General features: G+C 38.6%; 3 protein-coding genes and 3 long non-coding RNA genes across 7 annotated transcripts; 2 read left to right on the top strand and 4 right to left on the bottom strand.

Moving 5' to 3' along the window:
- The first annotated feature begins 31,373 nt into the window (after positions 1 to 31,373).
- On the top strand, positions 31,374 to 35,664 carry LOC133816746 (uncharacterized). The gene is made up of 3 exons (XR_009885446.1): positions 31,374 to 31,990; positions 33,038 to 33,100; positions 35,539 to 35,664. It is a non-coding gene; the product is annotated as an uncharacterized LOC133816746 (long non-coding RNA).
- Positions 35,665 to 46,663: 10,999 nt separating this feature from the next.
- Positions 46,664 to 47,518, top strand: LOC133815589 (probable diphthine methyl ester synthase). Its single transcript, XM_062248408.1, has 4 exons — positions 46,664 to 46,910; positions 47,007 to 47,046; positions 47,247 to 47,338; positions 47,463 to 47,518. Exons 1-4 carry the CDS (start codon positions 46,664 to 46,666, stop codon positions 47,516 to 47,518), a joined length of 435 nt encoding a protein of 144 aa, XP_062104392.1.
- A 7,540-nt stretch (positions 47,519 to 55,058) lies between these two features.
- On the bottom strand, positions 55,059 to 55,696 carry LOC133816745 (uncharacterized). Its single transcript, XR_009885445.1, has 3 exons — positions 55,645 to 55,696; positions 55,232 to 55,312; positions 55,059 to 55,140 (listed from the first exon to the last, which is right to left on the bottom strand). It is a non-coding gene; the product is annotated as an uncharacterized LOC133816745 (long non-coding RNA).
- Positions 55,697 to 56,025: 329 nt separating this feature from the next.
- LOC133815588 (protein NRT1/ PTR FAMILY 8.1-like) lies at positions 56,026 to 57,080 on the bottom strand. Its single transcript, XM_062248407.1, has 4 exons — positions 57,011 to 57,080; positions 56,638 to 56,846; positions 56,205 to 56,337; positions 56,026 to 56,087 (listed from the first exon to the last, which is right to left on the bottom strand). The coding sequence occupies exons 1-4, from the start codon at positions 57,078 to 57,080 to the stop codon at positions 56,026 to 56,028; spliced, it is 474 nt and encodes a 157-aa protein (XP_062104391.1).
- Positions 57,081 to 57,156: 76 nt separating this feature from the next.
- On the bottom strand, positions 57,157 to 66,638 carry LOC133816744 (N-terminal acetyltransferase A complex auxiliary subunit NAA15-like). The gene is made up of 3 exons (XM_062249075.1): positions 66,568 to 66,638; positions 66,404 to 66,462; positions 57,157 to 57,341 (listed from the first exon to the last, which is right to left on the bottom strand). The coding sequence occupies exons 1-3, from the start codon at positions 66,636 to 66,638 to the stop codon at positions 57,226 to 57,228; spliced, it is 246 nt and encodes an 81-aa protein (XP_062105059.1). The 3' UTR covers positions 57,157 to 57,225.
- A 389-nt stretch (positions 66,639 to 67,027) lies between these two features.
- Positions 67,028 to 68,383, bottom strand: LOC133816743 (uncharacterized). 2 transcript variants are annotated; one of them, XR_009885444.1, is made up of 5 exons: positions 68,183 to 68,383; positions 67,610 to 67,669; positions 67,365 to 67,497; positions 67,179 to 67,286; positions 67,028 to 67,065 (listed from the first exon to the last, which is right to left on the bottom strand). It is a non-coding gene; the product is annotated as an uncharacterized LOC133816743 (long non-coding RNA). The 2 variants fall into 2 exon arrangements; XR_009885443.1 differs by having other exon boundaries at positions 68,241 to 68,383.
- Between the last annotated feature and the right edge of the window lie 3,706 nt (positions 68,384 to 72,089).

Below are 72,089 nucleotides of genomic sequence, written 5' to 3'. Positions count from 1 at the left end.
TTCGGACATAACCGAATTATCAAAAAACATAAAGTATTTGGATGTAACTAAATACGCGAGCTTAGATAGTTCGGACATAACCGAACCATCAAAAACCTAAAACATTTGGAGTTGACCAGATGTGCAAACTTAACAGGTTTGGAACGAACCGGCCAAAAAAAAAAAAATTAATCGATGATAAGTAGGAACCCAAACCTACTTCGAGATGAGTCGAGATCGAGGCTGGAATATCTTAAAGAAAAATAGTTTCGAACTCTTAACCTCGGAGCAAAAACTGAGGATGAGGAAAAGTGACTAAACAAAAAGATATAACCAAACCATATACGTTACATACCATATAAGTACTTCTGGGTTCATGGTTAAAGTAATATCCGACCTTGATAAATAACGAGGTCGGAAGCGGATAATTCGAACAAACTATGCATGAATGCATCGAGTTTCGAGCCTAAAATCCAAACTATGTTTATATGAATAAATAAACATAACTGATTCATCAACATAAAATGTGCAAAATATTTCGAGCCAAGAAATGTAAAGCATGTAAAAGAATAGTTAAAGAAATTGTATCAGCCCCGTGGGCATAAATTAAAATAATTACAAAATAGGGGGACGCAGCCCCAATAAATGATCTCCCCGAGGTCAGATTCAAGGAAGAGGAGTCTCCTAGGCCTTCTCAGCATCTGCAGCACCGGATTCCTTAGGACGAATAACATGGCTATCCTCCTGAGCTCCCTGCGGAACGGCGTCCCGAGCAGCCTTTTCCTTTTCGAGCTGCTCAGCCTTCTCCTTCTCGAGTTGTTCAGCTTCTTCCTTCTTGAGCCGAGCATTCCACCTCTCAAGAAGCAGCGCCTCGTGAGGACCTAAGAAGTTGGTGTCCAGATCTTCATTATAGGCCCACATCCGGTACATGGCCGAGTCGACCGCCTTCTCTTTCTTCTCTTTGTACTCGGCAAGGAGACGAGCTTTTGCATCCTCCATGATGTCGAAGGTGGCGGCCTTGTCCTCTTCGAGCTTCTTATTGGTCTCCCAAAGCTGGGTGATCTCTTTTTTATGCTCCTCGAGCTCGGCCTTCAACTTCCCGAGCTCGGCGGCCATACCCTCACGCTCCTTAACTCCCGCCTCGAGCTTCGCATTCGCTGCCTTCAAATCATCGCTCGCCTTGAGGTGAAGATCTTTCGCCTCTTGAGCATGAATTTTGCTCGAATGGATCTCATGGTTTAACTGGTAATTGAGCTGGGCAGTGAAGGCAAGAGCCTGAAAAGGAATAAACCGCCATTAGCTCCAGGTCAGTATGATTACAAGTAGAAAAGGAAGGAGTATAGAAGAATGATTACCGCGGCAGTGTCCTTGATACTCTTCTCATAAAGAGCAGTGTAGTCTCGGGTATCATTTAAGCACTGCCACTGGGGAGCTTCGAGGCTGCCATAGCTCTGGCCGATCCGGGACATGACATCTGAGACCAGCGTGGATCCATGGGACCCAGCAGTATTGTCCACCGCATATGCGTCCATATGGGTGGAGATTGATAACTTCTGAACTCGGGAAGCAGAAGGCCTTTTGGAAAGCGGAGCAGAGGATGATTGACCCACCACAAGAGGTTGGGGCTCAACCATGATGGAGGCACCAACTAGCGTAGTCGGTGCCACCGCAGAGGCGACGGCCTGCGAGGATGGCGCCGTCGTGGAAGTGCCGGCCTGAGCAGTCGACGCAGCAACAGAGCTCGGAACCGGCGGAGCAAAGGGAGGTGTTTTCTTGGACCTCGTAGAACCTTTGCCCGGCTGGCCAGTCTTCAGCGACCCCGTCCTAGGGAGTTTTCTCCTCTTGGCACCAGCAGTGTCGATGAGGGTGTCAAGGTCGGAGTCTATCTCGCCTGTAAAGTCACAACACGGTGAGTAAAGTGAAGCACACAAGTTGTTTCAGTATCAGACAATATAGAGTGATGATAGAAGAAACCTAACTGGAACTCTCCCCCGAGCTCGAGCTTGGGGACCATGAAATTCCCCCGTCTTCAGAGGAGGCGGGGGGAGTGCCTTCCCTATAAGTAGGTGATAACCTCGAGAGGTCCCTATAATCATTGGTCCCATATTGCACAGCTATCCCATTCCACACCTCGTCCGTGGTGTAAATGGTGTCGTATTTCCCGAGCCCACTATCAAACCTATGGACACAGTCATCTACCCAACTCCATATGTAGAAGTGGTATCTATCCTGTGGGCACGAGACTAACCTGTTGGGCCGGTGTTTTAGTAAAGTGGGGGACCACATTTTCGAAGTAGGAAGGACTTTACCTTCATCTGAATCCGAGCTCGAAGCCTCATCATTGGCCTCATTCCCAGATCGCGGACTCCTCAGACGAACTGGGAGCGATGGCCTTGATTCTCTCCTCGGAGGAAGGGCACCTGTGGGCAGTGGCACCTCCTCCCAGTGTTCATATTTTTTATTGGACCAGTCATAGGTTGACTGGCCCTCTCCCAACGGCCCACAAGCTCGAAGCTTGTCCTCATGTAATAGGAACGAGAGAGACCTCCTGCCATAAGGGAGTTGGAGCAAGGCCTCTCTGTGCCCCTTCATTGCTTCATCAGGGGTAGGACGCTGAAAATTAGCTGAAAGGCGAAACACATTTCAACTAAATAGGGATTTATGAACTAAAGTCTCGAGCACAGAAATAAAGGTAACGAGAATACTTACAAATCCGCCTGAACAAATAATGTCGAGACGGGGACAGACCATCTGTCCAGAAGAAGGCTCTTTTGAAATCAGGCGGGTGGTTGGGAAGATCCCCAAAAACCTTCGTCTCCTTGGGGTAACTCGAGAGGTAGTAAAATCCATCCCCTCCCCGAGCTCGGGAGGGGTTACTTTTTAAACAAAAGATATATAAAATCTCTTGAGGTGAAGGTCCTTCCCACCCCAGCTCGTGGTACAAGGACCTCAGGGCAGACAGCACCCTGTACGAATTGGTGTTGAGTTGGAACGGAGCCAACCCAACGAAATCAGTAAAGTCTTTGAAAAAAGACTTCAAAGGCAGCAGTGCTCCTGCCCTCATATGTTCTTGGCTCCATGCTGCATATTTCACTGTGGCGTCACGGCCGCCAGGGGCGAAACAGCTCCGTTCTTGACCAGTCGGAGCTCGACACTTCAAGGTGCCTGACAAACCAAGGCCATGGAAAGCCAGGATTTCAGATATTTGACTGGTTGTGGTAACCGTGCTCCAGTAGAGCTCAGCCTCGAACATCTCTCTCCTCGGCTGTGAGGAGGAAGGTTCCCCCATTAATGAAAATTTGAGCTCTCCGGGGGGGTATGCGACAGTAACCTTTAAAGCAGGATCGAGAGGAATCGGCCTAGGGCCTGAATTAGATTCCGGATAGATGGCCTCCCGAAGAACTCTCCTCTTCCCCTCGATGACTTCGTCTATCTGACGGCGGTAATGAGCTCGAATGTCTTCTTGCTCGCGCGCAAGCTCGTATTCTCTTATCCGACGTTGATTCCAGGCGAACAGCGATTCTGGGCTCGGAGATTTTGGCTCGTAAGGGATTGCCTGCGATGACCCCCACCGTCTTTCCAGATTCTATGACATCTAAAGAGAAAGAAAAAATGGTGAGGGCCATGCATACAAGAATCACGAGCTTGATGGAATGAGCTTGGAGATTTAGGAACGAGACAAACTAAATATTAATACCCTTATTGAGGAGTCAGGGGCGTGTATTCCATGAAAAAGAAAAGGAGCGTGGATAATTTTTTGAAAATCCCGAAATTCAAGGGAAAGAAGAGTGGCGGTTAACCAGGAAAGGCGTCTTTGGGTTTCGTGCATTTATCAAGGCCCATGTTTTTATCCGAAAACTTAGTGTACAAGAAACGTTGCCTAAAAATTTCAAAACCCAGAAAAATTGGAACCTCACTCAAATATGAAAACTGGGTATAAACCAGTGATGTAAATTCGGAACGGGAGTCTAAAAAGCATCTGAGCCTATCGGATCAAAACCTCCTATCACATTATGCTAAGGACGTAAACTAGTATATACACATACACAGCAATAACAGCGTGAATAAAAACTGACAAAATGGAAAACAAAAATTGCATACTTACACAGTAACGGCGACTGCAGAGAGATTGTCGATTGAAGAAGAGGTTGTAAATAAGAACTCACTGACTCGAACAGACCAGGATTTCTTTGTTTCTTTGGCCGAGAAAACATGCGTGAGACAGAAGCTTTTTAGGAAGGTCTCTGGTTTTCTTTGTTCTTCTTTTCTTGCTTATGGTGAACGAAGGTAAAAGTGAAGGTGAAGAGGGAAGTCTTGTATATATAGGCGGGAATAAGGAGTTAATCTGGAACGTTGAACAAAATCCTTGCAAAATCCAATGGTCAGGGATCAATGACAAGATGGCGCCGAAATGGTGTAAGACGGATGATCGTGGGCGTGTTTCCAAGGTACTCAAGTACCAAAAATGAGCAATACCCGGCTGACGCGTGTCCATTTTCAAAAGTGTGACGGTACAGTTCTCAAAGAAAGTAGTTCAAAAGTTTCCTTCTCTTAGGATTCGAACAAACACTTTTGAGGGGGCAAGATGTTACACCCATATTTCGAGCTATGTTAATTATGACCTCGAAAGTTGGATTCGCAAGTCAGTGGACTCATAAGGTTGGAAACATGCTCCAGGATTGTATGTCGAGCTTGCAGGATATAGACGACCTCGAGTATGGTGACCTCGAAGTATTCATGATCTCAAAAGATAGCTCCGGGAACACACTCATCTTCAGGGATGACTTCGGATCAGGAGTCCCCGAGCTCGACGCGCGTACGATCTCGAAAGCCATGTGGCCTCGGGAGATGTTTCTAGCTCGATAGGTGATGGGAAACCTTGGAGGCTAAAGCCTTAGAGATACGCGATAGCCGCCTTGAATACCTACAAGTGTTATAAATATGAGATGTAATCCTCATTTATCATTATAAATCCCCTAGAATCGTGGGATATTATTTGGTCAGTTATACGTCTCCTGGTCTTCAGGGGACGTTTCGTTTTATATATGATTATAGGCATTTAAAGACATTTATTTTATTTATACAAAAAGAGTAACTACCCAAAATATGTGGGATAGTATTATGCAGCCTTCCCTATAAATAGAGGGGCCATGCACCATTGTAAAGGACCGAAATTCTGATCCTTGAGAGAAAACTCTGGAGAATTCATTCTTGAAGAATTCCTGGAGATAATCTTGAGTTTAATAACAAAGACTCGTGGACTAGGCAGATTTAACTGCTGAACCACAAAAAAATCGTGTGTTTATATTGTTTTATTTGAATTGGCCATTTTCAGTTATCGTTTACGTGCTCTTCTTTCACTGTTGACGAAAAACGGCGTCAACAAATAAATTAAAAAATATATTTATTAATTATAGTAATATAAATTCAAATATTATAAAATATCATCATTATAACTAGATATTTATTAATTATACTAAAAGATTATCATATTTTAAAAAAAAAAACCATAAACAATGTTTTGGTTTAATTTTTCAATATATTTATGTCATTATTTTATATTGGATGTATTTGGAGTGAAATTGAATTCTTGTTGTAATATTGTTTATTTATTTAAAGTATATAGGAGAATCACAAAAAATTAATAAATATAATTAGTAAATTTTCTAAATAAAACTAACTTGCATTGCACGTTGATTCGCCTAGTATATATATATATTAATATATAAATCTCTTCTATATAAAAAGTGTGTAGATAACAGAAATTTTTGGTTTTAACGAATTTTTTTTTTCTGTTAACGTTAACGGAATATTCTTATATTTAACATAATATTCTTATATTTAACGGTAGATTGTAAACATGACTTAAACTTAAATAAATAAATAATTAACCAAATTAAAATGTGATATTTTTGAGATATTTTACAATGATAATTATTTAAAATTAATAAAACCATACATTTTATAACTTAAATAAAATTTAATTAAACTTAATATTATATTAAACATATAATATATAATATTTTGTTGTCACTGCCGAATTCAAAAACTAGAACAAACATAAACAAAAATAAATGAATCAATCTATTAAAATAGGACATTTTAAAGATATTTTATGATAATTTAAATAATTAAATCATATTTATTTAAAAATAATAAAGACATTCATATAATTTTTTTATGATAGTTTATTTTTTATCAAGTGATTTGAGATGTTTACTACTTTCTACACTATGACTTTTCCTATTCTTATTTTATTTCTATTATTGATCTCTTTTTAAATATTATTATATTTTATATATATGTCATATAGTCATGTAAATATATATGTATGTTAACGTTGTGTTTAGATGGCGTCATATATGTAGAGATTATATATATATTTAAAAAAACAGTAAACCAATTTTTATTAAAATTATAACTAATGTGTAACGCCCTACTACCCAGGGACTGTTACAATGTGCATTTTAAACAGTGCTAAACTCGCTAATCGAGTCATTTTTCCATAATTGTGTAACTAGGTATGATTAACGGTTTAGGGTTAAATTTTTTGGTTAAGATACAACGTTTCACTAAAACGTTTATTGTATACATTGGGATCCCAAAAATATAATTTAAAGGTTAATTACAACAAAAGATTTACAACCAGCCGACCTAAGCAGCAAAATAGGGTTTAACCCTAGTTCCTCTTTAAACTATCGGCCGTGGCGGTCGAGCAGCCGCATATGTACACATCGTCACCTAAGTTCTCCAAATCAAGGATGATCCAGCTTTCTTTTGCCTTTACCCGCACCACATAGCACCCGTGAGCTGAAGCTCAGCAAGAAAACTCAATGTGCTCATGAACAAGTAATAACATGTCACTAAATCATAATAGGCATGCCTAGCAATAATAGCCCTATTCATGTGTGCAAATAAGTCCAAATAATGATTGTGGATCTTGCCCTCCTGTATGGATGACTATCAAGTCAAGCCTAATCAGATGAGTGATTAACACTTTGAGATTCTAATAATCATGCTGATGCTTATAGCCCTAATCAGATGAGTGATTAACACTTTGAGATTCTGATAATCATGCTGGGGCTTATAGTCCTAATCAGATGAGTGACACTACAAGAAATTTGACATTTACCTACCAATTTCTTACCTACTTATATTTATTTGTAGGTAAAGATGAGTTTTACCTACATATATTTAATGGTACAAACTATTCGTAAGTCAATATTGCAAAATATATGAACTATTTCAGATTTATTTTTCGCTACCAATAAAATTGGTAGGTAAAGATTTTTACCTACATATGCATTGGCGGGAAAATTTTCAGCTTTTGGAGCTCACTTTTCTCACCAATCTTATTTTAATTTTAAAAATTTATTAAAATCAACGATGACATGTTTACAACATTTGTGTGACCATAATTATTTTATAATTAACACATTATTTTATCAATACATATAAATATAATACTAACATAAATAAATTTATACTTATTGTATGCCCTGATATTCAGCCCGGGTCTTTTATGCAGCTTGAGTACAGCTGGCTAGCTAAGAACAGTACTAAAGGACCCACAAATTGATATTTCCTCTACGAAGGCAGTGCGACTCCCCATGTAATAACACGAGCTGAGGAATACGAAGCATTAAGGAACGAGCTAGAGATGGATATAAAACACAGCATCCTGGGCACGAGCTGACGTTATGTTCAGGTCGTGGTACTCTGACAACCTGCCATGTCCAGGAATCTTTATAAACCTGGATACGTTATTTATAAACGTGCGTGGTCAGACATTACATGTCCGTTATCCTTGAATTCTTAGACACGTAGCATAAACGTGCATGATCAAACATCACATGTCCGATTATGCCAGACAACCCATGATCAATTTTACCTAATGATTAGACCATACCTTAATATATATTGTAATATTCATCATTTCTGCAAGACAGGTCACATATAGGATGGGTATCCACGTGATGACCCCCTGGGGTGGTTCTTCTATAAATACCAAGACCTTGGATAGAAAAGGGGTTGGGTTTTCTCTGTGTAATGCAAATACTCTGTCAAAATATAGAGAGATATACAGTAATAATATCGACTCGTGGACTAGGGGGATTTTAGCCTCCGAACCACGTAAAAAGGAACGCGTATTCTTACTATATCATTCTAAGTATCCTTAAGAGTTATTATTCTCATTACGGTTTAACCTTAAGCACAAGTTTATTCCAGCTAATTACGTAATACATTGTTGGTGAAAAACTACGTTAACTATTTGGTGCTTTCATTGAGAGCTGCAAATTAGTGCCATTGAAAAAGATTCATAACAAAATTCATCATGGTGGTCACTCGTTCAAGGCACGGTAATGAAACAGAAAAGCATGGTGGGTAGGAGGCTCACCATACCGCTGTTTCAGACAAGCAAAGCCTAGAGATTCAGCAGCGGTCGGGAAAACAACCGATGGACCACGGCGACACTTGAAGTTCAGTGCCTCTACCGCCGAATCCGAACTCGGATTACTTAACCGGGGTAGAGTTGGAGAACATGCAGCTGAGGAGCCATCTAGCCAAAGCAAACAAGAAAATCGAGGAGGTCTTGGCACAGCTACCCCCTCTTGCAACCGACGTTAAGGTCGGTAAGAGGCAAGGCGGGACTCGTAAGTCCCGCTGGGATAGTCGACCCAGGCCAAGTCGATCGGTTAGAATCTCAACTCCAAGTTCTGCACCCATGTCGCACAATCACCAAGGAATCCCGTTTGGTGGCTTTCCCAGGGATCATCAACGAGTCAGATGGTCGGTCAGAACCTCGACTCTGAGTTCAGCACCACCGTCAAATGCCCATGGCAACCCACACAGACGGTCAAGGACGAACTCACAAAGACGACATGTCCCAACCGACTTCCCTGTACCGCAATCAGATCACCAGGCACAGGGAACCAGAAATGGTGGAGCAGAGCGACTGCGGGCTAACTTGGTCTGACCTGATGGGACGAGAATCGCCTCACTAATCAGACATCCTCCGTTGCTGATAAGGCATCCGTCCCCACCTCGTTCAGCTCGAGATGTTCCTACCTACAGAAACAGTAGGAGGAATCCTCCTCCTGCTGGCCCTGCTCATGTCCCGCGAGCATGCGAGAATATCCCAGATCCTCATCCTCGCCCGCAAGCTCTGAGCTTTTCTAATGGAAGCTATTGCACGGAGGGCCGTCGAAGTTATAGGACCAGCGCAGATTTGAGGAATCAGCTGAGTTCGACTCAGAACCCTCGAGTTGATCCACATACCGATCTGTGAGATCGCCTAAACTCACAAAGAACCAATCCAACTCACGATGGAGTCAACGACACTCACCACGAGGGATGTTCTTCCGAAGTGCGCGATAACGGGTATGCCCCACCAAACCAAGCTCGAACTTGGAGGGACAATAACCCACCAAACGTGTACGGTCGAATGGGAGCTGTTGAAAAACCATAGGGAACCAATGACCCAACCCTCGAAAGGTTGGCCCAGATGGAGGAACTGATAAAAAGACTCCTATCAGAAAAGGAGAAAGACGAGTATGATTCAGGGGACGAGCTCGAGCTCTTCGCCCCCAACATCGCGGTAACCCCATATCCGTCCGAACACTTAAGGATGTTCAATACCCTGATGATGGCCCATAACATCGGACCTGAGTTAAGGTGCTTGGTATTCCCCTCAACTCTGGTCGGACCAGCTAGGCAATGGTTCAAGCAATACAAAAAGCATTCTATCAGCTCGTGGAAGAGCTTCTCCGTTGACTTCAAGAGGGCGTTCCGGGCTTCTCAAGCAGCTCGGATAAAGGCAGAATCCCTTGCAAACATAAAGCAGCAGCTCGGAGAGCCTCTGAAAGCTTACTTGATTAGGTTTGCCAACATTGCTGCGCGAGCTAGAGATGTGGATGAAAGCTCTAGGCTTATGGCGATGAGAACATGAATCCTTGTTGGAGGCGACCTGTGGAAAGAGATCCAGAGAAAGGGCTTCAAGATCGTGGATGAGTTCCTGAACAAAGCTCAAAGATGGATCAACCTGAAAGAGACGTGAGCTTCGGTCGCAGGAACTAGCCAAGTCCCTGCCCAGCCCGTTGGAACGGTAACGGAAGTTGCAGCTACGGCTCAAACCGTTACCTAGAATAATCAAGGGGGAGGAAGCAAGTGGAAGGGAAGTGGCGAGGGCGGCCAGAACGGTTCAAAGAAGAATAAGCCCGTGGAGAAGTTCAAACCAATCTATGCAACTTACGCCGACTTCATGGATACTAGGGAGTGCATCTTCTTGGCAAATTATGCCCGCCTTTTGTGGAAGAAGCCGAAGCCTCTAAACTATCAAAGGGCGAAGAGAGACCCTTCAAAATTTTGTTGATTCCACAATGACATTGGTCACAACACCGATGACTACATGCACTTAAATGATGAGATAAAGATACTCATCAGAGCCGGGCTTCTAGCTCAGTACGCCCGGAATCGAGTCACCCCTAATCAGCTCGCTGGGCAAAACATTTAATCAGCTTCGAAAACCCCCGCAAATCATACCAGAGCTTTGGTGAATCAGGATACCTCTCCTCCGATAACAGATAGAGAGATAACAACCATCTCTAGAGGACCTCATCTGGTAGGAACGACCAAAAATGCCCAGAAGAGGTATGTTAATGAGCTGAGGTCTCACAATGGAGTCGAGTTCGTCCTGAAGCAACGTTTATCTAAGCAGCAATGATTAGAGAATCAACAAATCAGTTTTACTGAAGAAGACGCCAGTCATGTTCAGTTCCTGCATAACGACCCTCTGGTGGACACTGGTTGATAACGGGAGTTCTGTGAACCTACTGTTCAGGTCCAAACTGGAGAAAATGGGATTGTCTGTGACTGAGTTGAAGGAAACCTCCATGATGCTGTATGGATTTTCCCGCAAGGGATCGGCAGCTATCAGGACGATTAAGTTGGTGATAAACTTGGGGGAGGGACCACGAATTGTTTCCAAGTTGCTCAAGTTTATGGTCGTCGATTGTCCGACCGCATACAATGCAATCTTGGGTAGGCCCACGCTGATGGCATTTGAAGCCATAACTTTTATCCACCACCTTGTGATTAAGTTCCCCTCATCTACGGGAATATGTACTATCCGAGGCGATCAACTCACTGCCAGGGAATGCTATAGCATTTCAATGAAGGGAAAATCACAACCCGGGCAGCAAACGGTGGCCGTGCAGGATGGAGGCGAGGAATCCCAGGAAGTCAAAGTTGATCCTGGGATGGAAGAACCTCAGCAAGTCAGTTGCAGGGGAACCACTCCGAGTGAGGATATTGATCCCCGAATAGGTGAAGATAGGTCCGAGCTCCAGGCTATTGAAGAACTCGAAGAGGTAAACATCGATCCCAAAGATGCTTCGAGGGTGGTTAAGCTCGAGAAAAATCTTGACGCTGAGAGAAAGGCGGAGCTGGTAGGACTTTTACAAGAAAATCTAGATGTTTTTGCTTGGTCCCATGAAGACATGGTAGGGATCAGCCCGAATGTCATCATGCATACGCTTAACTTGGACAAAAGCATGCCTGCGAAATCCCAGAAACAGAGGCGTCTGGGTACAACCCATGCTGAGGCCCTAGAAGAGGAAGTATCTAGGCTTTTAAAATGCGGTTTTATTCGTGAGACAAAGTACCCGATCTAGGTTGCTAATCCCGTTTGGTCCCAAAGCCAAATGGAAAATGGCGGACTTGCATCAATTTCTCAGATTTGAACAAAGCCTGTCCCAAGGATTGTTTCCCCTTGCCAAGGATTGACCAATTGGTGGATGCCACCGCGGGGCACGAGCTCATTTCCTTCATGGATGCATACTCTGGATATAACCAAATCGCTATGAACCCTGCAGACCAGGAGCATACTAGATTTATGACTCCGACCAACGTTTACTGCTATAAGGTCATGCCATTCGGGCTAAAGAATGCTGGGGCGACCTACCAGAGATTGGTCAACATAACGTTTTCTGATTAGATCGGGAAAAATATGGAAGTGTATGTTGATGACATGCTGGTCAAGTTAAAAGCTGCCGACAACCATGTTTCTGACCTGAAGGAATATTTTGGGTTCTTGAGGAAGTATAGTATGAGGTTAAACCCCCAAAAGTGTACTTTTAGAGTGGCGTCGGGAAAATTTCTGGGGTACATAGTCAACACCCGAGGAATAGAGGCGAACCTCGACAAAATCAGATCGCTGCTAGAGATGCCTTCGCCCAAGTCACATAAAGATGTCCAGAGTCTAATAGGAAGAGCGGCAGCCCTTAATTGGTTTATTTCTAAGTCAACTGACAAATGTTTGCCATTCTATAACTTGCTCCAGGGAAACAAAAAGTTTGAATGGATTGGGGAGTGCGAGCAAACTTTCCTTGATCTAAAAACACACTTGGCCGAGCCGCCAGTATTGTCTAAACCAACGGCCGAAGAGCCCATTTTTCTTTATTTAGCTGTGACAAAAAATGCGGCTAGCGTCGTGCTGGTTCGAGAAGAGGACTGAGTTCAAAAGGCAGTATATTATATAAGCAAAAGAATTCTCGGAGCTGAATCTTGATATCCTTTAATGGAAAAAAATGGCGTTCTCCCTTATTACGGCCTCCAGGAAACTTAGGCCGTATTTCCAATCCCATTCAATCCATGTCATGAACGATCAACCTTAACGTCTATTAAAATGGGCAGTAGAGCTCAGTCAGTTCGAAATACTATACGTACCCCGAACTACGATCAAAAGCCAAGCCCTGGCTGATTTCGTGGCTGATTGCACTAGATTCCAGAAGGATCCCTTGAGAGAACCAGTACAGGCATTGTGGAGAATCTTCGTGGATGGTTCATCTAACGAGAATGGGTCCGGAGCTGGGATCATTTTGATATCTCCAGAAGGGCATCGTTTCCACTCCGCACTGCGGTTCAAATTCGTAGCGTCCAACAACGAAGCCGAGTACGAAGCCTTATTGGCTGAGCTTAGAGTGACGAAGGAATTGAAGGCTTGGGACGTCCAATGCTATAGCGATTCCAAGCTTGTGGTAAACCAAGTGTATGGGGAATATCAAGCACGGGGGACTAAGATGGTAGTTTACTTGGCCAAGGTAAAGAAGGAGCTATCCGAGTTTGAATATGGCCTAGTCGAGCAGATCCCTCGCGAGCAGAACACCAATGCCAATGCTTTGGCTAGACTCACTACCTCCAAAGAAGCCGAGACTCTGAGCATAGTACCAGTGGAATTCTTGGAAAGTTCGAGCGTGGCAGAAAGTGCGATGGAGGTCGAGATGATCGATATCAGGCAGACCTGGATGACTCCCATAATAGAGTATCTTACGACAGGGAAATTTCCTGATGAGGAAAAAGACGCGAGGAGAATACTCTATCAAGCTCCAAGGTATACAATCATAGACGGGATGCTGTAACGACGTGGCCATTCCTTGCCCATTCTGCGGTGTGTTTTGACAGAGGAAGCCAAAACTATTTTGCAAGAGGTGCCTGAAGGCTTATATGGGGATCACACTGGGGGGCAGAACCTGGCCTTAAAGATATTAAGGCAGGGATACTCTTGGCCCACGTTATCAAAGGGCTCCATCTCCTATGTCCAAAAGTGTGACAAGTGCCAGCGATTTTCCACTGTCGCTCGAGCTCCACCAGTCGAGCTGAATATGATTTCATCCCCATGGCCATTTTCAGTGTGGGGAATCAATTTAATTGGAGCCCTTCCCATGGGGAAAGGAGGAGTTCACTATGCAGGGGTGGCCATCGATTATTTTATGAAGTGGGCGGAAGCGGAGCCCCTGGCAGCAATCACCTCAAAAAGAGTCCTTGACTTCGTGGTCAAGAATATTGTTTGCTGGTTCGGACTGTCAAGAAATATTGTATCAGACAATGAAACCCAGTTTGATAGCGATCTCTTCACCGAATTTTGTGAAAGACATGACATAATTAAAAACTTCTCCTCGGTGGCCTACCCGTAGGCCAACGGCCAGGTCAAGGCTGTAAATAAAACTCTCAAAGCAAGCCTTAAGAGGAGGTTAGATGAGGCCAAGGGAGTCTAGCCTGAGCAGCTCTCGCAGGTACTGTGGGCATACTAGACCTCACACCGAAATTCTACGGGGCACACCTTGTTCTCCCTGACTTTCGGGAGTGAGGTCGTCCTTCCCGTCGAAACAAAGATAACCACGCATAGGCTCCAGACCTTCAGCCAAGAGCGGAATGACGAATTGCTCAGCGTGTCCCTCGACCTAATTGATGAAAAACGAGAAGATTTGCAGCTACGGCTCACGCATTATCAACAAAAACTCACTCGTTATTTTAATTCAAAGGTCAAGAAGCGTATCTTTTTGTTTAGGTGACTTGGTACTTCGAAGGGTATTTTTAGTAGGCAAGGACCCTAAAGATGGTGCCTTGGGTCTGAGCTGGGAAGGGCCCTATCAAATAGTGGAAGTCATACAGGAGGGAACCTTCAAATTGGCTCGGCTTAATGGAGAAATAGTTCCATGGACCTGGAACGCTATGCACTTAAAAAAGTATTATCAATGATTGTACCACCTGTCTATGTAAGGCTTAATTTTAAAAGCCACTTAATTTAAGAAATAAAAGTCATTGTATATTTTTTGTATCTGTGTATGGTTTCATCTGCGTGTTAATTCAGATGGTAGCGCTGGCCAAAAGTAACCCAGAAAGTTCAGTTTTTGATTACTTGGGGGGCATATAACCCGAGAACCACGTTCCAAAACTTAGAAGTTGGTAAAATTGATTAACAAGGATTTTTTTTCTAAAAAATGCGAGGTGTCAATAAAACTAACACGAACTAAGTTTTAATTAAATATCCTGGATACGACTAGGTTCTGAAACTTAGAAGTTGGTAAAATTGATTAACTAGTGTTTTTTCTAAAAAACGTGAGGTGTCTATAAAACTAACATGAACTAAGTTTTAATTAAATATCCTGGATACGACCAAGTTCCGAAACTTAGAAGTTGGTAAAATTGATTAACTAGTGTTTTTTCTAAAAAATGCGAGGTGTCAATAAAACTAACACGAACTAAGTTTTAATTAATACGACCAGGTTCCAAAACTTAGAAGTTGGTAAAATTTATTAACCAGTGTTTTTTCTAAAAAAACGCGAGGTGTCAATAAAACTAACACAAACTAAGTTTTAATTAAATATCCTGGATAAGACCAGGTTCCAAAACTTAGAAGTTGGTAAAATTGATTAACCAGTTTTTTATAAAAAATGCGAGGTGTCGATAAAACTAACGCGAACTAAGTTTTTAATTAAAAACCCCGGATACAACCGAGTCCAAGGCCTGATACTTAGAAGGTAGGATATAAATCATTTTTGGTTACGACCAAAATTAAAGTATCTACCTCGACCTAAGGGTCATTTCCTAATTTTTTTTTAGATGTACAAGTCATGAAGCATAAGAAGGAAATCAAGAAATAAATAAAAAATAGATACTGAAATTATAGATAAATTGTCTCGAGGAAAATAACCTCGTACTAAACGTTTACAAAAAAATAATAATAATGAAGGCAAATAAAAAATAAGACCCTCTAGGCCACTCTGAGGACGTCACCTCCTCGGTCTCCTGCTCGTCAGTGGCAGAGGCCTCCTCGGTCTCAGACGATAGCTCTTGTTGAAGCCAAGCCTTGAACTTCTCGAGGTAGTGGCCCCACACTTCGGAGGCCATGAAGGAGAAGTTTCCGTCCTGATTGAAGGCCCAACAATGGAACAGCATGCTCTCCATGGAGGATGTCGAGGCCTTGTTTTCCTCCTGAATAGCAGCCTCGGCCTTCAGCTGTTTGGCCTTGGCCCCCGCGAGCTCAGCCTGAAGGGCAGCCAAGGCAGCCTGCTCTCCCTCTTGAGCCGCGACTAAGGCAGCCTTTGCCGCTGCTCACCTGCTTGGCCAGTCGTCAGGGCAGCCTTAGCACTTTGTTCGCCTTGTTGAGCTGCGGCGAGGGAAGCTTGGGTCGCAGTCAGGGCAACCTGAGCAGTCTGGAGCTCGGCCTTAAGTTCATCATTCCTGGCCTTGGCCCGAGCTATGCTGTGATGTTGAGCTAAGGCCGCCTGTAAAAAGCAAGGAAATAGTTAGGCACATGCCAGGGTAAAATAAAAAAGAATGTTAGGTCAAGGAAAATGCTTACTGTGAGGTTCATCCCCAGAGTGGATTCCATAACATTCTCCGGGCTCCTCTCCTCGATCGCCCTCTGGTTCATGGGCTTGGCCTTATAAAAGTGCTCCATCGCGTGGTTCTCCGTCTCGTAGACAGTCCCTCGAAAAGTGTTTGGAATTTGCTCCAAGTCCTGGGTGTTAACTGGGATGCATACGGTGGCGACGGGGACTATCAGAGCTGGGAGACTAGCTGGTGCTCCCTGGTCCCGGGTAGGGGCTAAGGGAAATCGAGGAGGAGGTGCAGCCGGACCCCTCTTCTCCTGGGCTGCGGCAGATGGAGCTCCCAAGGCCGGGGAAACGGTCGCAGCCGGGGGAGGCGTCTTCTTTGAGGTGGGCTAGAGTTTCTTCACGAGGGGACCCGAGCTGGATCTCCCTTCCTAGAACATCGCGGGGATGTCAGGATCCCCTTGTTCTACCATCTCCTCACCTGAAAAAGAATGGGAAGTACGTCAGTATGTGTACAAATTCATTAATATACATAAATTATGTATACGTGTATAGGATATTATAAAGAGTCCTACCCTCCGAGATAGAGGAGGAGTCTATTGCCACGATCTCCGGCCTCGGACCCATTACGGGAGAGAGAGAACCTAAATCTACAATTTCTTGGATTAGGGGAGGTTCAGGCTCAGGTTCTAGCTCAGGGCTGGACTCCTCTACATGTTGCCTAAGTCCAGGGGCGAGAATCCCCTGACGCAGGGAGTCCCACGACCTAAGGTTGGTCCCATACTCTTCAAAAAGGGCTGACCTAAAGGGTAGAGTGTTGTCTATGATTACAGTTCCTCTAGGACGGCCCATGTCGTATTGTACCACTAATTGATCCACACACTGAAGCAAAGTTGTGTTCCGGGCAGGGTCACTAGGGTGGCGATGTACGAGCTGGTTGGGGTTAAACCTAACTAGCCTAAGGTCGGCAGTAGCCCTATCTAGATCCCTAAAAGGATCACTACACCAAAATACGTTTTTGCAACACATAAGTATAACAGTGTTATACCCAGATTTCGAGCCATAGTAAATATGACCTCGAAAGCTGAGTTCGCAACAAATGGTCTCGTGAGGATTAGAGTGATCTAGGATTGTAAGTCGAGCTTGAAAAGTATGATGTATGATCTCGAATGCGGTGATCTCGAAATGACCTCGATCTCGAAAGGTAGCTCCGAGAACACCTTCATCTTCAGGAACTTCGGAGCATGGTTCTTGAGCTCGATATCCCATCTCGAAAGAAACGTTAGCTCGGGAGATGTCAGTGGCTCGCACAATGACATGAGACCAGAAATGCTGGAGCCTTGAAGATACGCTATAACCACCTTGAATATCTACAAGTATTATAACTATGAGGTGTAGCCCTCATTAATTGATGTAAATCCCCAAGAATTGGGGATATTATTTAATACAGTTATACGCCCCCTGATCTTTGGGGGACGTTTCCTTTTATATCTGATTATTGGCATTTAAAGCCATTTATTTTTATTCACAAAAGAGTAACTACCCAAAATATGTGGGATAGTATTCTGCATCCTTCTCTATAAATAGAGAAGTCATGCACCATTGTAAAGGACCGAAATTCTGATCCTTGAGAGAAAACTCTGTAGAATTCATGCTAAAGAATTGTTCAGAGATAATCTTGAGGTTAATAACAGAGACTCGTGGACTAGGCAGATTTAACTGCCGAACCACGTAAAAAACCGTGTGTTTGATTCATTTGTTTCTTTTGGCCATTGTCTTTAATTATTTACGTGCTCTCTTCTTTTATCTGTTGACGAAAAACGGTGTCAACAGTTTGGTGCTTTCATTGAGAGCCTCAAGCATCCATCCCTGAGAGATTCATGGCTGCAAACAATCAGAACACTCCTGAAGAAAATTACCCAAGGCGTCCTGGAAAACAGCCAATGGAGAACCCGGACACTGATGAAAGGAGTGGGTCCTCTGATTCCCGGGGACCACCTCCACAACCAAGGGATGAGGACATGTACTATAACCCTGAGCGTTATGTCCCTATTGTAGAATTGGAGAATCGGCAGCTGAAACAGCTGTTGGCAGGAGCCAACACACGTAACGAGGAGTTGACTAGGATAGCCGCAGAGGCGCAGGTGGCTCAGCCCCCACCTCCATGCGAAGACCAAGTCCCTCCTCCAAGGGACGTGCACGTTCCTCCCCGGAGGCCCTGTGGACGTCCACAAAAAAATGCTGCCACAAGGAGGCCAGCACAACCTCCAGCACCAACAGAGCCATCTGCTCCTTCTAGGCCTCAGAGGAGTACCCGAGCTCGGGTCCTGCCTAATCCACCTGTGGAAGTGCCTGCAGGAACTGAGAACAACCGAGCTCCTGCCGAGGCTCGGACTCAGGTTCCTGGTAGTGCACCGAACGCAACTGGCCCATCTCGGGCAAATTCTGGACCCTCCAGGCCGAGGCAAGGACGATAACCACCGTCACCTATACGGTTCCCTCCGTCTCCCATAAGATATCCTTCACCTCCCCATAGAAACGCTCAACCTGGTCGAGATCAGGATCAAGGGCGTACAGGGGAAAGACAAGGAAACAGAGAGACGTTCCAGGGGCGGAGAGGCGTGCCATCTGAGAGAAGTCAGACGTCCCGATCTCGCACTGCGGAGACAAGGCGACGTAGAGAGGATCCACCACGAAATGACCGATCAATGAGTTTCACCAGTGATGAGTCCGGAGAAACTAGGTCCGTCAGTAAACACGACCGGGGTCGTAAAAATACTGGAAATCACAAGAGCCATCCTGACCTGCGAAATCATCTGAATCAGAGCAGGGGGAAAGGAGATCAGACAAATCCGGATCTAAGGAATCATCTGAATGGGCGTAGAGATCCCTCACGGAGACGCGAGCCTGGGATCGCGATTAATGACTATCAATTCCAGACACCCCCTAAGGACCCAGTCCAAGAAAGGATTGATCAGCTCGAAAAAGCCTTTAGGCTTTTGAAGAATGAACGAGGGAGTGGTCGATACGAGGACTCTGATGAGGAGCTCGAGCCATTTGCTCCCAATATTTCTAACACTCAGTTTCCTCAAGGGTTCCGGATTCCTCACGTCCCAGCGTTTGAAGGAAAAACCGACCCATGTAGCCACCTGAGTACATTCAACACTATTATGAGAGCCAGTAACGTAGGTTACGAGCTCAGATGCATGTTGTTTCCGACATCATTGGCCGGACCTGCCAAGAGTTGGTTCGAGAAGTACAAGAGACACTCGATAACTTCGTGGGATCAGTTTTCTAGAGACTTCAAGAAGCAGTTCCGAGCTATGATGGGAGTCAGACCAGAGGCGTCCACTTTGACTAACGTCCGGCAACAGCCGGGTGAAACACTAAAAAGCTACCTGACAAGATTTAATCTAGAGGTCGCTCGGGCACGAGATGTGGACGACAGTGGACACTTGATGGCTATCCGAGCTGGTGTGTTGCCTGGAAGCGCCCTTTGGGATGACATGCAAGGGAAACCGGTGAGGTCAATAACCGAGTTTAACAAGCGGGCGCAGAGATTTGTCAATGTAGAGGAGGCGAGGTCAACGCTAAAAGCAACCTCGCAAACCGAAACTACAACGATAAACATTAACTCCGCCTCAACCTCGGCTGATCCAGTAACTTCACAACCTACCTCAGAGAATCCCTCTAAGAGGAAAAAGAGCGAGGGAAATAACCCCGAGGCTGAAGGGGGAAAGAAAAAGAAAGGAGAAAGGTATTACTCCGTATATAAAGTACACACCGAGCTCAACGAATCTCGGGAAAATATCTACCTGGCTAATGAAAACCAGGTCCCCTTCAGGCGTCCGGACCCTATGAGGAATCAAAAGTCCAAAAGGGATTCCAGTAAGTACTGTCGGTTTCATAGGGACACCGGACACACAACTGATGAGTGCCGACAGCTGAAGGACGAGATCGAAGGGTAGATCTCGAGAGGTTATTTCCGGAAGTATGTCAAAAACCAGAGTACTGGACAGACTACTGCCAGCCAGAGAGTAGCCGCGTTTCCAGCAGCACAGAATAATAACTCCCGACCTCGGGAAGAAGACAGGCCTCCGCCGATAGATGGAGAGGACGTAATAACCATCTAGGGAGGTCCCCATCTCGCAGGAGGGGGTAGAAATGCTCAAAAGCGATATGTGAATGAGCTGAAGACAGGGGACGGGTCTCCTTATGAACCCGAACCAAGGGCACCAAAAAGCCAAAGAGTTGAAACTCAGCCTATAACCTTCACCGAAGAAGATGCCTCCCATGTCCAGTTCCCTCATCATGATCCACTTGTCATCACCCTGCAGCTTGCCAACAAAAGAGTGCGCCGAGTTCTCATAGACAATGGGAGCTCAGTTAACATTCTTTATAAAGAAACACTAGAGAAAATGGGACTCTCCCTTCGCGACCTGAAGGCTTGTGCAACCACTTTGTACGGCTTTTCTGGAGAAGGAACCGCCTGTATGGGGTCCATCGAACTCCCTGTGACCTTGGGAGACTATCCAGTCTCGGTGATCAAGATGATGGAGTTCGTGGTAGTAGAGTTACCATCTGCCTACAATGTACTGCTCGGGAGACCCGCCCTGGTCGGGCTGGGGGCAGTTTCATCTGTAAGGCATCTGGCCCTTAAGTTCCCAACTCCGAGCGGGGTCGGAACATTGAAAGGAGATCAATTGGCAGGAAGGGAGTGCTACAGCATTTCCTTGAGGGGAAAGAAACAAACGAGCGCTCAAGCACTCGTTGTCATACAAAATAAAGATGGGACAGTTTTAGAAATTGATGAGGAGATCGATCCGAGGATTGAGGAAAAAGTTGACCTCCAACCTTTGGAGGAGCTCGAAGAAGTTCTGCTCGAGGAAGCTGATCCCTCAAAGAAGGTGAAGGTCGGGAAACACCTCCAAGACGAATCGAAATAGCAATTAATTTGCTTTCTGAAGAAAAACCAGGATGTCTTCGCGTGGTCACACTCCGACATGGTGGGAATAAGCCTTAATGTATTGAGCCACGCATTGAATATAGACAAAAGCTTTCCCCTGAAGCAGCAAAAGCGAAGGCAGCTGGATGAAGACAGAAAGAAAGCACTAAACGAGGAGGTGGACAGGCTGAAATCAAATAATTTCATAAGGGACGCTTTTTACTCGGACTGGGTGGCCAATCCAGTGTTGGTCCCGAAGCCCAATGGGACGTGGAGAACGTGCATTGACTACTCGGACCTCAACAAGGCCTGCCCGAAAGATTGTTTTCCCCTGCCGAGAATTGACCAGCTCGTAGACGCCACGGCGGGGCATGGTCTGATGTCGTTCATGGATGCCTATTTTGGATATAACCAGATTCCCATGCATGCCCCCGACCAAGAGCATACGAGCTTCATCACAGATAAAGGGCTCTACTGCTACAATGTCATGCCATTCGGACTCAAGAATGCCGGAGCCACGTACCAGCGGCTCGTAAACATGATGTTCTCAGAGAAAATAGGGAACAACATGGAAGTTTATGTTGACGACATGCTTGTAAAGTCTTAACTTAACAAGAACCATGTTGATGACCTCGAAGAGTGCTTTGGCGTGCTCAAAAGATACAACATGAAGTTGAATCCTCAGAAGTGCACTTTTGGGGTGTCTTCAGGAAAATTTCTGGGTTTCATTGTCAATTCTCGTGGGATCGAGGCTAATTCCGACAAAATAAAGGCCCTGATCGATATGCCTTCGCCTCGGAAACATAAAGATGTTCAAAGCTTGACTGGCAGGATGGCAGCTTTGAGCAGGTTCATCTCGAAGTCAACGGACCGCGGTCTCCCATTCTTCAACTTATTAAAAGGAAGTAAGAAGTTCGAATGGACAGATGAGTGCGAGCTAGCCTTTCAGGAGCTCAAAAAGCACTTAGCCGAACCGCCCATCCTATTGAAGCCTGAGACGGGGGAAATACTGTTCCTATACCTCTCAACTACCGAACACGCGATAAGCGCGGTGCTCTTACGAGAAGAAGAGAAATTACAGAAACCCGTCTACTATATCAGTAAAAGATTACTGGGGGCAGAATCAAGATATCCACTGATGGAGAAGCTCGCCCTCAGTCTAATCCACTCATCTCGCAAGCTCCGCCCTTACTTTCAGGCACATCCTATCCATGTACTGACAGATCAACCATTAAGGCAAGTCTTGTCTAAACCAGAGGCGTCTGGTCGACTCCTAAAGTGGGCTGTTGAGCTCGGACAATTCGAGATCACCTACCATCTGAGAACGACCATTAAGGCACAAGCGTTGGCGGATTTCATAGTGGAGTGCACCGGTATAGCCAACGACGATGTAACAACCACGGCCCACGAGCTGTGGAAACTTTACGTCGACGGGTCATCAAATGAAAATGGAGCGGGGGCAGGAGTTATTCTGATCACCCCTACAGGGAGCAAATTTCACTCTGCGTTAAGGTTCGGCTTTAAAGCATCTAATAATGAAGCTGAGTACGAGGCTTTACTTGCGGGACTACGAATAGCAAAAGAGCTCAAGGTTAAAGCTATACATTGCTATAGCGACTCCTAGCTCGTGGTTAATCAAATCTTGGGAGAATACCAGGCTCGTGGTACAAAAATGGCAGCTTATCTGGAGAAGGCAAAGTCCGCATTAGAGTTTTTTGAGTTTTATGCAATCGAACAGGTTCCTCGAGAACAAAACTCAAATGCAGATGCCTTAGCTCGGCTCACCACCTCCGCCGAAAATGAGGAGCTGAATGTTGTACCCGTAGAACACCTGTCAGCACCCAGCATTACTGAGCCTGACGAGGAAGATGCGTGTATGATCGAGACAGAGCCGACCTGGATGAGCCCGATAGTTGAGTACCTCGAAAATGGAATTCTTCCAAAAGATCGAAATCAGGCTCGGAAACTAATGTATCAACTTCCTCGTTACACCATCCTGGACGGAAGGCTATACAGAAGAGGGTATTCCATGCCATTGCTCAGATGTGTAACTCCTCCCGAGGCAAAGAAGATTATTGAAGAAATTCATGAAGGGTTCTGCGGAGACCATACCGGGGGGCATAGCCTATCCAAGAAGGTTATACGCCAAGGATATTTCTGGCCAACCATTAAAACGGACTCTTTCGAGTACGTGAAAAAGTGCGACAAATGCCAGAGATTCGCCACGATACCCCGAGCTCCACCTTCCGAACTGACCATGTTGACATCCCCATGGCCTTTTGCGGTGTGGGGCATCGACCTCATAGGCTCGCTCCCAACTGGCAAAGGAGGAGTAAAGTATGCTGTGGTCGCGGTTGATTACTTCACAAAATGGACGGAGGCTGAACCATTGGCGACCATAACTTCGAAGAAGATCCTAGATTTCGTGGTAAAGAACATCGTATGCCGATATGGAGTGCCAAGAAAGATTGTGTCTGACAACGGAACCCAGTTTGATTGCGACTTATTTACCAACTTTTGTAACAAGAACAATATAATAAAGAGCTTTTCGTCAATGGCTCACCCTCAGGTGAATGGTCAGGTCGAAGCCGTTAATAAAACTCTCAAAAGTTCTTTGAAGAAAAAGTTGGAAGAAGCAAAGGGACGATGGCCTGAGGAATTACCTCAAGTCCTTTGGGGATATAGAACTACAGCTCGGACATCAACTGGACATACCCCATTTTCTCTAGCATACGGCTGCGAGGCAATGTTGCCCATTGAGGTCGAAATTCCAACGATTCGAACTCAGATTTACGACCAAAGTTCCAATCATACTCAGCTCGAAGAAACCCTAGACTTGATCGAAGAAAAAAGGGAGGAGGCTCAGCTGAGAAACGCTGCTTACCAGCAACGAACCACAAGATATTTCAATAAAAGGGTTCGAGATCAAAAGTTCGGAGTAGGAGACCTGGTATTGAGACGCGTATTCTTAGCAACCCGAGATCCAGCAGCAGGAGTACTCGGGCCAAACTGGGAAGGACCATACCAGATAGAATCAGTCATCCGCCCTGGCGTATACAAACTTGCGAGGTTAGATGGGAGCCTCATACCACGAGCATGGAATGGCGAACACCTTAGACCTTATTATCAATAGTATAGGAAAATTGTTGCCTGTAACCATGATTTTCTATCTATGTTAGTTTGTTTTTGAATTTCATCAAATAAAATGTCAACTTTGTTTCACATGTAATTTATTTTTATTTTTGCAAACTCTCTTAATTTAATAACCTATGGTCACACTCATAGGATATTAAGGGGGGCATCATTGGTATACATACCTCCAGCTTAAAAAATAAAAAATATATAAAGTATTTGGATATAACCAAGTACGCGATCTTAGGTAGTTCGGACACAACCGAATTATCAAACATGAAGTATTTGGAGATGACCAAATACGCGAGCTCAGGTAGTTCGGACACAACCGAATTATTAAACATGAAGTATTTGGATATAACCAAATACGCCAGCTTAGATAGTTCGGATATAACCGAACTACCAAAAACCTAAAACGTTTGGAGTTAACCAGATGTACAAGCTTAACAGGTTTGGAACAAACCAGCCAAATTATCGATCGATGATAAATGGAAGCCTAAACCCATCACAAAATATGTCGAGATCGAGGCTGGAATATCTTAGAAATATAGTTTCGAACTCTTAACCTCGGAGCCAAAATACTGAGGATGAGGAAAAGTAACTAAAAAAGATTAACCAAATCATTCATATTACATACCATATAAGTACTTTCGAGTTCATGGTTAAAGTAATATCCGACCTTGAAAAGTAACGAGGTCGGAAACGAATAATTCGAATAAACTATGCATGAATGCATCGAATTTCGAGCCTAAATCCAAACTATGTTTGTATGCACAAATAAACATAACCGGTTCATCAATTATAAAAATGTGCAAAATATTTCGAGCCAAGAAATGTAAAGCATGAAAAAGAATTAGCTAAAAGAAATTGTATCAGCCCCATGGGCATAAATTACAATAATTACGTAAGGGGACGCAGCCCCGATAACTGATCTCCCCGAGGTCAGATTCAGTGAAGAGGAGTCTCCTTGGCCTTCTCAGCATCAGTGGCACCGGACCCCTCAGGACGAATAGCATGACTATCCTCCTGAGCTTCCTCCGAAACGGTCCCCGGAGCAGCCTTTTCCTTCTCGAGCTGCTCAGCCTTCTCCTTCTCAAGCCGTTCAGCCTCTTCCTTCTCGAGCCGAGCATTCCATCGTTCAAGAAACGACGCCTCGAGGGGACCCAAAAAGCTGGTGTCCAGCTCTTCGTTATAATCCCACATCCGGTACATGGCTGAGTCGACCGCCGTCTCCTTCTTTTCTTTGTACTCGGCAGTAAGGCGAGCTTTGACATCCTCTATAAGGTCGAAGGTGGCGGTCTTCTCTTCCTCGAGCTTCTTATTGGTCTCTCGAAGCTGGATGTTATCTTTCTTTTGCTCCTCGAGTTCAATTTTCAGCTTTCCGAGCTCCTTGGCCATTTCCTCACACTCCTTAACCACTGCCTCGAGCTTAGTATTCGTCGCCTTCAGATCATCATTCGCTCTAAGGTGGAGGTCCCTCTCCTCTTGGGTTAGAGTCCTGCTCGAATGGATTTCGTTGTTCAGCTCGTAATTGAGCTGGGCAGTGAAAGCAAGAGCCTGAAAAAAGGAAGAAACCACCATTAGCCTCGAGACAGTATGAATGTAAGCAAAAGGAATATAGAAGGATACTTACCGCGGCAGTGTGCTCGATACTCTTCTCGTACAGGACAGTGCGGTCTTGGGTGCCAGTTAGGCACTGCCACTGAGGAGCCTCGAAACTGCCGTAGCTCTGGCCGATCCGGGACATGACGTCCGAAATCAGCGTAGATCCATGAGGTCCGGCAGCATTATCCACCACATATGAGTCCATATGGGTGGAAATGGTTAGCTTCTGAGCTCGAGAAGAAGAAGGTCTTTTGGCGAGCTGAGCAGAAGACGTTTGACCCACCACAGGAGGTTGGGATTCGACCACAGCAGGGACACCAGCCTGCGAGGCCGGTGCCACTGCAGAGACGACGGCCTGTGAGGATGGCATCGTCGTGGGGGCGTTAGTTTGGCCAGTCGACGCAGCAGCAGAGCTCGAAGCCGACGGGGGAGGAGGAGGCGTTTTCCTAGATCTCTTGGAGCCTTTCCCAGGCTGGCTGGTTTTCAGTCCCCCTGACCTGAGGCGTTTGCTCCTCTTGGCACCCGCATTGTCGATAAGGGCGTCGAGGTCGGAGTCCATATCGCCTGCACAAGTCAACGCAGTGAGTCAGTAAAAGAGGTGTACAAGTTACTTCAGTATCACAGACGTATAGAATGATGGTAGAAAAAACCTAACTGGAACTTTCCCCCGAGCTTGAGCTTGGGGACCATGAAATTCCCCCGTCTTCAGAAGAGGCGGGGGGAGTGCCTTCCCTATAAGTTGGTGATAACCTCGAGAGGTCCCTATAGTCATTGGTCCCGTACTGCACCGCTATCCCATTCCACACCTTGTCCGTGGTGTACATGGTATCATATTTCCCGAGCCCACTATCAAACCTATGGACACAGTCATCTACCCAACTCCATATGTAGAAGTGGTATCTATCCTGTGGGCACGAGACTAGTCTATTGGGCCTGTGTTTTAATAAAGTGGGGGACCACATTCGCGAAGTAGGAAGGGTTTTACCTCCACCGGAGTCCGAACTCGAGGCTTCGTCATTGGCCTCATTTCCCGACCGCGGACTTCTCGAGCGAATTGGGAGAGATGCTTTCCTTTCTCTCCTCGGAGGAAGGATGCCTGTGGGCAGTGGCACTTCCTCCCAGCGTTCATATTTTTTACTGGACCAGTCAGAGGTTGACTGGCCCTGTCCCAACAACCCACAAGCTCGTAGCTTGTCCTCATGTAATAGAAATGAGAGAGACTTCCTGCCGTAGGGAAGTCGGAGCAGGGCCTCTCTGTGCTCCTTCATTGTTTCGTCAGGGGTGGGACGCTGAAAGTTAGCTGAAAGACGAGGTACACTTCAACTAAATATGGATTTTAGGGCTAAAATTCTGAGCTTAAAAATATATAGTAACAAGAGAACTTACGAATTCGCCTGAAAGAATGATGTCGAGACGGGGACAGACCGTCTGTCCAGAAAAGAGCCTTCTTGGAATCAGGAGGGTGGTTTGGAAGATCTTCAAAGATCTTTGTCTCTTTGGGGTAGCTCGAAAGATAGTAAAAACCATCTCCTCCCCGAGCTCGGGAGGGATTGCTCTTCAAACAAAAGAGATATAAAATCTCTTGGGGAGAAGGCCCTGTCCCAGCTCGTGGAACAAGGACCTCAGGGCAGACAACACCCTGTATGAATTGGTGTTGAGTTGGAATGGAGCCAACCCAACGAAATCAGTGAAGTCTCTGAAAAAGGACTTCAGGGGCAGCAAAGCTCCTGCCCTTATATGTTCCTGGCTCCAGACCGCGTATTTCACACTGGAATCGCGACCCCCAGGGGCGAAACAGCTCCGTTCATGCCTTGTCGGAGCTCGACACTTCAGTGTGTCCAACGAACTAAGACCATGGAGGGCCAAGATATCAGTTATTTGGTCAGTGGTGGTAACCGAGCTCTGGTAGAATTCGACTTCAAACATCTCCCTCCTAGGCTGTGAAGACGAAGGCTCCGTCATTAAGGAAAACTGGAGTTCCCTTGGGTGGTATGCAATCGTGACTTTTAACGCTGGGTCGAGGGGAATTGGCCTAGGTCCTGGGTTGGGCTCCGGATAGATGGCTTCCCGAAGGACTTTTCTCTTCTTTTCAATGACCTCGTCTATCTGACGACGATAGTGATCTCGAATGTCCTCCTGCTCGCGGGCAAGCTCGTATTCTTTTATCCGACGTTGGTTCCGGGCAAAGACCGATTCCGGGCTCGGAGATTTGGGCTCGTAAGGGATTGCTCGTAATGACCCCCACCGTCTTTCAGGATTCTGTGACATCTAACGAGAAAGAAAAAATGGTGAGGGCCATGCATGCAAGGATCACGAGCTCGATGGGATGAGCTCGGATATCTAAGGACAAGAAACTAAGTATTAAGACCCTCACTAAAGAGTCAGAGCGCGTGTTCCACAGGGAAGAAAAAGAACGTGGATGATATTTTGAAAATCCCGAAATTCAAGGGAAAGAAAGGTGGCGGTTAGCCAGGAAAGGGCATTTTTGGGTTTAGTGTAATTGTCAAGAACAAGGGTTTTTACCCGAAAACTTAGTGTACAAGAAACATGGCCTAAAATTTTCAAAACCCAGAAATTTGAAACTCCGTTCAAAGGACAAAACTGGGCATAAACCAGAGGCGGACATCCAGAAAGAAAATCCAGAAAACATAAACGCCTATTGATTCAAAACCTCCTATCGTATCATTCTAGTATACGCAACAACTACGACATAAAAAAAAAGAGCTAAAAACAAAAATGGCATACTTACACAGTGATGGTGATTGCAGCAAAATCGTCGTTCGGAGAAGAGGTTGCAAGAAAGAACTCACTGACTCGAACAGACCAGGATTCCTTTGTTTTTTGGGTCGAGAAAACATGCACGGGACGGAAGCTTCTTAAGAAAGTTTCTGGCTTTCTTGTTTTTCTTTTCTTTCTGGTTTACGATGAACAAACTTAAAGAAGAAGACGAAGAGGAGGTCTTATATATATAGGTGGGAAAACTAAATTGATCAGGAGCGTTGGTTAAAATCCTCAACAGATCGAATGGATGGGAATCGGTGACAAGATGGTGCCGAAAAGTTGTCAGACGAACGATCGTGGGCGTGTTCCCAAGGTACTCAAGTACCTAAAGTGAGCAATACCCATCTGGCACGTGTTCATTTTCAAGAGTGTGACGGTATGGTTCCCAGAAAGAGTAGTTCAAAAGTTTCCTTCTCTTAGGATTCGAACAAATACTTTTGAGGGGGCAAAATGTTATACCCAGATTTCGAGCCATAGTAAATATGACCTCGAAAGCTGAGTTCGCAACAAATGGTCTCGTGAGGATTAGAGTGATCTAGGATTGTAAGTCGAGCCTGCAAAGTATGATGTATGATCTCGAATGCGGTGATCTCGAAATGACCTCAATCTCGAAAGGTAGCTCCGAGAACACCTTCATCTTCAGGAACTTCGGAGCATGGTTCTTGAGCTCGATATCCCATCTCGAAAGAAACGTTAGCTCGGGAGATGTCAGTGGCTCGCACAATGACATGAGACCAGAAATGCTGGAGCCTTGAAGATACACTATAACCACCTTGAATATCTACAAGTATTATAACTATGAGATGTAGCCCTCATTAATTGATGTAAATCCCCAAGAATTGTGGGATATTATTTAATACAGTTATACGCCCCCTGATCTTTGGGGGACGTTTCCTTTTATATCTGATTATTGGCATTTAAAGCCATTTATTTTTATTCACAAAAGAGTAACTACCCAAAATATGTGGGATAGTATTCTGCATCCTTCTCTATAAATAGAGAAGTCATGCACCATTGTAAAGGACCGAAATTCTGATCCTTGAGAGAAAACTCTGTAGAATTCATGCTAAAGAATTGTTCAGAGATAATCTTGAGGTTAATAACAGAGACTCGTGGACTAGGCAGATTTAACTGCTGAACCACGTAAAAAATTGTGTGTTTGATTCGTTTGTTTCTTTTGGCCATTGTCTTTAATTATTTACGTGCTCTCTTCTTTTATCTATTGACGAAAAACGGCGTCAACAAACAGTATTGCAAAAGTATTATAATAGATAAAAATACTAAAATACCTAAAATATCTATAAAAAAAAAGTGGCAAATGAATTATTGTTTCCCAAAACAAAATATCTCAAATGAAAACCCTATCTCTTTCCTTTCCAAGCCACTCTCCCCTCTCACTCTTCCTCGATCCCTCTCCTTCTCTCTCTCTCCTGCTCGAAACACTAGCAGCTGTTGGGGCTTCAACTACGACGGTGCGGGGATATACGAGGCTTCAACCATGGTGGAGGTCGACGGGGCTGACAAGGCTCAGCGGGACTGCCGGAGGCTCGAAGACGTGGACTCGGAGACTCGTTAGTGCAGGTAAAGATCTCTCTCTCTCTCTCGTTCTGTTTTATAGTTGACATCGACTGGGTTGCGTGGGCTGGAGATGGTTGTGCGACGGGGTGCCATGGGTGTTCAATTCCTGGTTTGTGTATTTTTTTTTATTATTGTAAAGTAATTTATGTATTTCTTTTTGTTTAAATGGTTCTCGTATCTTGCTCTCTGTAGTCAAATTGAAGGAGTGAAGTCCACTCGACTTCCCTCTTACGCCACTTTTCCCAATGTTTTGGCTCCAAATGGAGTGAACCCCTAGAGACCTTGAAGGAAACAGTATGGAGCTCTTTTGTTGTAACTTCTGTTTTATTTTGGATATTTGTATGTGGGTTTTGTTGTTAATTGATTTGGTTTTACCTTGAAATTTCTATGTTCTGTTTTCATTAGGGATAGTTAGTAATATTTCTTATTGTATCATTAATACTTGGTTTGTTGTGACCAAAAACTTTTCTACTAGGCATCAAAATCTTGTATTCTTTTGTGATTCTAAACTGTTTTTTACTTTATAGTAATTTATGAGATTTGTTATTTTATTGTTCTGCACTCTACAATCAAGTGATCAAATTCTTTATTTCACCATCCCTTGCATATATTGATCACAAAATTTGACTCACGAAAATGTGATTTTGGTGCCTTTAATTGTTACAATATTATGATAATTACTATCTCATTTTTATTGTCACTATGTCCCATAAGCTAATCTCAATAATTTTATTACTATTGTGGTTGGATTAGTATTGCAAGTAAATTTTGTTTAACTTCTCTATCATTTCCCCCCTGTTTCTCTCTCACACATATATACATGAACACATATTTCTTATTATTAAGTCATTAAAGTATACTCAAAGTTTTGATGCATACCATCTGTTTGAGGAAAAGTCTGAGTTAAAATCAGTATTCTTTTGTTTTCATTCTTCATTCTTATTTTGTAGTTGTATAATTAGCCATTTTTAAACACATAATATATAACATATATATGTGTAAGCATGGGAGTTGCGCACTGTGTAATCTTGCTTTAACACCACCATTTTCTTTTATTATTGTCCTAATAAGTTACCATTTCTAGTATAGCTACTAAAGATGACTACTTTTAATACAAATATTCTAATGGAACTTTCCTATGAGTTAATCTTTCATTTCATGAATGAACCACAAATTGCATCTATTGATTTATACTTGTGTCATTGATGCATTATTCTTGATTATATTTCATGCATTATAAATATGAACCACGTAATTTTAGAACAAAGTCTTCTCTTTTTTCAATGCTCATACCTTATTATGACTTTCTTGCTTTTAGACAAAATAATGTGCAAGACTTGGCACCTGATCATGCTATACAAAATATTTTGACTGTGTGTACAATGACTCTTTATGAAATAACATGTTGAATGCATTTTATAATTTAACGTATTTTTGTTTGTCTAATTATATAACATATTGAACTTTTTTTTAACCTTTTGACCACATATATCTAAATTAACGCATGCATTAACCTTGCTTTTTAGGTCTCTCAAATTTTACATCCTTAAAAGAATGGAAGAAGCTAGCATGTTTAGAATGAACATTATTTTAGTTGTTTAAGTTTCCTCACCTTGTGTATTTATCACTCTGGTATTTGTATTTTTGCATCGTATAGTCTTGTAAACAAATTTGAACATCAATATTCATTTGTCCATATCTTAGTTTGAGTATAGTATATTTTTGCATCATATATAGGCTTTGCTTTTGTTCAAAAAAGTATAATATATTTTTTTACTAGTGATTCACAATCTCTTGTGTGTGTTGCGTGTACCTCAGTCCCACCACCTGCATGGCTCCTGAGTTTTTATTGGTGAGGGAAACAATTAATATTTTACCGTTTAAGTGTGTTGATATTTCTGTTTTCAAGTTACATACATATTTTTTTACTTTAATATTGCACATAGTTTTTCTTGATTATTTTATTAACAAAATGTCATTTTAGTTTGTAATTGACTATCGAATAGCTGGATTATAAATTGATATCTAATAATTATTATTGTGTCTTTTCTTTTGCTTAGGTTTGTTTCTTTGTTTTGCATTTGTGTTTGCCTCTAGAATATTAGTTTAACAAGGTCTATTTAATCCCTTTTAGATTTATCTTTAAATTTATATTTAAATTTTTAATCTTTCAATATGTAACTGTAGTTTGAAGTACTGAATGCACTGAGTACCTTGATATCAAAGTCAAACAGGTTGCACAAACTTTTGCTTGAAAAGGTTTTTTTTTTTAGTTGCTATATCATTAACTTGCATCCTAATTATGATGGTGGGAATAAGCAAGTTAGGTTGAGAATTGTAAAACCAAACCATAAGTTAGTTAGCAAATAGTTTCAAGTGTTCTAAGGATACTCTGTCTATGTTATAATTTGATGTATTATTAGGATTGGATCTTTAAATTAATGCTCCTACATAAAACACCTAGTTTTCTCTGTTTGTGTCTCTGGAGAATAAATAAACTTGCTTGAACTTTGTCTAAACTAAGACAATATTAAAGATTATGGAATTTATTTAAAGAGACTTTATATATTGTATATTTGTGGAGCTTTGAATTTTTTTAGGCTGGTTATACTGTTCTCTTACTCTAGTCCTATATTGAAGGTACAAAAAAAAGCTCATGCTAGTTCATTACATTCACAGATATTGTACTTAGATGTATTTTTTGCTCTTGTTATGGATCCCCCTCTATTTCAAATATAAAAAACCTGTAAATCTAAGATTTGTGTATATATTTTGTCTTCATAATGTTTGTTGTTTTGGCTCTTCCACTTTTATCTATTATTTCACATTACCTTTGAGTTTTGGGATATTAGGTTTATTTTATCTCTTGACTTAACTTTGATGTGTTTGGTTTTTGTAGGTTCAATTTCCACGAATCTTGGATCATGGAAGTCTTGTAAGAAATTCTCATATTCCATGAGAAGTAAGTACACTTATGACTAGTTTATGTCTTGCATAAAAGCACTATCATGTTGAATTTACATATCAATATATATGTCATACATTATTTGAAGCTTGTATAGAAAATAAGAACCATCCATCATGCATGTATTCATGAATGAAAGATTGCTATGCATGTAGAAAATCCAAGTATAATAGAGTGATGCATGCAGTGAGATACCTTTGTACAGATTCTGAACAATTCTCGTCACTAAAGCCATCTCAACCATGTTTTTCCAGCCATATTGAACATCATCTATTTCTTCTTTTCCACATGAAATATTGATAAATGAATATGGAACAAACAGGGGAGTCCTTGAATCGTTCAAACTCATATTATTATAACTGGTCAATAATATAATAGTTAATGAGTTTTGTTTTATTTTGGTCTCTAGTTAAGCTACCAAGTTCAGAGTTTCTTACCCCCCAGTTGAATTCAACTTCTTATTTTTGACTGCAAAGTCATAAAAAATGATGGGATATCATTTTAGTATATATGTGTACTTCTTTAAATTGTATTAGTCACTGGTTCAATTTATCAGCAAAATAATAATCAGATTTAACTTGTTCATTAAATTTTGACCATGGATTACTTTATATATCATTGATATAAGACCAGATCAGTGACTATATTCTTAGAAAATTCATCAAATATATATTAATAATTATCTATAAATTCCCTATGTTTTTTATTTTTTTAATCATAAATAAAAATAAATGAATAATTAATAATGATTCTTAGAGACAGTGTTTTATGTGTTTCTCTTAGAGACAGTGTTTATGTGTTTGGTTTTAATGGTATTAGCATAGTAGAATTTTGATGCTCTTTACTCACTCTTCCATATCTCATTACACTTTGCTATAATTGACATGTGAGTTTTTACTCTATTTAACAAGTCCCACTCCATAGTTCCTGTCTCATATGATTTATTTCCAAAGCAAAGCCTATCTAGGACTTCTTGTAGACTTTTTATTTCAACTTCTCTCACCTCTAAACCAGTATGGATTGAATATGGTTTTGTGTCCTCAAGTTGCAGATGTATATTAGCAAGATAAAGTTCCCTTATTTGTTTTGACTGTACATAAAAATAAAAAGAAGACGAAGAAAAGAAAATTAGACCAAAAGTACTAGCTATATAGACATTACAAGCAAATAGGATTGGCGATTTAAAGTGCTCACTTGTATGTCTAGTGTTTTTGTAATCTGAACTTCAAGATGGTTAAGTTCTTGGATTAGTTTTTCTGCCTTTGCTCTTTTGAATTCTGATTCTGGCTCTTTTCTCATTCTGATTCGATTTTGAATTATTTTGAATAAAATAAATAGGAAAGAGTGAGTTAGGGTGGGGAGCAGCAAGGATATGTTTGAAAGAAAAAATGCTGAACTTAAGGCCACTGATTTGCCACTCCAAAGGGCCACAACCATAATAATATTAAAGTTTTTTTGAAAAACTAATTTCTTTTTCTTCAATATTTGCCTCTGTGGACACCGTAACAACCATAAAGAGTTATATAGCTTCAACCCCATTACTGAAATTAACAAATTTTTTTCTTCTCTCTTTTGTTCTCTTCTGTTACTCTATTTTTTATGGTCATTTAAATTCAATTGATAGTTAAAATAAATCAGAAGTTGGTGGAGATTGGACCTTTTTTTATTTATTAATTTCCATAGTGTAAATTCAGTAGTGTTGAGAAGCAAACAATAAAGTTGTATTAGTTTTTTTGTTTTATTATAACTCAATGATATTATATTGCTGCAAACTACATACATGTTGTATATAAAATATTCATAGCTTTTGAATGATTTTGTACATAGTTCAAAAGCGAATACAATATTCAAGATCTCAACTATAATGTTATGATCCCAACCCAAGCCCCACTTTATCTGTTAAATCTTGCACCAAATCAAAAAGAAAATTCCGAGAGTGAGATAGAATGATCATAGATCATTATTAACAAAGTCCAATAATGTTTGATTGTTGGTATTTTCATATTAATATGCCCACTTATATTAAATTTGGTTATGCGTCATAATATACACCTTTACCAAAGAGCCTCTTCCACAGCTTTAGTGGCAGCTATGATTATGACAGTGAAAACATTTGATAAGTACTGAATTTAAATTGGATTTTTTTTTGTCGATAATAGATACTTGTGACAGACTTTGAATTCTTTAGTTTGGACTATTAGGAACTGGTGTAGTGCTATGAATTTATAGAAATATACTCAATCAAGAAGACATGATTAAATGCATGCAACCCTTATATATATGTCTGTGTGTTTATGGAAAAGGAAACAGGCTAGGATAGAATAAGATTCTCATAGTTATATTTTATGAATATTGTTTTTGTTTAGTTATTTTTAAACAACAAACTATAGATTCTCATGAATAAATAATTTTTTTTAATTCTTTGGCACCAGTAGGGTTTTAGTGGCATTTCATTGCAGTTCAGCTCTTAGCTTCAAAGTAGAGCAATCGAGCTAGGGTTTTAGCAGAAGAGAGATAGAGAGAGAGAGAGAGATGTTGTACATAGTGGGATTGGGATTGGGATTGGGATTGGGTGACGAGAGAGACATAACTCTTAAAGGCTTAGAGGCAGTAAAGCAATGCGACAAGGTCTACATCGAAGCTTATACTTCTCTTCTCTCTTTCGGTATCTCTTTAGATGGCCTTTCTACCCTGGTACACTTCTTTCTCTTTCTCTTCAATTTGGTTACTTTCTTTTGCACCAATTTCTAAAGCTAACAACTTTATTGATTAATTTCTTTTTTCATTGGTCAGGAAAAACTTAATGGAAGGCCAGTGATTCTTGCCGATAGAGAAATGGTTGAGGAAAAAGCCGATGAAATACTCTTAGCTGCTCGTGTTTCTAATGTGGCTTTCCTTGTAGTTGGCGACCCTTTTGGGTATGTTCGTTCAATTTTATGTTTTGCTTTTCTTTGTGATTTTTTTTTCTTGTTTATATTAGAAATTATATCATTTCTTCCTCATTAGATGAATGTTACATGTATGTATATATGCATTGCTGATTTGGGCCATCTCAAATTCCATGGATATGTAGAAGAAGATAATTGTGATCATAAATATTCTTACTTAGCTGCACAAGGACCTTTGAAAGTCCTTAGATTGTAACTGTTCGTTTTTATTCATTTTGGTCATGTTTGGCAAGTAGTTTTGGATTGGATAAAAACTAATTTGAGACAAAGTTATAATTTTTTTTCTCAAGTTTCTCAATGAGATTAAATTATCCTATTATAGTTGGATTAATTAGGTTTTCAGATTCAAACTTTTCTCTAATCTTTATTCAATCTTACTTTCCAAATATGACATTTATATGTTGACCCAAACTCTTAAGTCTCCTTGTTTTGATGATTAACAAATATTTGATTATTATTTGTTACTAATGATTTGTTGATTTTGTAGCAAAAACTAAAGTGAATTAGCACTTCAAAGTCAAAATTATGACCAAGGGCAAAATGGTCATTTTACCAAGTTTTCCGGAAACGACCCGAAATGGACTTCAAGACTCAAGAAACTCAAGATAAAGGTTTAACTTCATTTCTTAGTCTTGTAAAGTGATTGCAAGTATACTTTAAGTCATAAGTATAGAATTTGGCTCACTCACGCACTAAAAAATGGTGATTTTTTAAAATGAGAAATAATTATCCTAAATTCACTTTTAAGAAAATACATCCTGATACGGTCGTAATGCAATTGGAATTTTTGAAATCGGATAAACGAGCTAAAAGTTATAAAGAATTGAAAAATGGGAAAATAGGCTTAAAACTGATTTTGCTCTCTGTTTGCCATCCGGAATTCCGGATGGGCAACCGGAATTCCGGTTCCCTCATCCGGACTTCCGGTTCGCGGCAGACAGCTTCGAAAATTGATCCCTAACGGCTATAAACGGCTAGTTTTTTCCCAAACTCTATATAAACTCGTTTTTCACTCAAAGTTGGAGGTTGGCTGAGCATTTATTACATATACCAAACCAAATCCATTGATTTCAAAGAGCTTTCAAAGTTTAACTCATCCAAACACATATTCACACACTTGAGCCAAAATTTGTATTTATTTCTTCTAAGTGTGCTTGCTAATCACTCTAGGTTTCTCATTGTATTATCATACTTCTAGAGTGATTTTTGCTTGTAATATCAAACACATTCCCATATTGAGATTGAGGTGAGGTTGGCACCGGTTTTGTAAACAACCCGGTTAGAGTGAGATTGGCACTTCAACAATCCGAAAAAGAGGTTGATAGTCCTTGGTGGTGGAAAAATATTGTACGAGGTTTGGAAATACCTTGGTGAAAAATTCCCGGTTGTAAGGGTTAGTCAAGCCCGCTAACTTGGCTCGATAGTTGAACTCAAAGCTAGGTCCTTAGCTTTGAAGACCAAGGACGTAGGTGGCTTAGTTCTACCGAACCTTGTAAAATTCGAGAGTTTGCAATTTCTTAACCTTCAACTCTTTACATTACAAGTTTGATTATTTGCTATATCTATTTGATTGCCATATTATTTGCTTTTACTTGATAAATTTGATTTATTGCATAATTTGGCATATTAAGTTTTAAGTTTCCGAAATTAGTTTAAATTTCCAGTTCACCCCCCCTCTTGGAAACATATCTTGGGTTAACAATTGGTATCAGAGCAAGGGCTCATTTAATTGATTAGATTTTACAATCTAGAGCATGGCGTTTCCAAGTAATTCACAAAATAACATGTTAGAAGGTCTAAGCACAACTAGAGCACCATTCTTTAATGGAGTAGACTTTCCCTATTGGAAAATTAGGATGGAAACATATCTTCAATCTATCGATTATGATTTGTGGCATATAGTGTCTAATGGTCCTTACATTCCTAAACATGTCATTAATGATAAAGAAGTTATTAAGACATATGAGGCATATGACGAAGAAGATAAGAAAATGCTTTCTAAGAATGCTAAAGCTAAATATGCACTTATATGTGGATTGGATAGAGATGTGTTCAAAAATATTGAACAAGCCTCTACCACTTATGATATGTGGAAAATGCTTGAAGTCACTCATCAAGGAACAAATGCTATGAAGGAAACTAAAATTCAAATTTATTCTACTCAATATGAGAACTTTAAGATGAAAGCGGATGAAACTATTGCTAACATGTATACTCGTTTCACTACTATCACTAATGGTTTGAATTCTCTTGGCAAGGTACTTTCACAAAAGGAGATGGTGACCAAGATTTTGAGAAGTCTCACCAAAGCCTATCAAGGCAAAGTGATTGCCATTCAAGAAGCCAAGGATCTCTCAACACTTCCTTTGGAAGAACTAATTGGCTCACTCATGAACCATGAAATTTTCATGAGTGCACAAGATGAAGAGGAAGTTGAGAAGAAAAAGAAGACTATTGCATTCAAGTCTTCCTCCTCCCGTGCCATTAGTGAGGACGATGAGGATAGCATGTGTAGCGACATGGAGGACTTGGCACTCTTCACAAAGAAGTACAAAAAGTTCATGAAATTCAAGAAGAACTTTGGGAAGAAGCCACAAAGAGGAAGTGATTCAAAAGAAAAAGAAAGAAGGAGCAAAGATGATCCACCAATTTGCTTCGAATGCAAGAAGCCCGGTCACATGAAGATGGATTGCCCAATGAGAAAGAAAAATAAATACAAAGGAAGGGCAATGTTGGCGGATTGGCTCAATAGTGATGAGGAGGACTCCGACAATGAGGAGAAGAATGAAGTAGCTAACATGTGCATGATGGCTCTTGATGATGGGGTAAGCATTTCTAGCCAAAGTGATTATGATAGTGAAAATGATGATGATAACTTAGAAATACCATATGATGAGTTGTCTAGTTCATTTAAGGATCTATTTAATGATTTTGGAAAATTGCTTGCTAAAAACCAAACTCTTAGAGAAAAGACCAACATGCTATTAAAAGAAATTGAGATTTTGAAATTAAATGAAAAAGAACTCTTAACTAAATCTCAATGTACTACTTTCTCCTCTTATAAGAAATAAATTGGAAAATTGCATGATAACATAAAAAGCCTTAAGAATGACATATATACTTTTACAAAAGGTAAAGAAGGCTATGAACTTATGCTAGGGAGTCAATCTTGTGGTTTTGGAAAAAGTGGTATTGGATATGATCCTAGTAGGAAACAAAATTTTTTGAGAAACTTCTTTGTAAAACCAACTAGCCTACCACACTTTACATGCACATATTGTAACCAAGATGGTCATACTATTTCATATTGTCATGTAAAGAGATATGCATATCTAGGCAAGACCAAATGGGTACCAAAGGGTTCCAAAACTAACAAGAAAGGACCCAAAGTTGTTTGGGTACCAAAGGCCAACAAATGATTTTATTTTTGTAGGAATCAACAAGGAAGAGCAAAAGCTTGTGGTTCTTGGATAGTGGTTGTTCCAAGCATATGACCGGTGACCCATCAAGATTTTCGAGTTTTAAGAGCAAGGACAGTGGCTTTGTCACTTTTGGAGACAATTCAAAAGGAAAAATCTTGGGCATTGGTGATATCGGTAACATATACTCTCCATGTATTAAAAATGTGCTTCTTGTTGATAACCTTAAACATAATTTACTTAGTATTAGTCAACTATGTGATAAAGATTTTCGTGTTGTTTTTGAATCCTCAAAATGCTCCATTGAAAATGCTTCAACCAATGAAGTTATTTTTGTTGGAGAAAGGAAGGATAATGTTTATGTTATTGATGTTGATTCCTTTGATAGCAAAAATAAATGTTTAACCGTTATGAATGATAATTCTTGGTTGTGGCATAGAAGATTAGGACATGCTAGTATGGATTCTTTTTCAAAGTTGGTTAGAAAAGATCTTGTTGTTGGTTTGCCATCTATTCCTTTTGTTAAAGATAAACTTTGTGATGCATGCCAATTTGGAAAACAAATTAAAACATCTTTTCATTCCAAGAAAGAGATTTCAACCTCTAGACCTTTGCAATTGCTTCATATTGATTTATTTGGTCCTTCAAGAATTGCTAGTCTAGGTGGTAAATACTATGCATTTGTGATTGTTGATGATTTTTCTAGATTTACATGGGTTATATTTTTGAAACTCAAAAATGATGTTTTGGAAAATCTAGTTAAATTTTGTAAGAGTGTGCAAAATGAAAAAGGGTATTCAATCACCTCCATTAGGAGTGATCATGGTGGAGAGTTTGACAATGATGCTTTAGAATTGTTTTGTGATGAACATGGTTTTAACCATAACTTTTCGGCTCCAAGAACTCCACAACAAAATGGAGTTGTCGAAAGGAAGAATAGAACAATTCAAGAAATGGCTAGGTCAATGCTCAATGAAATCTCATTACCTAAATATTTTTGGGCCGAGGCCGTTAATACTTCTTGTTATATTTTGAACCGTGTTTTCATTAGGCCTAACATGAATAAAACCCCTTATGAGCTTTGGAAAGGGAGAAAACCCAACATTGGATATTTTAGAGTTTTTGGATGTAAATGCTATATTTTGAACACCAAGGACAACCTTGGAAAATTTGATGCAAAATCCGATGTTGGAATTTTTATAGGTTATTCAACACATAGTAAAGCTTATAGAATTTATAACAAAAGAACTAATGTTGTTGAAGAATCTATTCATGTTGCATTTGATGAGTCTAACCCTCCTACAAGCAAAAGTGTAGATGATGATGTTGTAGGTTTGGGAGAAGAGGTTCAAAAGCTTGACATTGGAGAATCATCTAACGCTCCATCACAAACTCCCAAAGAGGAACTACCCGAGGAAAAGGTAAATGAAAGCAAAGGTATGGATTCTAACCTCCCTCATGAGTGGAAGTTCAAAAGTGCTCATCCTATAGACCAAATTCTAGGTGATCCTTCACAAGGAGTCACAACTAGAAGCTCCCTTAGAAACTTATGTAATTTCATTGCTTTTATTTCTCAAATTGAACCAAAGAATTTTAAAGAGGCCGAGTTCGATGAATCTTGGCTTCTAGCTATGCAAGAAGAAATAAATCAATTTATTAGAAATGATGTTTGGGAGTTAGTTCCAAGACCGTCACACCAATCGGTGATAGGAACAAAATGGGTCTATAGAAATAAGGTAGATGAGCATGGGGTCATTGTGCGTAACAAGGCTAGATTAGTGGCCCAAGGTTACAATCAAGAAGAAGGAATTGATTATGAGGAGACCTTTGCCCCGGTAGCAAGACTTGAGTCCATAAGAATGTTATTAGCTTTTGCATGCCACAAGAATTTTGTCTTGTATCAAATGGATGTTAAAAACGCTTTCTTAAATGGATACATTATGGAAGAGGTTTATGTCTCTCAACCCCCCGGTTTTCAAGATCACAAACACCCTAACCATGTTTACAAATTAAAGAAAGCATTATATGGTTTAAAGCAAGCTCCTAGAGCTTGGTATGATCGTTTAAGCACTTTTCTTATCTCAAATGGTTTTTCAATGGGAAAAGCGGATAATACACTTTTTATTAAAAGAAAATCAAAAGACATTATTATAGTACAAATATATGTTGATGATATTATTTTTGGTGCTACTAATGATGTTCTTTGTGAAGAATTTTCAAAGTGTATGCATAGTGAATTCTAGATGAGCATGATGGGAGAGCTCAACTTTTTCCTTGGACTTCAAATAAAGCAACAAAAGAATGGAATATTCATAAGTCAATCCAAGTACATCAAGGATCTACTTCAAAAGTTTGACTTGGCCAATGCAAAGTCCATGAAAACCCCTATGAGCACCTCCATAAAGATGGACAAGGATGAAAGTGGTAAGGATGTTGACATCACCAAGTATCGAGGTATGATTGGTTCATTATTATATTTAACCGCTAGTAGACCCGATATTTTGTTTAGTGTTGGTCTATGTGCTAGGTACCAATCATGTCCCAAGGAATCCCACTTAAGTGCCGTTAAGAGAATCTTTAGATACTTGATAGGCACAATGAATCTAGGACTTTGGTATCCCAAGAACTCAAACTTTGAAATCATTAGTTACTCGGATGCGGACTTTGCCGGTTGTAAGTCGGATAGGAAAAGTACTAGTGGAACATGTCACTTTCTAGGAAACTCTTTAGTGTCATGGTTTAGCAAGAAACAAAACTCGGTAGCCCTATCCACAACCGAAGCCGAATACATAGCCGTCGGTAGTTGTTGTGCTCAAATACTTTGGATGAAACAAACTCTTAAGGATTTTGATGTTGATTTTGAATGTACACCCATAAAGTGTGACAATACTATTGCCATTAACCTCTCTAAGAATCCAATCTTGCATTCTAGAGCCAAGCATATTGATATAAGGCACCATTTCCTTAGAGACCATATCCAAAGAGGTGAAATCATACTAGACTTTGTAAGCACCGAATTTCAATTAGCGGACATATTCACCAAGCCTCTTAGTGATGAGAGATTTAGTTTCATTAGAAGAGAGCTAGGAATGACCAACCTCAATGAAATATAAGGTTCACTAGCGACTTTAAATCATTGGTATCATATCTCTCTTTACTTATCAATTTATGCATATGTACTCTCAATATGATATTTACATGTTTCAAATGCATAAATAAATTAACTAAATGATATATGACTTTGTACTCCTTGAAAAATCAAATTATAGGTCATGGTATGAATTTTTGGTGAACTTTGAACTCATTTTTGATTGAGTAAATATGAGAATTTTTTCATATGTGCTTAGTATATGTGTTTATGTGTTTGAACATGTCTAAATAAGTATATCTAGTATGCCTATAGGGTTTCTATGCTTGAATTACTCTTTGAACATTTTTTAGGTATGCTAAGTATTGAAAATTTGTTAGTTTTTGCCTAAATGAGTGTTTTTCGCCAAACTTACTCAATTTTCATCATTTTTCAAATCCGTAACTTCCCACATCTCACATTTAACATTCTTGAGGTGTTGCAAAAAGAATTTTTCGATTTGAATGCATAAAACTCATTTTTGGTAGATTTATACTTTTCAAGGCCTTTTAAGGCATTTTTCGAAAAATCTACCCAAAATTCTCAATTTTTAATATTTCTCAATTCCGTCACTTCACACACCTCATATTTGATATTCTTGAACTGCTGGAAAAATAATTTTTCAATTTGGTTGAACAGATTTCGTTTTTGGTAGGTTTTTGGCTTTCTTGTATTCTTTTTTAAAACTTACCGTAAATTGTCATTTTTCAACATTTTTCAGATTTTCTTGTTTGAGCATGTTCATTTTCTCATATTTTAGGTGTTAGAAAAAGTTTGGGGTCAATTGGGTTAAAAACGAAGTTTTTGGGCATTTTTTTCGAAAAGTGGGCTGGGCTGGTGCACCAACCGGAATTCCGGTTGGCTGTGCACAGACCAACCGGAATTCCGGTTGGCGCCTGACAGCAGCCCTTCAATTTTTTTTTTTTGCCTTTTTTAAATGCATTTTGTTCAAAATAAAAACCCTACCCACGACTCTTTTTTTCCCCATTCTGACTCTACACCCTAAAATACAAGCCTCCTCTCTCTTTCCTCTCAAAAATCTCTCCCTCAAACCCTTACTTCATCATCCATTTCTCTCCAAAACTCTCTTTCTTTTCTTGTTTTCCCTTCAATGGCCTCATCATCCAACCCAAGGAAGAGCAAGAGGGTTCTCAATGCTGAACAAATCAGGGAGAAAAGGGCTAAAGGCAGAAATGAACCCACTCTCTTCTACAACCAAGAGGACTTCAATAGGTTCCATGAAGCTTTCTCCTCTAGGCCTATTATCAAAGGTAAGTTTTGTGACCTTCCAAGCCTAGCTTGTGTCAAATTTAGCTATCACTTTGAAATGTTAGGGTGGAAATCATTTATCAATATTAAGACACCCATGTACCCTAGGTTGGTTAGAGCCTTCTATGCTTGCATCAAACCTAACCATGCACCCCTAGGAGTTAGAGGCACTATTGGAGATGTCCCCTTTGAAATTAATGTAGAATCTCTCAATAACTTGCTAGGAGCACCAAATGAGGGACTCTTGCTAGAACCAAAAACCACTCTTAAGAATGATGAACTTTTTGCTATGAATGAGTGTTCTAGAGTCCTTTGTGGAGAAAGGCCCCATTTTCATCAAACCAAAGTTTCACAATCTTACTTTAGAAGCCAAAATTCTCCAACTTTTTATCATCAACAATCTTGCTCCTAGAAGTGGTCATAAGGATGAGGTCAACAACATCGATATATTCATTTTATACCTTATCCTCACCAAAAAAGCACGAATCAACCTAGGGAATCTTATTCTTCGGTTTATTGTTGATGTGAATAAACCCAACATGGTTAAGTCCCTCCCATTTGGCTTTCTCCTTAGCTACCTCCTACCTCTCTTAGGAGTTCCCATCACGGGTGAAAAGAAGGTTGATCCTACCGAAGGGGATAAGCTCGGTCATAAATCTTTCACAAGCTTAGGGTATGCTCTTATCAACAATAAGTGGGTCTTCACTCCCAAAAGAGGCCAAAGAAGGCAAGAGGGCCTTGAAGTAGGCGATGAAAGTGAAGAAGAGGAGAGCTTTGGGTTACCCGCAAGCGAAAGTGAAGACGAGGAGCAAGCCGATGAAGAAGAAGCTCCAATGCCTCAAGCATCTCAATTCAACCTTGAGGAGGCCTTTGCTCGTCTTCACACCGACATGAACACTCAATTTACCAACTTGCGGAGTGACATGGCACAAGGCTTCCAAGATGTTCGTAATGAAATGGAGGAGATGAAGGCCTACATGAGGCGGTTTGGGGGGCCACCATCATAGGCATTTGCATGTTTTTCTAGTCTTGCATTCCTTTATGTTTTATTTTATTTTTCTATGTACTTATGTGTTTGCATGGCTTTATGCCTTATGTATGAATGCTTAAACTATTTAATCTATGTTTGTTTATAATTTATTTTGTGAATTCCTTTGCCATCCTTTTTGATGAATCAAAAGGGGGAGAAGTGATAGGATTTTTTTTTTTTATATTTGGCAAAACCTCAATATCTAAGACTAACAATGTTATTTGAACTTAGGTGATATATTGAGGGGGAGCTTACAAAATCATGCAAGGTAAAACTAAAAGGTAAATTTCTTTTATCCTTGCACACATTAAGGGGGAGCTAATCTAATATTCATATTTAAAAATATCTTCTTTCCCTTGTAAAATAATCAAATATTTGATATCATCAAAAAGGGGGAGATTGTTGACCCAAACTCTTAAGTCTCCTTGTTTTGATGATTAACAAATATTTGATTATTATTTGTTACTAATGATTTGTTGATTTTGTAGCAAAAACTAAAGTGAATTAGCACTTCAAAGTCAAAATTATGACCAAGGGCAAAATGGTCATTTTACCAAGTTTTCCGGAAACGACCCGAAATGGACTTCAAGACTCAAGAAACTCAAGATAAAGGTTTAACTTCATTTCTTAGTCTTGTAAAGTGATTGCAAGTATACTTTAAGTCATAAGTATAGAATTTGGCTCACTCACGCACTAAAAAATGGTGATTTTTTAAAATGAGAAATAATTATCCTAAATTCACTTTTAAGAAAATACATCCCGATACGGTCGTAACGCAATTGGAATTTTTGAAATCGGATAAACGAGCTAAAAGTTATAAAGAATTGAAAAATGGGAAAATAGGCTTAAAACTGATTTTGCTCTCTGTTTGCCATCCGGAATTCCGGATGGGCAACCGGAATTCCGGTTCCCTCATCCGGACTTCCGGTTCGCGGCAGACAGCTTCGAAAATTGATCCCTAACGGCTATAAACGGCTAGTTTTTTCCCAAACTCTATATAAACTCGTTTTTCACTCAAAGTTGGAGGTTGGCTGAGCATTTATTACATATACCAAACCAAATCCATTGATTTCAAAGAGCTTTCAAAGTTTAACTCATCCAAACACATATTCACACACTTGAGCCAAAATTTGTATTTATTTCTTCTAAGTGTGCTTGCTAATCACTCTAGGTTTCTCATTGTATTATCATACTTCTAGAGTGATTTTTGCTTGTAATATCAAACACATTCCCATATTGAGATTGAGGTGAGGTTGGCACCGGTTTTGTAAACAACCCGGTTAGAGTGAGATTGGCACTTCAACAATCCGAAAAAGAGGTTGATAGTCCTTGGTGGTGGAAAACTATTGTAAGAGGTTTGGAAATACCTTGGTGAAAAATTCCCGGTTGTAAGGGTTAGTCAAGCCCGCTAACTTGGCTCGATAGTTGAACTCAAAGCTAGGTCCTTAGCTTTGAAGACCAAGGACGTAGGTGGCTTAGTTCTACCGAACCTTGTAAAATTCGAGAGTTTGCGATTTCTTAACCTTCAACTCTTTACATTACAAGTTTGATTATTTGCTATATCTATTTGATTGCCATATTATTTGATTTTACTTGATAAATTTGATTTATTGCATAATTTGGCATATTAAGTTTTAAATTTCCGAAATTAGTTTAAATTTCCAATTCACCCCCCCTCTTGGAAACATATCTTGGGTTAACATTATATACATGCGATTCTTTGTTCAATTTACTTAAATTTCCCTCTATTCTTCCTCATGTTTACATATGGATTTCCTACTAAGAGCAACAACTCACACTGATCTTGTTGTTCGGGCAAAGAAATTGGGTATTGTTGTCAAAGTAATACACAATGCTTCAGTGATGAATGCCATTGGAATTTGTGGGTTGCAACTCTATCGTTATGGAGAGACAGTGTCAATACCATTCTTTACTGAAACCTGGAGACCAGACAACTTCTATGAGAAAATTCAAAGCAACCGGAATCTTGGTCTACATACTCTCTGCTTATTAGGTGAGGTGAGACAAGGTTCTCTGAAATTCTGATAAGAGTTACAAAATCTGAGATTCTTATTAACACAAACATTTCTTTTTACTCTTGTTATCACAGATATTCGTGTGAAGGAACCCTCCCTGGAATCTTTATGCAGGTATGTTTTCAAGTGATTGACCATTTTTTTATTGTACAAAAAACCTTTTCAAACACAGCCATAAAAAATGCTCGACATCTTGTTTGGAATGACATTTTGCAAAGAATTATCAAAAGAACACAATTTTCACCAATTTTTTGTTTTGTTTGGACTGCAAGACCAACTAATGCATTCTCTCTGTATTTCTTGTTTAATTTTAGAGGGAAGAAGCAGTATGAACCACCTAGGTACATGACAATAAAGATTTCCATTGAGCAGCTCCTGGAAGTTGTACAAGCAAAAGTAGAATCTAGTAATGATAACTACTACTATTACTCTATGACTCACTCATGTCTTAACTTTGAATTTCAAAGAACTAAATCAGACTTAATTTATCAATTTAACATTGAATGTTGTTGTATTATGTTGCGTTGCAGTTTACAATGAAGACACAGAGTGTGTTGGTTTTGCTAGAATTGGAAGATCAGATTAGATCGTTGTGGCTGGTACAATGAAGCAACTTCAATAGATAGATTTTGGAGCTCCTCTTCACTGTCTTGTCATAACATGCAATACCCATCCAGTGGAAGAAGAAATGTTGGATTTCTACAGAGTGGGAAAAGAGAATCTGGAGCAAGTAGATGACAGGACATCATAATGAAAGCACACGTTTAAGTAAGGTTGTATTCGGAATTCATCTAATATTATTTGAGTTTTGCTAAAGTACATTAAGGTGTCCAACACTACTTAAATTGGCATGGGCATCACATGTGTTTTTGAATATTTTCTTGAGCATTCACTCTGTTGTTAACACTAAGAAATGGCTATTGTTTGTTACCTCTTCAATTTCATGTTTTTTTCCTATCAAATAGTACTATAGGAGTACAATCATGGGTGGCAAAATCATCCTAATTTTTCTTGGAAGAATAATTAGGGCCAGCAACCTCAGTTTCAGGGTCAATTTCAGAATAATATGCCTTAGCCACCAATGCATCAAGCCTCTTCATCACAACAACCTAGGCCTCAACAATCACTGAATCAAGCTCCACCTGAAAGGCCTAATGAACTGCAAGCTGCATTATTGACCATCACCAACACTCAAACTTAGTTTATGACAGAGACTAGATCTTCTATCAGAAACCTGGAAACACAAGTAGGGCAGTTGGCTAATATGCTTAATAATAGACCGCAAGGAAATTTGCCTAGTAATACTGAAGTCAACCCTAAGGAGCAAGTTCAGGCAATTACTCTGAGGAGTGGGAAGCAAACAGAGCAGCCTAGATCTCCACAGGCAGTGGTTCAGAATGAAGAGATGGGTCAACAGTCTGATTCAACAAAGGTTACTGAAGACCACCAGCTTTCAGAAAAGAGTCCGCCAGTTGTTAATGAGCAGCCAGTTCGAGTTCCATATCCTCAGAGGCTTAGAAAGACTACACTGGATAAACAGTTTTCTAAGTTTTTAGAGGTGTTTAAAAAGCTGCATATAAATATTCCTTTTGCTGAGGCCTTGGAGCAGATGCCCAGCTATGTGAAATTCATGAAGGAGATTCTGTCCAAGAAAAGGAGGATGGAAGACTATGAGACGGTAGCACTCATTGAAGAGTGTAACGCTATATTACAGAGGAAGTTACCCCAAAAGTTGAGAGATCCAGGGAGTTTTACCATACCTTGCACCATTGGAAAATTTGAATGCAAACACGATTTATGTGATTTGGGGGCGAGTATTAATCTAATGCCGCTTTTTGTGTTCAGAAGATTGAAGCTTGGGGAAGCAAGACCTACAACAGTGACTCTTCAGTTGGCAGACAGATCAATAGCATATCCTCGGGGTATTATTGAAGATGTTTTGGTAAAAGTGGACAAGTTCATCTTCCCAGCAGACTTTATTGTACTTGATATGGAGGAGGATGCCAACGTCCCAATCATTCTTAGAAGACCATTCTTAGCCACAGGAAGAGCTTTAATCGACGTACAAAAGGGGGAGTTAAGGTTGCGAGTCCAAAATGAGGAAATAAGTTTTAATGTTTTTACAGCAACTGAAATTCCTACCTGTTGTAGAGTTGACGTGGTGAATGATTGTCAAGATTCAATTGGTAAAAAGAAGAAGAAGACCAAAGAACGATTTCAAACAGTTTGACGTCGTATGAAAAGATTATTGTGTGGCAAGTTTGAAGGTTTCGATGACATTGGGGATAGTTTCAATATTCTCAACAGTAGAAGGCACTACAAGAAAAAATGCTTTTAATAACACCGAAAATGTTTTATCAAAACATACGATAACACTTTCTGATGTGTTAAGACAGACTATGTTATCGTAGGTCAGGGTACTTTACATAACACTTTATCAGTGTTATACATATGTGTTATTGTACTCTCAACGATAACACAATTTCTGTGTTATTTTAATATATAGATAAGTGTTGAATTATGTTATTTATAGTCGATTATATAACACTTTTTTTTGTGTTATAATACACTTTAGTATAACACTTTTTTTGTGTTATACTACACTTTAGTATAACACATTTTTTGTGTTATACTACACTTTAGTATAACACATGTGTTATATTAGCTTAGAGAAACATAATCTTTTTTTACTTACACAAAACTAGGAAAACAAATATGAAAGTTGAAGCCAAAGAAGGTAACATAAATAGATTTTTATTAATTACTCAAATGTAATTACAATATTTAGTCTACTAGTCTAGGTTTAGAAAATCATATTACAACATAATTTATGCCCAATTCAGATTCCTTTATCACTAAATACAAAACAAGAAATGTATACAAAAATTAGTGAAATACATTCTTCCATTCTAAAGACCTCAACTACAAATGTTGTCAAGAATTGCTCCAAAGAAATCATCTCAATATACCTGCACATTGTAAAAAAAAGGTCCTTTTATTATTAATAACATAAGACTTAAGCTAATTTTGTTTGAAAATGATTTCAATTAAAAAATAATAATAAAACAGCAAGATGACTGTGTAAATTTTCTAGAAGCACTATGGCTCAGCAGCTAAATGTGGATCCTATATAAGCATGGGGTTCATGCATCAGAATGATTCATATAATTTATAACAAAAAAACGATGAAATTGTCAAGTTCTCCAATATGTGAAAAGCAAATAAATATATATATATATATGCATATAGGTGTATAGACAAGAGCCAATGGACACAGACAGAGGAAACAAAACTGAATAAAGTGGTCGCTAGATCAGCTAATTGTGCAGTACCAAATTACATATTGCATGAAACAGAAAATACCTCCTTTTTCAATATAGTGTCCGCAGCCTTCAACCCCTTCTTATACTATTTTGTCTCATAAGATTTCTGAAAGAAAAATATGAGATTTAATAAACATTTTGGCAAAAAAAAAAGGAGATGGTATCAACTGGATTATGTAAATTAAATTGCCTTTTGCCAGTTAAAAAAAATTATGTGATTTACTGCGTGAACCAGTACAACATAACTATATAGTAAATACACTGGAAGCTTACTGCAGCAACCATTCTTTATCAATCCTAAATGAATTTGTTCCTAAAATACTAAAGCCATACAAGAATTTGAATTGATATAATACAAACAATCAAGCTCGTTGGACTTTAATATCGTAGCTAAGTTTTCAGACAATTTTAAAATCTGAACTTGAAGCAGAATCAAATGGATAAATATAAAAAATCGACATTAGCATGATAACGCCATGAGTTTGACTTCATTGTCCTTGTCAGGTTCACTAGATAGTAGATAATGTAGTTTTGAGTGCACGAAATAAGAAGTACGCTAAAATTTAGAATCTATCTACTACATTACATCAACTACCAAAAATGAAATATAACATTAAAAAATTCTCTATAACCACTACCCAGTTCACATTTCCACTTCTCTATATTCTCCAAGTCAAGCACACAATTCTAATAACTAGTCCAATAAAAAAGTTCAAAACTTACGCTTAAAGATGGCAACTCAAGAGGGAGAAGTTAATTTACGCACTTTAAATTGTGCAAAAGCAGCAGCATGAGCTTCCAGAGCTTGACTTCTCTGTTGTTCCACTGAAAAGAGTTGCATATTCCCTTTAACCAGATTTTGCCTCTGCAAACAGAGCAGATAAATAAATCAAGTACAAGAAATAGGACAATTAAAGCTCGGAGTCTGCCAAGCAATCAATAAGGTATTAAAGCATGTTACAGGAAAATTCAAAAGGACCATTTGGACAAGGCTCTTTGGCAGTAACTAGTTACAGGAGAAGCAGTCCCTTCTATTCCAACTACATGGATTACATCAAAACAGTGGATTACATCAAAACCATCATTGGCCAAAACAGTGGTTTTCATTTTCCAGGAATTGCTCTCTAAGTGAGTGTCCACTTCTTTCTGTTTTTCTGAAGCTAAAACTAAGCTTTTTTTTTTCCTTTCTTTTTTTTTTTTTTTGTTATTCACATGTTGAAATCATCAAACACCTATGGTGTTTGAGAAGGTGTTTGAGAAAAAGTCAAGAAGGAACTGAAAAGCAAGTAAAATTAAATAACTATCAATGAAATCACAATTGGGGGACCATTAGAAACATAACTACAACCTTTAAAAGCATCTCAAATACTGTTCATTATAATTTATAAGAAAAGTCATCTTTCACCTGTTGATATCTGTTTTTTGCATGTTTCTCTCTTCATGTGCGTGGAAAAATAACTAGGAAAAAAAAAGACCCAACTAAATTGGAGTTTGGACCTTATAAACATTGAATTTCTTGTAACACAAGTATAGGAGCCAAAAAAGGGAAACACCATAGTTTTCATGCCCAAAACATAAGAAACACAAGTATCAGATTAAAAGTAAACAAGGAATTGAAGAATCAAAATAAATTCAAAGAGAAAAGCAGAGGCTACAAAACTAAATGGGTACTCACATGACTGGCTAGCATGTACAATAGCAGATAGTATGTAGCACCTGCCCAAGCAGTTTAAGAAAATACACCAGCTGTTCGATTTAATTATGAAGTTAACGGTAACACTCGAAGAAATCTGGGAACTCTGGCTCTAGAACTAGCAAGAACTATAGATTACACAGAACTCTGACAATAAAAAATTACATAGAACTTTGGCTCTAGAACTAGCAAGAACTATAGATTTTATTTTATACACAGAAACAAATGTACAAGAGAAATGACTTAATAAAATTTAGACATGAAGACTAGTAGCAAACACATAAGGAACTCTGAAGCAATATACAGAAAATAGATAACAAAATTAGATGCAAAATGAACAATAAAAGGCAACAACTAAGAGTAAAATGGGCCCCAAAAAACAAAAGTGATCTTCAATGAGAATATATTTTTTCATTTTCATTTTCACTATCACTAGTAGTATATATATATATTTTGCTCTATACTATATAATGAGAATATATTAATAGAGATCCTTTATCTGTTTGTTTGTCTATTTCTTCTGTTGGTGGGCAGTAACTGATATTGAATAATTGACACTGTTTAAATCAATGTAAAGAAGATAAGGACAATGGAAATAAGTAGACCAGAAATAGCTGCATCAGTCTAGAAAAATATGACGATTAGAGAAATTTAAAAGATTGAAGCAATTTCAATAGAAATACTGGGTTATAAGAGGCTACAAATACTCTGTTTTCTTAAGATCCTTGTTCTGCTTGAAGTTGGCCCAGGAAAGAAGACTATCCACAATGCTAGACTTTGCCACTGCAAGTTTAAAAGGTAAAACATAAACAAAGATACATAAAGTAATGATAAGAGTGCATCTACATAAACAAGTAAAGAGCTTCCCGAACCTTTCTTTAAGAACTCTGGTGGGAGTTCACATTTAGACCCAAAACTGCTTGGACGAATGGTAAGAGTTCCACCCTTGATTGTGGCAATCGAATTTACAAAGCTAACCTGGTTTAACAAGAGAAAACAATCAGAATAAAACACCCTTAAAAGTGCAGAACAGCATCAAAGTACTCTCATTTAAAATAAAAATTCAAATGCCTGTTGAAATTTCCCATCACTAAGGCTCACACAAACCTCCCACCTGTCATTCACTTTCTTTGTGATCCTGCAGAGAAATGGTCAAAAGAGTATGTTACCAAAAAAGATAACAAATGAAGAAAAATGAAACACAACATAAGCTCAAGGGCCATTACTCAGATAAGCTCAACATAAGCAAGATTTCCCAATGAATTCCAGTCCCAGAGTACCAATATTGTGGCACCCATTAACTGTAAGATGAGTAAGTTGCTTGCAACAAGTGGCAATAGCTTCCAAACCCTTGTCACTTAGGAAATAGCATTCACTTAGAGTGAGATCTTTTAGCTTCTTACATCCATTCCCAATGGCACGTAAACCCGTGAGTTTTAAAATCAGGATGAAATGAAAGAATAAGTACTGAACTTACTAGAAAATAGAATAAAGATATGAAAAAAAAAGCCAAGTTGTTATCACATCTCTTTTATCTTATAAACTAAGCTACCCAATAGCATTTAGAGGCAATCAATAGAAAAATTAAAAAATGAACCTAAGAGCAAATGAAATAGACAAAAAAAAAGTACACAAGATTTAATTTGTTCCAACGAGTTCTATGGTTACAGATTCTTCATACCTGTAATTAGATAGCACATTGCTCGACAATAAATGACCAAAAACACATATCATATAAAGATGTAAAAACTGAGGTGACAAAGATTAAAAATGGCACTAACTTATCTGTGAATCTCTGGAAACTATATAGAGCTAATAACTCCAATGATGCACAAGAAGTGCCTACAGCTCATCAGTAACATTGATGCATTGTAGCTTCAATACTTTCTACATAGCACCTTTTACTTCCATATTTGTTCGAATAGCTAGCTAATGCAGTAAGAAGTTTCAATTATAAGCAAAATCCAAGAATAAGACAAGTCATTTTCTAAGTATATATGGACAAGAACCATGAACATGAAGGAATGAATATTACAAGAGAAAAAGCAGGTAAAGCTCTCTCACCAGTCCACACCATTATTCAGATAAATGAACAAGCTATTAAATGTATATCATTTGTAGTGGTACTTGAAAAAGGGAGTGAATAAGTAGAAGTAAAATAGTTAATGACACTAGAAACCATGAAAGAAACTTCCAAAGGAAAAGAAAAATCTGACCTGCATTGTATGAACAAGCTATTTTACTTAAGAGACGATTCATCAAAACTGTCAATCATAAGATTCCATTTTCTAAAGATCATAATCATCAACAATTATGCTAATTGATTTATTAATTAAACCCAATAGCTCATAGCCAGTGTAGTTTAAAGTAGTTAGCAAAATAAGAATAAAAGTGTGTTTAATTATTAGATATTTAATCTACAAAACTAGGCACTAATATTGGTATTAAAAATAAATAATTACTAGTCACTACTACTAGCATCAATTCATAGCCTAGATGCTTAATAACTAATAGGCACTGATATTAATATTAAAAGTCAATAAACAACTTAATTAAATTACACCAATCTGAACCAGAAACCCCTCTTGCATATTTTTCAGATTTAAATATTTGGACACCTCTATCATACCAAGACTTAGTATAATTTGGATCCAATTTCAATTTCCTCTCAAGTTTCAAACTCTAACAATAAGTTAGAAAGGAACAATGCTGCATAAATATACAGTTTAGACATTAGACTCTCACAAAAATAATTTAGCAATCTCATTATCTAATACTTCGATAAACTTCCGGATTTATGGCCATAAAAGGAACTAAGTCTTATTTTAAAAGAACTTGCAACTATCAGATGATAAAACAGAATTTTTCAGCATCCACAAATAACAAAATCTGTCAAAATAACAATTGAAGATCCTCACCTCTTGCAGTCCCTTGGTTCAAAGTATTACCCAGAAAAAGAATTTTGTTCATAATATCTTTTAATTTGGGGAAATTCCGGACCTATTAAACAGAGCATAAAACTACCCAAGTCAAAACAGATTCTTAAAACTGCAAGGAAGAATTTAAGTAGCACAGGGATCTGTCAATACAGTACATATATCAAATTCTGCAAGAAAAAATTCATCATCAGGAGCTGCTTACCTCTTCACATGCAGAGTTCACAGTGTTCAAACTCTTTTTAAATTCTGAAATCTGTAAGACGATGAGAAGAATTATACAATATAGATTGTAATAATAATAATATTTTAACCACCAATGAAAAGCATAAAAAATATCACCAAACCTGACAGTTGAACTGAATCTTGAAAGAGAACACTCGCAATTTTGATTCCACTCTAGGAACTTTCATCAACTCCATAAAATACTGAAATATTAAAAACATAACAAAATAAAAAATGACCTTTTGGGACTATTCCGGCCATGATAGAATTCAAAAGGTATCTATATGCTCTCAAATTGACAAGTAAATAGCTAAATTTCAACTGGACAATAATGATGTACAATAGTAGTAATTCCAAGTTTCTATTACATATATTTTTTTTCTTTTAAGTAAATAAATAGAGGGAAATTAAAAGAAATAAAGGAGTTTGTAAGAAACTAATAAAATAAATCAATAAGTTCAAAACATTTTACTGTTGTGTACTTTAATCATAGAAAGTCATTCATGGACAAGAAAAAATGAATAATGCTTCTTACCTGTTCACACTTTCCCAGGCTCTCCTTGTCACCTGTGTAACCCTGATAATCATACAACAGAAACGGTCATAGCCAGCAACAGAAAGAGTAACAGAACAAGTCATAATGCTGTATGTTGAAAGCTGAATTACTGACTTGCTAACAAACTGGTAAGGAGCACAATGTAACTTGCATTAAAGTCTTACCTGGAGAGCTTCCATCTCTTCTTTAGTAGGACAAAATTTTATTAGATTTTCCACCTGATCAACATCTAATTTGCACGTGACCAATTTGTAAAAGGGTAGCACAGACTAGTACAACTAACATTTTACAGTTAAATAAATAGGCACAATTATATCAAATTTTAGAGATGCAAATATTATTTACCAATCAAAGTTACAATTAGAGGTAGTAGAACCTTACACCTTCCATGCTATGTGATTTCTCATGAGGTGATCTCGAACCTACATAGAAAACAAAATGTAAATTTTGTTAAGATACATGAGGTGAGCTTCGTTGTTTCTTCTCATCAAACTGGTCGCCCCTAAACGAAGACACACACGGCCTGGTTGCCCCGAAACCGATAGCCACCATGTACAAAGATATGTGAGTCATCATGGTTTGTAATTCAGTTGGGTGGCATTGGCATGTGGTCGGGTCACATGATGGCTTCAATGCGCGAAAGGTAACACACATCAGTAACATCGCCATGCCCTGCATCCAAGCCATTTAGTACTAAATGCTACAAGAAAAATATCGACATATATGCTATGGAAATAGTATTAAACATAAAAAGAAAATCATGCATGGCAAAAACTCCAATAGAGTCTCCAAACAGATATATATATTATATATGATATTTATTAGTCATAATATTTATATATATTTAATTATGTAACTGAAAAATTATCAGCATATATTATATCCATTTTAAAATGAAATATGGTAAAAGCAATAAAACTATTATAGTTATATAAAAAGGAAAACAAAAACAATTTAAAGATGCTTAATTACCATAACATAGATGGCCGAGAAGACGATAATTGCCCAGTAATTCCCCCAGTAGGCATCAGCCAAAAATGCTCCAAGCAATGGTGTGAGGTAACAAGTCCCAGACCAATTTGTCACACCATTGGCTGATGTTTGGTTGAGGGTCTTGTTGAAGAAGTGGAAGAGGTTACTGCAAACAACGTAAAATGCCAATTTCTCCAAAAACTGATATACTGCATACAATACAATGAAAGTTTATACATATAATATTAAAACTGATCAAATAAAATATAGACAACAGCAGTAACACATAATATTTGAAATGTTATACTGTATACACCATTATTGTGTATATATATAAATATATATAAGAAATACCATAAATATATAGATATACCGAAAATAAAAATAGAAGCTCTCCATTTTCCAGTTTTCTTCTCGGTTGCAGAATTATCGAGGCTCTCCATTCTCAGATTGATCAATAAATACAATCTGCTGGGTTCCTACAAAAATATGTGAGAACTCATTACTGTATATGTTTTATGTATTTTTTATTTTTTTTTGATAAAAGGCTAAACCCCAGAAACAGGCACACCCAATGTACAACATCTATCACCTTGTCACTGGATTGTTTGTTGCGTCCTCAATTAGCTTAACAGCCTCAGCTTTCTTGTCAGGTTGTAAAGCATACAGTAGTTCTGCAGCAGCAACTCTGTGCATTAAGGAATCTGCAGAAAGCCAATGACAAAGGGGAAAAGGTTAACCAAAATGGCATAAGACATGATGGATTATGCACTGAATTACACACTACAACAAATAAGGCCATTTGCGTCAGTTTAGCACTGCCACAGTTGAGTTTTTGCGTCAGTGTATTATGTGACGCAATTTCCCATGACGCAAACAAGAGTGTCATTTGCGTCAGTGGGACACTGCCACAAACTGGCATTTGTGGCAGTGCCCCACTGACGCAAATGCCAGGCGTTTGCGTCAGTGGGGCACTGTCACAAATCTGGCATTTGTGGCTGTGCCCCACTGACGCAAACTCCTGGCATTTGCGTCAGTGGGGCACTGCCACAAATGCCAGTTTGTGGCAGTGTCCCACTGACGCAAATGACACTCTTGTTTGCGTCAGTGGGGCACTGCCACAAATGTTAAAAACGAGTATTTTTTGCGTCAGTTAGGCACTGTCACATAAAGTATTAACCAGGGAAGTTGCAAATGTTTATGCCAATTTCCCTGGCTTGTTTTGATAAAAATAATCAGCAGCAGAAACAGAAAAAACAGCAGCAGAAACAGAAAAACAACAGTATGAACAGAAAAACAACAATATAAGTTTTTATAAACATTTATCTAGAGTTAACATTTGTGATCAAAACTATAAAAGTAATTCAAATATCAAAGTTAATATATGTACTCTTGTGTTCTAAATTTCTAAGTGTCAAACCTACTTAAACTAAAATTTCCTCACCCACTTGCTCATTTGCTAATTGAGATACGCCATAATTGATTCAGTCCACTCATCCCGTATCTCGTTGATTTCGTCAGCTGAATATGGACTCGTATTCGTAAACTAATTAGAAAATATTTAAAATAATAAGTTACAAATAATCATCCAAATAAAATCATGAACAATAGTTTAAATGAAAATTAAAAAGCAAAAAAATACCTCATTTTTCAAGTAGGCCTTCGGTCTAGGCTGTGAAATCAAGTCTCTAGCAAATTTCATAACGTAAAAGCCACACTCGGTTGGCCCAGTCTGGTTTCGACACTATTACAACATAGTTATCCAAAGTTAATAATTATATTTAGTAAGTTATTATAATAGAAATATGTCAAAAAGTTGAATACGATAAGTAATATAATTTACTTACCTTAGGAACACAAACTTTTAGATTGATTGACTATTTTAGTCTTCGGTGTGTATCATATTGATCCAACGCCCTGCACACAATATTAATATTTACCCATATATGAGTTTGAAATAAAATCATAAATTAATTAAGTAAAATGAAAAACTTACATGATAATTATTTCCTTGATTTCCGGACGGAAATGTGAGTTTACAGGATCCAAAAAAGCTACCGAATGACTGTGGGGCTGAATTAATACTAACATCCAATGAAAGCTACAATAAAAAACCTTGTGTAAGATATTTATCAATAAACAAAATATATGAACATAAAATTAAGTTGACTTACTTGTTGTTCCAAGGACAAATTAGAAATTGTGTCTCTAGCTCCATCTGTAGAAACCGATCAAAGAGATTTTTAGCATGTATTTCATTGGTTCCTGCATTAGTGGACACTAAAGCGGGATGCATGAAAGTGTACATGTGGTTCAATCCCTTCGTTTGCACCAAATCATCGAGGAATCTACATATAATTAAAAAAGTTAATAAACTATTAAATTTCAAGTTAAACTAAATAAACTAAGATTATAAACACCATTGTACCTCATATATAATGCTATCTCGGTCTGTCCAATCATCTCATAGTTGCACAAGTGGAGGATATCATCTTTCCCTAATAGAGCGATAGTTTCGAATCCAAATACCCTTTCAACAATTGGAATCTCTACCACGCGGTCAGCTTGCCATTTATCAATAAACTTCACCAAACACCTCAATATTTTTGAGAAAGGCACTTCTGTAGGCTCCTGTGTCAATGCCTCTATTCTTTTTTTTGATTGTCTTGGTTGTTGAGTAGAGGGCGCAAGTGGCTCTTTCGTTTGTTGATTAGTAAGAACCCAATGTTGTGGCCATCCAACATCATACCCGACTGCTTGTCCAACCAATGTATAACCTTCCATTGTAAGCGGATATGGTAAACTAGCATTCTCTTGAATGGCTACCTCAACTCTGACACGATAATTTCCAGGAGGCAGTTGAACGCTATGTTTTTCTGTGCAACATGTACTTACAAGTTTCCCCTCTGCAACTATATTTTGTGTCGAACCAAGACACAACTTACAATTAATCTGTTAGACTTTTCGATAAACTAGTTTATTTTTACTGTATCAAATATATGCAATAATGAATTAATAAGAAACTATTACCTCCTCAGAAAAATTTGACTGTGGTGGTGGGGGAGCACATGGTGCCTGCGTCGGTGGTGGAGGAGCAAGTGGTAGCTGTGAGGGTGGTTGGTGAGCATATGATGTCCATGTCGATGGTGGCGGAGCCTGTTGTGCCTGTGTCGGTGGTGGAGGGGCATATGGTGCGTGTGGTGTGTTTGAGGCTCCTCCTACACCCGAACCAGATGCATTTGATGATCCAAATGCACCGCTCTGTTGATATGCAATATGCGCCATCAACTGGTTTAACTTTTCCTCCTGTTGACGTGCCCTTTCTTCAGATTGACGCCATTTCTCTTCAAGGTCTTTATAACGAGCATCTTCCACACCTTTTGGTTTGTGATTGAATCTTTTTGGTGGTGGGACATGAAAAAATTGACGGGGAGCGACATGTGCACCGACCCCCCTAACACGTCCCCCATCCTCTGGAGTGCCTAATGCCATTGTTAGTATATCGTTTGAACCTTCCTCCACCAACTCGCCTTCTGCTACTTTTTGCTTGTATTCCGCCTATATACATAGTAAATAAATCGATTAGAATTTAACACACAGATTAATCATTACAATTATTTTAAAAAATCGAAGAACACTTACAATCTTATTGACCACATCTCGAGCTTCTTCATCAATAACTTCTCGATTCTTGTTCATCCGTGCCCGTGTCCACATCTCAGCTCTGTCATATTCGGTCAACTCATGACCCAATTCCTCTTCCATTTTTTGCTCTACCAGTGCATAACCACCACGCCCTGAGTGATGTGGATACTTGTTCTGAGCCCGAGCATTTTTTTTTTGTTTTCTCATCTCTTCCCAGTCTGGGGTTAGTCTTTTTGCAACAAAATTCTTCCAATCTTCTGGTTTGTAATACTCGATGTACTCTGATGGCGGCTTGGCAAGAAGCTCAGGAGCTACATTCTTATATACATATATAAGATCTTTTGTTAGTCTTGTTTTCCAATTTCTCCATGTTTTTCCTGCTTCTTTGAGGACGTCTGTTTTTGAAGAATTTGGAAGTTTGAACGTTTCCTGCACAAACGAACCCAAAAATATTAAACTTTTTTCAATATATTAATTCGTTATGATAAATTTAATAGTCAATATTATAGGTTACCTGTATTTGACCCCATAAAGTTTCTTTTTTATCCTTTGGCATTTGTTTCCAATTGTCGATATCTAAAGGAAGGGTTGTGCGTGATAGAAGACCGATGGTGCTGTTCATCTTGATCCCCCCTTTTCCCATCGCTTGACCAAAACGATTGTACTCGACCTCATAATTGCGACCCTCACTTCTTGCTTTGAATACATCACTACAGTTTGATTTACCCCTATATTTCTTTTCTTGTGTATTTGTTGGTGCGGTAGGATTAATCCCCTCTAGACCATTACTATGATCATCAACAAACGGATCGCCATCTTCATCATATGATGGATCCATAATCAATGTACCTGCAAGTAAACACAAATATTATCTGGTATAAACTTCACAAAATACATAAAAACAAAATCATAAAATTAATATATATACCTTTAATTTTCTACCCACAACCCTTCACCATTCTCGCGTATATAGTCATCATCATTGTCAATGGTGACATCAATAGGCGGTCAATCAATGGTAAATGTTTCTTGTTCAAGTATAATGTCATCGCTCCCAAACTCTTTGATCAGATAATCTTTCGGTTGACTTGTTAGGACAACTGACCATCGAGCATCTACTGGATCACTCACATAAAATACTTGCTTGGCTTGTGATGCCATTATAAAGCGGTCAGATTTATGTCCTATTCGATTTAAGTCCACCAGTGTGAATCTTAAGTCATCTGTTTTGACCCCATTATCACTTTTCACCCAATCACACAAGAAGACTGGAATTCGAATAGTCACATAATCTAGTTCCCAAATTTCTTTGATCACCCCATAAAATGTCATATCACAATTTATGAGATTTTTATCTTTGGAACTAGATATTTGAAAAGTCTGGGCGATAATAGTAACACCACTATTTTGTGTCTTTCTAATGTTATCACGTTCTACGGTGTTGAATTGAATACCGTGAATATAATAGCATTGATACTTAATTACGCTCATTGAAGGACCTCGTGCTATCCATTTTAGTGTTTCAGACACTTTGTTTGTGGTGTTAATCAGAACCTAGAATACAATAAAATAAAACAAAGTATATTAAATTCTAACAAGCTAAAATACAATAACACTCAAACAAGAACAACACAAGTATTTTACCTCATTCTCGAACCAAGTGCTGAAATTTCGATAATGTTCATCTTGTACCCATTTTTTATTCCGAGACTTATTAGGATAAGTAGTCTTGATCCAATTGAAATGTCCTCTTCAAGAAATATCATTTATATCATTGTCAATATAATGAAAGAGAAAAATAATATTGATCATGCATGTGTATAAGAACTTACTCGATGTATGGTTGAACATCATCAATATTTTGTAAGACTAGGCGATGTGCTTCATCTCGATCAGATTTATTTACTTCAGAAACAACACCACCTCTACCACCTTTACTTATTTCAAACTCAATTTTAGAAAAACATAGTCCAATGCTCGCAACACCTGATAAGTATTCTGAGCAGAACTCCATTGCTTCTTCAACGATGTAGGATTCAACTATGCAACCCTCAGGCCTACTTCTATTTCTAACATAACCTTTTAAAACCTTCATATACCGTTCAAATGGGTACATCCATCTCAAGTATACTGGTCCACACAATTTTACTTCTCTCACCAAATGAACTATTAAATGAACCATTATGTCAAAAAATGAAGGTGGGAAATACTGCTCCAACTCACACATAGTTATCACAATATTTGTTTGAAGATTGTCCAACTTCGACACATCTACCACTTTACAACAAATAGATTTAAAGAAAAAGCATAGTTTGGTAATTGCATATCGAACTTTTTTGGGCAACACAGAGCGGATAGCTATCGGTAGAAGATGTTCAAGTAGTGTATGATGGTCATGACACTTCATTCCAACTAAATTCAAAATTTTCATATCTACCAGAGAAGAAATATTTGAAGAATAACCTTCCGGTACTTTCACATTCGACAAAGAATGACATACACTTTGTTTTTCTTCTTTAGACAGGGTATAACATGCAGGTGGTAAATAGGTTCGTCTCTCACCAACCTCTGGTTGTAACTTACTGCGTATACCCATTACTTTTAAATCCAACCGAGCTTTGATTCCATCCTTACTCCGACCAGGAATATTCAGCAATGTACTAATTAAGCTATCTGACACGTTTTTCTCAATGTTCATTACATCCAAGTTGTGCCGCAAAACCAAATGCTCCCAATACTCAAGCTCAAAAAAAATAAATTTCTTCTTCCAACAACCTGTCGCACCATCTACAACCTCCTTTGTTTTTTCACGTCTAACATTTTTTCTCTTATTTGTAAAATTTCTAGGTTTTCCGAACTTGCATTGGACTTTGTTCAACTTTGTTAACAATTGTCCTCCAAGTAAAGGTGGTGGAGCCTTTCCAAATTCAGGTTTACCATTAAAGGCATCTGTCAAACTTCGAAATTTATGTTTTTCGGATAAGAACTTTCGGTGTCCCATATAACAAATCTTTCTAGAATGTTTTAAATATTCAGAATGAGTCCCTTCTTCACAAATGGGACATGCCTTGTACCCTTTCACACTAAATCCAGAAAGATTACCTAAGGCTGGAAAATCATTAATAGTCCACAACAACACTGCTTTAAGATTAAAATTTTCTTTCTTATAAGCATCGTAAGCATTAACCCCCTCATACCACAATGTGCTCAAATCATCAATTAAAGGAGCTAGGTATACATCAATATCATTTCCAGGTTGTTTAGGACCAGATATCAACAAGGTCAACATGGTAAACTTCCTCTTCATACACAACCATGGTGGTAGATTATAGATGACTAGCATTACAGGCCAACAACTATATTTACTACTAAGGGAATTGTGTGGATTAATTCCTTCAGCAGAAAGACCCAAACGAATATTCCTCGGTTCATTCCCAAATTCCGGCCATTTAACATCTACTGTTTTCCAAGCTGGCGAGTCAGCTGGATGTCTTAGCTTGCCATCCTTTACTCTGTCTTTAGCATGCCAAATTAAATTTTTAGCATGATCATCATTTCGGTACAACCTAACCAAACGAGGTATCGGTGGAAGATACCATAAAACCTTTGCAGGGACACCTTTTCTAACTGCATCTGAATTTTTTTTCTTTTGCCATCTAGACTCGCCACATGTCGGACATGCAATTGCATCAACAAATCTCTTTCGATATAAGATGCAATCATTCGGACAAGCATGTATTTTTTCATATTGCATGCCTAACGAACGCAATGTCTTCTTCGCTTCATAAAATGAAGACGACATTTCATTACCTTCGGGTAATAATTCTCCTAAAAATGTTAACAACTCTGTCATTCCCTTATCACTCCACCCATGTTTGGCTTTTAAGTTATACAACCTAAGCAGTGCTGATAATTTAGTGAACCTTATACAATTAGGGAAAATGGGTTTCTCAGCATCTTCTAAGATTGACTGAAATTTAATTGGATCCACATGTGATTCATATTGTGCATCATCAATCATCTCTGCAACATCATCAACTTCGTAATCAACATCAAAATACTTATTATTCTTAGATGGTCCCTCATCAGCTCCTTTCATTCTTTCACCGTGCAAAAACCATACTTTATAACTTTTGTCTATTCCATTCCTAAATAAGTGGTCTTTTATTTTAAAAATTGGCATCCTCACAACGTTACCACACTTAACACATGGAAAAGGAATACTATTAGGAGATTGAGTATTTCTTGCACAAAATTCCAAGAAAAACTCAACTCCATTCCTATATTTCATAGATAACCTATCCGCTGACATCCAATCTCTATCCATTGTCAAACTTCACACAACAAAAAAAACAAACAAACAAAGCAACAAACATTAACAATTAAGTTCGTGGATTACTTAATTGAAAAGTAAATAAAGGAAACAATATGTCCAAAAAAAATTGGACAGCATTTCCCCTATTTCTATCACATTTCCCAAATTTAAAATGTGCATTTATACAGCACATGGTATACACAAAAATATTCAACTAATCAATCAAACATGCATAATTCTAAAATTACTAAATCCTAAAAAAAATTGACCAGCATTTCCCCTATTTCTATCATATTTCCCAAAATTTAAATAAACATATTTCATCACATAAACACAACAAACCAATTAATCAATCAAACATGCATAATTCCCAAATTACTAAATCTTAAAAAAAAATTGGACAGCATTTCCCCTATTTCTATCATATTTCCCAAAATTTAAATAAACATATATTCATCACATAAATAAAACAAATCAAGTAATCAATCAAACATGCACAATTACAGCCTTATATCACCGCAGCACACAGTCCCAGATCCTATCTCCACTATTTTATAATTCGTACATGCTACTAAGTTCAATATATTAATTATACATTAAGGTTTAAAATATTACCTCCAATATAAAATCCTCCAAAGCTTGATCTCACCAACAAAGTTGTCAACAAAATACCTACTCAAATATAACAATATACAAAAAAATAATAAAAAAGTTAACAAAATATAAAGAAAAATATCATAAAGCTATATTGTAACTAAATAAACAATAAAATGCTTAAAGAAAACAAATAATTTGTTATATGTACACATTTGTTTACTTAAACCCAAAATATATATATTTTTTTTTTAAAAAGTTAACAACTCACATAAATAAAAATCGACTATAAATATCCTAACTAAATCAATAATAAAATATAACTTAAAAAAAAACAAACAATTTTAATATATACCTATTTAACCAATTAAACCCAAAATTTAAAAATAATTTTAAAAAGTTAACAAAATATAAACAAAAATTTACTAATAATAATCAAACTAAACATTTAATAAAATGAAACTTATACAAAATATATACATTAATCTATATATATACTCATTTACATAGTAAATTCGAAATTTAATTAAATTTAAAAAAAAAAGTTAATAAAACTATCTAAAAATTAAAAAATCGAAATATAGTCAATTTATAAAAAAAAAATTCACAAAAATTATATTTAAATCATAAAAATTAATAAAATTACACTTACTTGTGGTAATTGTGGAATGTGGGTTCTTGATGTAGAAAACCCCAAAAATCCAATGAAGATTATGGGTTTTCAAATTATATCTTCAAAAAAGAAAATCTATACAAAAAAATCCAAAAAAAACTATATATAAGTTTCATAAACATATATAAATCATTATTTTAACATTAAAATTGAAAAAAAATGGCTGAAAACGTACCTAAATGGGGAGAACCTCGGTTGGGCGCCGCAGGTTTGGGAGGAAAACGGTCTGAAATATGGTAGGAGTGAAATAGGGCTCGGCTGGGACGATGAGGGTTTTATTATGGGAGACCCAGTTGCGTCAGTGGGCCACTGACGCCGTTAACAGCCCGTTTGCGTCAGTGCCCCACTGACACAAACGGTTCCATTAAACAGCGTCAGTGTACGTTATGACGCAATTGGACCCTCATTTGTGGCAGTGTCCAACTGCCACAAATGCTAATTCTTGGTCAACAGCGTCAGTCAACTGCGTTGACTGACGCGTTTGACTGACACAATTGCCCTTTTTTGTAGTAGTGACACTGAACAAGTTTGACAATCACCTTTATGTTTCTCTAAGAAAATCTTGTTCGCCTCGATCAGAGATTTCTCATGCAAAATACTATTAAAAGAGAAATAAAAAAAGAAGAAAGAAGGAAAGAAAACAGTTAATTTAATGCTAAATATTTACAGGCACAAAAAAGAGACAGGAAAGTAGAAAAAGAACCTTATTGTTGGGCATTCTGCTTCCAAGACACTCGAAATGAGTTTCTCAACATCTATAACTGGAGTGGGCATCGAATCCACTTTATGGAAGAATTTAATCTATATTTAAGCAGTTAACAATAAGTTTGAGTGGAATAGATAGATCACCACAAACTGATAAGAACATATACAAACATGATGGCCATAGATAACAGAGATACATACTAAACAGCGATGTGTATCTAGGTGTTCAGCGTTCAACCTCAGTAGTTGCTTTACAACCTGCACTCCAAAGAAAATTTAGTCATCAGTTGGCCTTATGCAGCTCAAGACAAAAAGAGGGGTCAGAATAAAAGCTTCGCAGCCACACGCTTAAACAAAAGCTTACCTGAAAGGCAAGTAAAACCTTTTGTTTTCTCACATTCACTTCAAAAGAAAGCAAGTGTGTTTCTAACGAATCAGGGGAGTTCTTTTGAAGCAACTTCAAGTACTTTGTAGCTTCTAAAAGTGGATCTTCTACCTGAATAAACACATAAATATCAGACAGGGCAACACTTTTCCCAGAGATGTCCGACAAACAATTAAGGAAAATACAGAACACAATTCAGGAATCTGAGAAATAAATAAAGGAACCTGCAACAATTTCTCCCCATGGGGATCTGGATCAACAGGTTTCACATTTCGTTTCCCAGTCTTTGAGACACTATTAGCATTGGATTCTTCATTTTTACCTTCAGCCTCCTAAAAGAATGCTAAACATTAGGATAAAAATAAATGTAGGGGAATGGTCCGAAAAGCTACAGAAGTCAGAAACATTACTTTCTTAGCTCGAGCCTATGCTTTTCTCAATTTTTGCCTCATTTTCTTTTTCTGAGAAGGAGGCAACTTGGACATCTCATCGTCTTCCTCAGTGGTTGACTTTGGAGGGGAATCATACAACTTTATATAGCATCTGCAGATGAAAACCCACAACCAACATATAAATACAAAGCAAAAATTAACAATGTATTACACCGCAAGAAAATGACAATCCAGCAAAACTTTGATACTATAATATTACATACCTTTTGCATCAGGGCAACAACCATTTCAGGACTCTCTGGTATTCCATGGTCCAGGAATGCCTACAGTAAAATAGTGCTTTTATTTTACTTATGACAGCTTTAGAAAATATACATAAAAGAAACAAAAAGAAGCTATGAGTACTAGATGAGGTCATCTATTTACGTTCATCATGCAAGAATTATAGATATTGATCCAGAAAGCAAGCTTCTCCTAATGAGTGAGTGTCTGTAACTTGACAGAAGTAAGCTTCTCGGAAAATAATTTAGAAATAAAAAATTTACATAGCAGAGTTGTATAAAGACTAAAGAAAAGAGATCAAATACACGATGGAGATCAAAGATTAAAGAACATAAACAAATAATAATAATAAAAAATTAACAATGGTGTCCCGAAATTCAACCCATTAGGACATCGAAACCCCCAAATGAGTCCAAAAACTACTCACATCTCACTCAATCACAGCTCACACACTCCACATTCAACAATTCTAGCTCACTTATAAATATAGATATGTATTATGTAAGAATGTACAGAGACTTGTATAAACACAGTATGATAAGGTACTTATATACCTGCATAGTTTGAAAAAGCCAAAGGCAAAAAGGATGATAAGGTCAACGCAGAGAGTACCTTGAGGAAACGACCCCTTCTATTCTCGCCGACGTCGAAGTAGAAGACCTGAGAGAAAGTAGGGAGAGAGAGAGAGAGAGAGAGAAATCTATGTAAATACAATGAAAAACGAAAAGAGAATAGGAATAGGAATACGACGATGGCCTGCGTGGCTTGAAGCTTCGACAACCTCTGAAGATCCCTCGCCGGCGTGTGTAGGGGAAGGTGGAAGTCAGGCTCCACACAGAGACAGGTGAGAGAGAAAGAGTGAAGGAGAGGTCTGGTGGGAGAAAGAGAGGAGAGAGAACGATGAGGAAAAAGAAGAAAAGAAAGAGAAAGAGAGATCTGAATTATGAGAGAGAAGGAAATAATGATAGAGAAGGAGAGAGGATGATTTTGGGGCTGTGAAAATTTTTGGGGCTGGGGACCGTGTGAAAAGTTTGGGGCTGGGGAAAATTAGGCGCCAAACTACAATAAGTCCCGCCTATATGCATATAAACTTATATATATTATAACTCTTTTTTAAAAGTGTTAAAATTTTGTGTTATGGAAATGGGCTTTTGTTGTAGTGAGGGAATTCTCCTCGTATGACACGATGCTCTCAAGGATGCAAGGGGTGGACTTGACCCAAGTTAAAGGTGTAGAGAGTTCAACGTCCGGCTAAATGGCGTTAATGACAGTGCTTTCAGGAGGCATCCCATTCTTTTAGTTGTTTTACTTTAGTTTTGAACAATTTTTAAGTGTTGTTTTGGTTTTTATTATTTTGGACAATTTTTGGATTATTTTTGTAAGTTAAACCGTGAAAAGCGTGAAAATTACTTCACCCTTCCGCCTTAGTTCAATCCATACACCCCGCCACCACCTCCTTCGCCATACTGACGTGGCGTGCTTTTTGAGGTAAGTCTTCTTTCCTTACTCTTCATGTCACATTGGGGACAATGTGCATTTTAAATTTGGGGGAGGGACTTATCAGTTATTGTTTTTATCTTTGTTCTGTTAATTTTAGTTTGCCGATACTTTGTTTGTAATATCATTTGTCATCAATTTGTGAGATAGTAATTGTGTGAATAACCGTGTGCTTGGTTGATCACTCTTAGGATTAAGTTTAAATGTTTTGTTGGAAATTTGAATATGTTCTGTAAATTGGGACAATTAGCTTATGTTATATATGTTTTACTTGGGTATGAGGAATGAATGGTGGAATCTGATAGAACTTGCATTACTTGTCTTTTGAGACGAAATCCTTGATGACATGTGTTTTGGAATATGATATAGGCAATCTTTTGGAATGTTTGGGCCTTTCAAGCTTACCCTTATCATTATTTTCCCTAGTTTGCTCATTTGTGCCTTAACTTGTTTTGTTGATTGTTTAACCACTACATTAAGCCAAAATTGTACCAATTATTTTTCCCTGTCCTATGAATTATTCCATAAGCTTAGAAATAAGTTTAGGGGAGCGATTTGTGATTGGGTAGAGCGAAAAAAAAAGAAGGAAAAATATATTGGTGTGAGTGGATGAACAATGTAATTTTATTCTTCAGTTGAGACAAGTGTAAAGTGTAAAAATACTTGCAACATCACTGTAAATCAGTTTCAATTTGTGTTCTTCAAAAAAAAAAATAACAATAAAATAAAATAAAAATAAAGTGATATTGGTGTATTGATTATGAGGTCTCAATAGTTGAAAAATGAGTTAATTTTTGGGCTGGCTATTAAAACGCAATGTGGGTTGTTTGATTGATTTCTTTTTAGGTGCTTATGGTGTAATGAAGCCTAAATGTCTTTTTATCTACCTTTACCAAAGCAAAAAATGCATGAACCTTGAAAGTCCTGTGGATTCCAAAACATGTGTTGTTAACATTAGTGAAGAAAGGCAAGTATGCAAGCATATTGAATTTTGGTGAGTGGATTGTTGAAAGAGTAAAATATGTATTATGTATTCTAATTGCTCATTTGTTATTTACAACTCATATTCTAATTTCCAACTGAGGCATTTGGGTTAATTGTGAGAGTGATTATAATGAAATTCTGGTTGAAAATTGCATTTGCTATTTCGCGATTGATGACAGTGTGTTGTGGACAAAGTGGAGGCTTTATTATTTGTGTGTTTTGTTTAGTTTCAAGTCTAAAGTCAATCTTTACTTGAGGGCGAGTAAAGGTTAAGTTTAGGGGAGTTTGTTGAGTCTAGTTTTTGTCATGTTTAGGTGGTGTTTTAAGTAGTCTTTTATCTCATTTTTCTTTCATTTAGTGCGGGTTTATGCTGTGTTTGTTTGTCTTTGTGAATATCAGGAAGAATTGAGTACTTGGAGGAAAATGTCAAAGAAATGGAAGAAATAACCAAGTTTTACAACATATTTTGAGAAAGGATGAATTCCAGCATGATTTGGAAGTGTTGGTGAATTTTTGGGATGAAATCTTGAAAAATTGAGAAATCTCTTAAGAGCCACAGCATGAGCAAAGTAGAGTCGTGGCTAGCTGGTGAAACAGAACCATTGTTTTGAAGGAGAACCACGGGCCACGGCATGGCTAAAGAGAGCCGCAGCATAGATGGGCATCAATCCAGAAATCTTAGACACGGGCCGCGACATGGCTAACTAGGCCCGCGGCATGGAGAGAACAAATTGCCCAGGAATTTAGACACGGGCCGCGGCATGGTGCATGTAGAGCCTCGGCCCGCCTCTTGTAAAAACTGAATCTTAGGATTTTATAAGGCGGAAAAAGAGAGAAGAAAGGCATGTACGGATCTGGGAGTGGTTTTTGCTTGAAGGCTGAAGGCTTGGAGTATTCAATCTACATGTTTTTCTTCTACTTTCTGATGTTATCTTTAATTGTCTTTGTGATTAGTATTATGATTATGAACTAATTTTCTGTTTAGGATTTTTAATTGAATCACTTGAATCCCTATTATGAACTAATGCAGTTTCAATTTTCTTCTTCTTCAATCTTCTTCAATTCCATATAACCTTTTCTTATAGATTGATTATCGATTGGCCATCTATAGTCATTATATATATGTTTTTAAATCAAAATATGAGAAGTGAGATTTGAATCTGCTGTGGTTATATTGGACATAATTCTAATTCGGAACAAAAGTATCCATATTAATTGTGTAACTGTTTATTAAGTTGTCGAGATTAATGCTACCTTTGTGATTCAATTTACCATAGAAATATAGGAAATTGTCACCTAGGTTGAGTTTATAATTCATAGTATGATTATAGGCTGCTGTATCAACTTGTTAATTGAATTAGGCAGAAAGAAAAAGAACTTAGAACTTTGCATTAGGGAATGATAGGGAGGATAGTTGATGAGATTAAACATCCTAATTATTTCTTCAGTGTTTAAATCAAAGGTTTTACTATTAGTTGTTATTCTATTTAATTTTCAATTATTGTTTCTGAATATTATAGTTTCTTTTGCTGTGTCTACAAAAATCAAGAATTTTAATTGATCAAATAGAAAGAGAAATTAATTGACTGGTAATTGAGAATTCAGTCATTGAGGACGATACTTGGTTTCTTTACCATATTATTACAAATTGCGACTGTGTGCACTTGCATAGCATATAAATTCGTAACACTAGGTATTGCAAGAAATTGAAACCGTTGTGAAAGTCTTCCAAGTCTTTCTTTAAAACAATCAACCTAGTGTTTGTGTGGGCAAGTCTCAACACATGAGAAGATAATTCCTATAGAGAAAACTAAGAGATAGTGGACGACTAGGTATAGAATATTATGAGTGATTTTTTACTTTATCAAATTCAGCTGACTTATTGCATTCTATAACACTAGTATATATAGGCAATTAGCTAGGACATAAAATATGTTTTAGTTTCCCATTTTATTTTAATTATTTAATAATTATTGTTGA

The sequence above is a fragment of the Humulus lupulus genome, chromosome 2, assembly GCF_963169125.1.
Source record: "Humulus lupulus chromosome 2, drHumLupu1.1, whole genome shotgun sequence".
NCBI classification, from domain to species: Eukaryota; Viridiplantae; Streptophyta; class Magnoliopsida; order Rosales; family Cannabaceae; genus Humulus; species Humulus lupulus.
This window is presented reverse-complemented; position numbering and strand designations above follow the sequence as displayed.

Bases quoted from the DNA above. Each gene is read 5' to 3' on its own strand.
- LOC133815589 (XM_062248408.1), top strand. From the start codon at position 46,664: ATGGATTTCCTACTAAGAGCAACAACTCACACTGATCTTGTTGTTCGG. The intron at 46,911-47,006 runs GTGAGGTGAGAC...TTGTTATCACAG, and splicing joins ACATACTCTCTGCTTATTAG to ATATTCGTGTGAAGGAACCC. The intron at 47,047-47,246 runs GTATGTTTTCAA...GTTTAATTTTAG, and splicing joins TCCCTGGAATCTTTATGCAG to AGGGAAGAAGCAGTATGAAC.
- LOC133815588 (XM_062248407.1), bottom strand. From the start codon at position 57,080: ATGGAGAGCCTCGATAATTCTGCAACCGAGAAGAAAACTGGAAAATGG. The intron at 56,847-57,010 runs GTATATCTATAT...TATTGTATGCAG, and splicing joins AGCTTCTATTTTTATTTTCG to TATATCAGTTTTTGGAGAAA. The intron at 56,088-56,204 runs GTTTCGGGGCAA...TTTTCTATGTAG, and splicing joins TTTGTACATGGTGGCTATCG to GTTCGAGATCACCTCATGAG.
- LOC133816744 (XM_062249075.1), bottom strand. From the start codon at position 66,638: ATGCCCACTCCAGTTATAGATGTTGAGAAACTCATTTCGAGTGTCTTG. The intron at 66,463-66,567 runs GTTCTTTTTCTA...CTCTTTTAATAG, and splicing joins GCAGAATGCCCAACAATAAG to TATTTTGCATGAGAAATCTC. The intron at 57,342-66,403 runs GTGATTGTCAAA...GGCTTTCTGCAG, and splicing joins TTTCTTAGAGAAACATAAAG to ATTCCTTAATGCACAGAGTT.